The 53,376-nt window shown below is 41.8% G+C and overlaps 4 protein-coding genes across 10 annotated transcripts; 2 read left to right on the forward strand and 2 right to left on the reverse strand.

Annotated features, from left to right (window-relative positions):
- Positions 1-3,286: 3,286 nt before the first annotated feature.
- Positions 3,287-10,296, forward strand: DNAJA4 (DnaJ heat shock protein family (Hsp40) member A4). Of its 2 annotated transcripts, XM_069867090.1 has the most exons (8): positions 3,287-3,334; positions 4,625-4,762; positions 6,576-6,756; positions 7,643-7,747; positions 8,460-8,687; positions 8,762-8,992; positions 9,515-9,615; positions 9,701-10,296. In XM_069867090.1, exons 2-8 carry the CDS (start codon positions 4,631-4,633, stop codon positions 9,917-9,919), a joined length of 1,197 nt encoding a protein of 398 aa, XP_069723191.1. In that variant the 5' UTR covers positions 3,287-3,334; positions 4,625-4,630; the 3' UTR covers positions 9,920-10,296. The 2 variants fall into 2 exon arrangements, with proteins under 2 accessions (XP_069723191.1, XP_069723192.1); XM_069867091.1 differs by lacking the exons at positions 3,287-3,334; positions 4,625-4,762 and adding an exon at positions 6,257-6,319 and having other exon boundaries at positions 6,548-6,756.
- Positions 10,297-11,134: 838 nt separating this feature from the next.
- Positions 11,135-17,665, reverse strand: SKIC8 (SKI8 subunit of superkiller complex). The gene is made up of 11 exons (XM_069867093.1): positions 17,624-17,665; positions 17,327-17,370; positions 17,202-17,229; positions 16,552-16,657; positions 15,661-15,833; positions 14,785-14,933; positions 14,345-14,438; positions 13,930-14,023; positions 13,165-13,257; positions 12,611-12,689; positions 11,135-11,414 (listed from the first exon to the last, which is right to left on the reverse strand). Exons 2-11 carry the CDS (start codon positions 17,336-17,338, stop codon positions 11,325-11,327), a joined length of 918 nt encoding a protein of 305 aa, XP_069723194.1. The 5' UTR covers positions 17,339-17,370; positions 17,624-17,665; the 3' UTR covers positions 11,135-11,324.
- Positions 17,666-23,001: 5,336 nt separating this feature from the next.
- Positions 23,002-47,297, forward strand: CCPG1 (cell cycle progression 1). Of its 6 annotated transcripts, none has more exons than XM_069867078.1 (12): positions 23,002-23,025; positions 27,641-27,712; positions 31,597-31,711; positions 32,764-32,843; positions 33,027-33,234; positions 34,224-34,319; positions 35,707-35,961; positions 36,838-36,849; positions 39,479-39,600; positions 40,666-42,071; positions 42,558-42,646; positions 46,098-47,297. In XM_069867078.1, the coding sequence occupies exons 2-12, from the start codon at positions 27,653-27,655 to the stop codon at positions 46,205-46,207; spliced, it is 2,553 nt and encodes an 850-aa protein (XP_069723179.1). In that variant the 5' UTR covers positions 23,002-23,025; positions 27,641-27,652; the 3' UTR covers positions 46,208-47,297. The 6 variants fall into 6 exon arrangements, with proteins under 6 accessions (XP_069723179.1, XP_069723182.1, XP_069723183.1 ...); XM_069867081.1 differs by lacking the exon at positions 46,098-47,297 and adding an exon at positions 43,875-45,382; XM_069867082.1 differs by lacking the exon at positions 34,224-34,319.
- PIGB (phosphatidylinositol glycan anchor biosynthesis class B) lies at positions 46,263-51,408 on the reverse strand. The gene is made up of 8 exons (XM_069867037.1): positions 51,188-51,408; positions 50,379-50,496; positions 49,672-49,776; positions 49,382-49,512; positions 48,626-48,766; positions 48,151-48,202; positions 47,545-47,756; positions 46,263-46,371 (listed from the first exon to the last, which is right to left on the reverse strand). The coding sequence occupies exons 1-8, from the start codon at positions 51,406-51,408 to the stop codon at positions 46,263-46,265; spliced, it is 1,089 nt and encodes a 362-aa protein (XP_069723138.1).
- Positions 51,409-53,376: the final 1,968 nt, after the last annotated feature.

The following is a 53,376-nucleotide window of genomic DNA, read 5'->3' on the forward strand; positions in this document are numbered from 1 at the left end:
CCACAGAATTTTACACACACGACTAAACAAATTACATCCCAGGACGTAAGAAAGTCTCTGTCAGTGCCAGAGAACATGAGCTAGAATGTTTTATTCAATAGTACAGACAGACATAGCGATTGGGAAAGTATAAGACTAGTAGACATCTAACTTTCTAGAAAGATGTGACTTCCATAAAGATGTGAAGTGCATCCCAGAGTATCTTGCACCATATCCAGACGTCTAATTGTAGATAATGCAATTTGAAATGAAAGAAAAAGAAAGAAAACTGCAGAGTGGGAGTCCGAGTGGTCTATTCTCATGCCAGGAACTTGCTTTGAAAATACCTGAAAACAGAACAGGGGATATTTCAACAGTAGAAATGCGTCATCTTACACAGCTAAACTGAATTTCTGTCAGGATTGATTTAGTTCCTTCATTTTGGGATAACTCTCCAAATTCCCACTTTGTTCTGATGATTCTTTTCAGAAAGCTGCTAGATGTCTTCCATGGGCTTGCAACCAGCTTTCCAGAAATATCATCAAGGAAAAACAGGATTAGGCTTAGTTGCAAGAAACCTCGTTCTTTTTTTTCTTTTTCTGGTTATCTAAGATGTTTTACATGAAGGAATCCAATTACACAACCACTAATTGCCTCACTTGGGCTAATCCTTGAAAAGGCTGTTAATTCTTGAAAACTTGTACTTCCAGCAAAAAAACCAGAAAACCTCAAATACACCTCTCTTCTGTACGCACTGTGCTTAGAAATTATTTCTTTGGTTCGTTTCTCATACAATCTTCCTTAAGCTGCCTGATGGTTAGAAAAGTATTTTGACGTAATCAAGGATTCTCCACTGCTGAATCACTCCCCCAGCAACAAATGCTGCAGGGCAGCTGGGTACTCCTCAAGTTTCAAGTAATAAATCCTAACGATGAGGCTAGCAACTTATGTAGAGTTCAGGAAGAAATGATTTTCACCTTCCAATGATTTTTATGTGCTGGAGGGAATATGATGCTACAGGCCATTTCTTTTATGCCTATATGTACCTGCAACTTGCACAAGACTGCACTAGACTCAGGCCAACTTTTTCCAGCATGATGGGCTGCTTTTTCCAGCTACAATTTAAGATTCCTGAGCGTTGACAGGCTTATGAAGCTATGAAGGATATTAAGAGGCAAAGACACATATTCTTCAGGTTCTTTATCAACAAATACGACTGGTGTCTTTCAGGAATTAGGCCGGTACTTGAAGTGAAGACACTGTCACTACAAACTTGCACTGTTATGAGATCCCAGATTATTACAGAGGCCACAACAAAGCCGTCTTGTTACTAAGGTCAGCAACCTGCAGAACCGCAAGGCCCAGCTCAGCCTCAGTGTAGGTGGAGTACATGGCACCGCTTCATGTTTGCAATAGTGCATTTCAGGTTTAATTTACGATGCCACTACGGCAACGTGAAGCTGCCCATAGCCATGTACTCCCTCATTTCTTTACCTGTAAGGCAAGAGAGTTTGGTTTGCTGTAACCTTGTGTTTCTTTTAAATGAATGGACAGGTAGAGTAATCCTGGATGCTCCTTGCTGTTCAGCCCAGTTAGTTTATAAGCGGGTTGTTCATAGAATCATCAGGTTGGAAAAGACCTCTTGGATCGAGTCCAGCCATTCCTATTCATGCATGTAACAAAACAACTCTGTGAGGCTGGCTCATTTTTTTTCTTAAATCCTGCAACTTGTTACAAACATCTTAGTGTAAGCAATGTTTTCTAGTACAAGCATGATGTTAAACTGATACTCCTCTTGCTATTCTGGACTTCTAGCCCCAGGTCAAAACCCAATAAAAACCCAGCCCACAACAACCAGCACCAAAAACCTCTAACGCCCTACAGCTTCTATTTAGAATCATAGAATAACTGGGTGGACACCAGGTACTCAGGAGCATGGCAGGGTCCAAGCGGTCGGGGCAATCCACGGTTTCAATGCGGGATGGGGGATGATGTGATTGCAGAGAAGGACTTGGGGGGCTGGTCGATGAGAAGCTCGACATGAGCTGGCAACGTGCGCTCACAGCCAGGAGGGCCAACTGCGTCCTGGGCCGCACTGGTGAGACCGCTCCTCGAATCCTGTGTTCAGTTCTGGCCCCTCACCATAAGAAGGACGTTGAGGCTCTGGAGCGAGTCCAGAGAAGAGCAACGAAGCTGGGGAGGGGGCTGGAGAACAGGCCTGATGAGGAGCGGCTGAGAGAGCTGGGGGTGTTTAGCCTGGAGAAGAGGAGGCTGAGGGGAGACCTCATTGCTCTCTACAACTACCTGGAAGGAGGTTGTGGAGAGGAGGGAGCTGGGCTCTTCTCCCAAGTGACAGGGGACAGGACGAGAGGGAATGGCCTCAAGCTCCGCCAGGGGAGGTTTAGGCTAGACATTAGGAAAAAATTCTTCACAGAAAGGGTCATTGGGCAGTGGCAGAGGCTGCCCAGGGAGGGGGTTGATTCACCTTCCCTGGAGGGGTTTAAGGGACGGGTGGACGAGGTGCTGAGGGGCATGGGTTAGTGTTTGATAGGAATGGTTGGACTCGATGATCCGGTGGGTCTCTTCCAACCTGGTTATTCTATGATTCTATGATTCTATGAAAAGTAGTGCGGCCAGCAGATTGGGAGGGGATTCTCTCCCTCTATTCCTCTCTTGTGAAACCTCACCTGGAGTTTCGTGTCCAGATCTGGAATCCTCAGTGTGAAAAGGAGATGGAGCCGGTGGAAAGGTCCAGAGGAGGCTGCAAGGATGATGTGAGGGCTGGAGCACCTCCCATGGCTGAGGGAGCTGGGGTTGTTCAGCCTGGAGAACAGAAGGCTCCAACACCTTAGAGTGACCTTCTAGGACCTGAAGGGGCTACAAGAAAGCTGGGGAGGGGCTGTTCACAAAGGCTTGTGGTGATGAGGAGCAATGGGTATAAACTGGAGAGAGGCAGAGTTAGAATGGACACAAGGAGGAATTTCTTCACCATGAGGGTGATGAGGCCCTGGCCCAGGTTGCCCAGGGAAGCTGTGGCTGCCCCATCCCTGGAGGGGTTCCAGGCCAGTGATCCAGGGGGAGGTGTCTCTGCCCATCGGTGGGGGGGTGGAACTCGATGATCTTTAAAGTCCCTTCCCACTCAAACCCCTCCAAGACTCCTGACAAGGGAAGCGCCTCCCCCTCCCCGCGCCGGCGGTGACGTCACGCGCGGCGGTTCTAGACCGTTCCAGCGCGGTGACGTAGCGCGGCGTCATTCCAGAAGATTCGGCCGGAGCCCATATATAAACCCGCGGAAGGGGCGGGGCGAGCGCGAGCGGCGCTGCGGCCGGCGGGGAGCGAGAGGGCCGAGTGCGGGGTGAGCGGCCGAGGCGCGGGGAGGGGGCCCTTAACGGGGGCTGAACGGGGGGAGGGGACCCTTAATGAGGGGTGACTGGGCCTTAACGGGGAGTGGGAGCCCCTAATGTGGAGTGAAGGGCCCTTAACGGGGGGAGGGAGCGTTTGATGTGGGGTGAAGGGGCCTTAACGGGGATAGGGAGGCTTTAATGTGGGGTGAAGGGGCCTTAACGGGGGGAGGAAGCCTTTAGTGTGGGGTGAACGGGCCTTAACGGGGGGAGGGAGCCTTTAATGTGGGGTGAAGGGGCCTTAACGGGGGGAGGAAGCCTTTAGTGTGGGGTGAACGGGCCTTAACGGGGGGAGGGAGCCTTTAATGTGGGGTGAACGGGCCTTAACAGGAGGAGAGGGCCCTTAATGTGGGGTGAACGGGCCTTAACAGGAGGAGAGGGCCCTTAATGTGGGGTGAACGGGCCTTAACAGGAGGAGAGGGCCCTTAATGTGGGGTGAACGGGCCTTAACAGGAGGAGAGGGCCCTTAATGTGGGGTGAATGGGCCCTAACAGAGGGAAGGAGCCTTTAATGTAGGATGAACAGACCTGCATGGGGAGAGGGGGCCCTTAATGTAGGGTGAGTGGGCCTGAACGGGGAGAGGGGGCCTTTAATGCGGGGTGAACGGACCTTAATGGGGGGAGGGAGCTTTTAATGTGGGGTGAATGGGCCCTAAGGTGGGGAGGGGGCCATTAATGTGGGGTGAAGGGGCGCAACGCGGTGGGTAGTGGGGGTGATGCGGGGCCGTAAAACGGGGCGAGGGGCCTGTGAATACAGGGTGAGGGCACCGTAGCACGAGGTGAGAGGCCTCAATGCGGGGCGAACGGGCCACAAGGTGGGGCGAGGGCGTCCCTTAAGGGGGGGGCGCGGGTTGTAAGGCGGCGCATTGGGCCCTGATGCGGTGCAGTGGGGGGTGCGGGGCTGTAACGTGCACGGGGAGGGGTTAACGTGGGATGCGAGGGTGCGGTGTGGGGTTGAGGGGCTCTTGATGCCGAGTGCGGGTCTGCACGCAGCACGATGTGGAGTGAGGGGGTTTAAGGAGGTCTGAGGGCGCTGTAATGCGGCGCGGCGAGGGCTGCGGGGCTCTTAACGCGGGTGCGGGGCCGTAGGACGGCGCAACGCGGGCTGAGGGAGCCGAAAGGCGGTATTTTGGGGTGTAACACGATGGAATGGGGTGTGACATAGTGTAACACGACATGGTTGGGCTCGATGATCCAGGAGGTCTTTCCCAACCTGTGATTCTATGGTTCTGTGTTCTCCTGCAGGGCACCATGGTGAAAGAGACGGGTTACTACGACATCCTGCAGGTGAAACCCAATGCCTCCTCCGATGAGATCAAGCGGGCCTACCGCAAGCTGGCCCTGAAGTACCACCCTGACAAGAATCCCAGCGAGGGCGAGCGGGTATGCAGGGGCCAGGGAGGGCGTGGGGCTGTGTGGGGGCAGAGGCAGAAAGTCCACCTGTTGTATCATTATAAAACCCTAAAAATCACATATAATGTCTTCCTTGTAGTATGAGACAAGTAAAGGATAGCTCCATGAAGGTGATCTGAGGCCAGGCTGAGAGTGAAGGTTGTTCAGCCTGGAGAAGGTTGTGGGGAGACCTTAAAGCAGCTTCCAGTACTGAAATGGGCTCCAGGAAAGCTGGGAACAGGCTTTTTACAAGGGCATGTAGTGATAGGACAAAGAGGGGTGGCTTTAAATTGAAAGGGGTAAGACCTAGTTTGGACATAGGGAAGAAATTCTTCACAGTGAGGGTGGTGAGGTGCTGGCATAGTTTGCCCAGGGAAATTGAGGCTGCCTCATCCCTGGAGGTGTTAAACATCAGGCTGTATAGGGTGTTGAGCAGCCCTGTCTGGTGGGAGGTGTCCCTGCCCATGGCAGGGGGGTTGGAACGAGGGAATCTTTAAGGTCCCTTCCAACCCGAACCATTCTATGATTCCTGCTCACCAGAGGGTCTGTGAAAGCCCTGTGCAGCTGGCAACCTGCCTGGCCATGGTGGCAGGGGAGGCCTTAGTTCCACTTCCTGGATGCAATTCCTGCTGCCTCCCTGTAGCTGCCAGTGGGAGCTTTTTCTTTTACAGAGGTGTTGGTTAAAACAAAAAAAGCCGTTGGGGTATGGCCATTGTGCTGTGTCCAACGTGCGGAGGCCAGTGGATGTGGCTGCCAACACTGCTGTGTGTGCTGGGGCTACTACCCTGGTTGGGCTGGTGCTCCTGAACAGATTTTCTCAGAGGAAAAGCTAATGTCTATTTACGAGGTAACTGTCCAGAGGAAATGGCTGGACAGGTAACAACAAAAGCATTTCATGTGCTGCTACCAGAGCCCCGCTCAACTAAATGTGTTGCCTATGAGGGTAAATGAGCACCACAATTGGAGAACTATGCAAAACTTGAATAGTAGGATTATTTATATAAAAGCTGGTCTGATAATAAGGAATAGAAAGTCCATATAGGTGTCTCTGTACAGCAATTTACAAAACTAAAGTCATCTAAACAGTAAAATGGTCAAAGATGATTTTTTCTGCTTTTATTTTTGGCCTGCTTTTTTACTTGCGCCACTTTGCCTGGTCATAAGTAAATCACGATCAAAATGGAAGTAGTCATTTCAGTAATGGCAAATTGTGTTTTAAAAATTTTACTTAGTAATCTTAGCAGTCGGAAATTGATAGCTATTTTTAAAAAATCGCTTGATTTTTATTGATAAAGTGGATGTTTTGGTTTGTATCCAAGTCCTTCTATTTGCAATGAATAAGCAACTCCAGTGTCTGGTCACTAAATCTCTGTTCAGTCCTAGCTGGATGTAGCAGCTCAGCAGCCATGAAGGATCCCTGTGTAGCTCTAAAATGACTGGCACCACTGTGGCCACTGAGCATCTGGGAACCTCCAGGACTTTGGGGATAGCACCATATCCCTTTCCAAATGGATTTGTTAGAAATGTATGATGGTTGCAACTAACAGGGTCATCAAGAGCAGTTTCCATATGCTTGTAAGTGGGACATGGCTCTGAATTAAGCCTGATTGTGACACAGGAGGAGGGGAGAAAAGGGTTGTTTTCCCAGAAAAAAGGGTACAAGCATAGCCTATTACCTAGGGAGTTTGGAAAGAACAAATGCTACAAGAGAGCTATAATGGCTCAATCTGAAGATGGAGTTGAATATGAGCGAGTTAATTTTCCTCTTGGTCATAGTTGTTCAGAGCTTCTTTTTTCTTTTTAGTTTAAACTCATATCCCAGGCATATGAAGTTCTGTCGGACCCAAAGAAAAGGGACCTCTATGACCAGGGTGGGGAGCAGGCTATTAAAGAAGGAGGCCTGAGTGGCGGCAGCTTTTCGTCACCCATGGACATCTTTGACATGTTCTTTGGTGGTGGAGGCCGAATGAATAGAGAGAGAAGAGGTACACAGTTCTAAACAAGTTCTAGAAACTCTAACCATGCACTTCAGCATAAAACACCTGTGTGATGGTACTGCTGTTCTGCTAAGTGCACATAGTGTGGATATTTCTCGTTGAAACAACAGATGAAGTAAACTATGAATTATTTTTAGTTAATCTAGCATTAAGATTCTAATATAGCAGATAAACTGATGTAGCTATAGCAATCTCTCTGAGTTCTGTTTATTTGTTGTTAAAGTGGGTGTGGGTAACCTGTAGGGGAGGGGGAAACATGGGTAGGTTAGAGTGGTTGAATTAGACTTGTGTTACTTTTTTCGAGATCTGTGCCTCACTTGTTCAAATGCTTTGGGCAACTTTCTTAAAAGGACACCATCAACTTAATATTATTAAAATATCTTGAAATTTTTTGGTAGAAATTGAGTACGGAGTGCTGCCAAAAGCACAATATGTTTTTTCTGCCTGTTAAAGGAATAACTTGCTGTAAAATCATTGAAATTATACTGTGAAATTGCATGGAAATTTATAATTAGGCACAACAGCAACTTATAAATTCACTAGATCTGAAGCTGGTAGTGTCCTTGCATCTTGCTGTTTCAATTAAGCTTACAAAAGTCGGGGTAGGTGCAGGGGTAGGGTGGCTTTAATGATGCTTTGCTTAATTACAACTAAAGTTTATGTTCTGACGTAAGTGGGTGCAGCTCAGTGGAAGCTGATGGAACTGCATGTGCTTTTAAGGGAGCTGGGCTGTGTTCAAAGTTTTGAATTAACTTTACATTTCCTCAGTTGAGACTGTGCATGTATTAACAAGTGTAGAAGCCTTTAAGTAGACATTTGTCCTCACAACAGCTGAACCAGAATTAATCTTTCTCTTCTGTCTGTTTTCTTAAAGGCAAAAATGTTGTACACCAGTTAGGTGTATCTCTTGAAGACTTGTATAATGGTGTTACAAGGAAACTGGCGTTGCAGAAGAATGTCATTTGTGCAAAGTGTGAAGGTAAAAAAACCAAGCAGTGGTTTCAAACCTCTCCAAGCTTTTTTTTTCTTTCCTAGAAAAAAATACATATATTGGAGTGGGCCTGTAAATCAAGTGTGGGGTTCTCTTCTTTTTTGATCCACCTCCAAAAGTCTGCCAGGCTAGTTAATTTTTATTTCTGCTAATCAAAGAGTAATGCTTTCTTAGGTACCCAGGTTAAAAGTATCTTAACCTGGAACTTTATTTTTTTTTTTTTTTCATTTTAATTGTTGCTGGTAGTGGTCCAGCTTGTATTATACAACTCATTTTACATTTATTAAGTATCCATAATGACAGCTCTTCTTTGAGGTAAATATTAATGAGGTCTTGTATTTTAGAACTCTTAAGCATCTGCTTGCCAAGTGTTTTCCAAAGTATTAATGGAATGTCTGGGTGTTCGAGTTAGTTCACCGATTGTTCCTTCAAAACCCAGATGTATTGGGAGATGGGGCAGAGGCTACTAAAATAACCTGTGCATAGAAAAATAGACTTCATTCACTCTGTAAAAACTATGAACTTGAGGCATGTTTTGTGATGAAGACTGGAGTTCTAATTACATTGGAAATATTTTACTGAGCTACTCTTAGGTTGCTCTAAAGGGGTTCTTGAAGTCTGCAAGTTCCAGCCTGATAGCATTAGAGTAACTTCTATGGTTTTTTTGAGCCTGAGATCAGATTTAACTTTCTTGTTAAAGGTTATGGTGGAAAGAGAGGGGCAGTAGAGAAGTGTCCAGTTTGTAAAGGAAGAGGAATGCAAGTTCTTGTCCAGCAAATTGGACCTGGCATGGTACAGCAAATCCAAACTGTGTGTCCGGAATGCAAAGGCCAAGGTGAAAGAATAAATCCAAAGGACCGGTGTGAGAACTGCAATGGCTGTAAGGTTGTACGGGAGAAAAAGATCATAGAAGTTCATGTTGATAAAGGTAAGAATTGTTTGTCTGTGTCCCTAGTTGTAGTCTATAGTTCTGCAGAGAGTAAATGGGTTTCTCTTCTGCAGGTATGAAAGATGGCCAGAAGATAGTATTTCATGGAGAAGGGGACCAGGAGCCTGATCTGGAGCCTGGCGATGTTATAATTGTGCTTGATCAAAGGGATCACAGTGTCTTCCAGAGGCGAGGGCATGACTTAATCACAAAAATGAGAATTCAGCTCTCAGAGGCTTTATGCGGTTTCAAAAAGACGATTGAAACTCTGGATAATAGAGTTCTTGTTATATCATCTAAGCCAGGTAAGTCTTGAGAGTTCTGATGCTGTTTAAACTGCTTGCCTGAGGTTTCTGGGGGGCTTTGGTTTGTGGTTGGTGTTTTGTTTATTTTTTTTAACCAGTCAATGCAATGACTGCACATGTAGTTTTTAGTTGGTTCTTCAACATTCTTGTTGGTCTTTTTAAAACATTACGTGCAGAGCTATAGCTGAAGCTGGCAAATGCTTCTCAATAAGATTCACCTTTTGTGAGTGGATAGCCAGGAAAGTATTCAAGAGGCCAGAAACCTAAAACTACCAGATGATCTGTTAATTAAGCCTGAAGGCTGTGTTAGGAGAAGCTGCCTCTCAGCATAGAGGCAACAGTGTATGTGGCCTTAATTCTGCATGGCTTGAATTTAGTATTTCATAGTCTGCAGCCTTCTCTATAAGTAGCTTTGTCATCTCCTTTGGCTGCTGTGGGAACACTGCTTCTGTACAACCCTGCTTTGCATGGTTATGAACTGCCTGTTGTGTAAGCTTACTTAAAGCTATGCCTTCTGTGTAGGTGAAGTCATAAAACACGGTGACCTAAAGTGTATCCACAACGAAGGGATGCCTATCTACAAATCTCCAATGGACAAAGGAACCTTAATTATACAGTTTTTGGTAAGTTGGCTGCTTGCTTTTCTGTAGCAAAGATACTTGTTCTGGCAACAGGAGTAACTGTTTATTTAAACGTATAAAATCGTAGGTGCAGTTCCCAGAGCACTACTGGCTCCCAAGGGAGAAAATGTCACTGCTGGAGGCTCTGCTTCCTCCCAGAGAAGACATTATGATTACAGACGAGATGGATCAGGTGGACCTTGAAGATTTTGATCCAAGTGAGCCAACCTACCGTAACACTGGGGGAGAAGCATATGAAGAAGATGAGGAGGGTCCAAGAACAGGAGTACAGTGTCAGACATCTTAAAGCAAGGTGAAGTGGATGTCATCTAAAATGTAAATTTTCACAATGAAAACTGCATGGCTGTAATAGCCACTGCTTGTGGGTTTTGTGTTCAGCAAATTGAGTTGCTGCGCTGTCAGTATCACCTTTTTGTAACTAATTTATATTGTGTTCTCGTAGTCTTTATATATAAAGCAAATGTTACACAGCTGAGAACCAACTGAGTTGGTCTACAGTTGGTCTACATTTTCCTTTGCTGTGAAGGTTCTCAATTAATTTCATGCAATATTGACAGAGGTTAAGTGGAGTGTCTTATGTAAATACTTTCATACTGGAAAATGAGTTTCATAGAATAAGACATAGCGTAAATAACTTCTAATAAATAGACCTCTTCACATTTACCATGCTTCTCTTGTATTTTCTAAGCTGCTCTAGAACGCCCTTTATTTGAGTTAAGTTTTTCTAAGCTCGGTCTGCTTTGTTCTCCATGTTCAGCTTTGTTAGTTGGAACACTCGCACCTGTCTTGTATTGTGGAAGCATTTTGTGCCTGCCCCACTCCTTTGCACAGTAACACTCTTGCCTCTGTTCTGTTCTCTTAAGAGTGTAGGTAGTGTTCATACATACAGCTCTGTGTAAATGTAACTGAGGGTTAGCAGGCTTCCTTCTAATGGTGACAGTGTACCCTCCCTCACTGTAATCTACATATAGGCACATAACCTCCAAGTAAAATTTAGAGCTCAAGCTGTGTATTTTAGTGTTCTTAAAGAGTTTTCACTTCCTCCTCGGTGCTGTGTCCTTCACCCTTGATGAATAAACCACACCCAGATATTGAAAAGATATAGCTGCCACTCTATCATGACAAGATGCCCCAGTAGAATGATTGATAACATAAAAGGAAAAAGTTTTAACCTGTTCCCCAGTAGTGACTGTATTAAGGGTTGGAAACAACTGCCCCCCTTTAGTGAAATTAAACTGAGTGAGCTACATCTCCCTCTACAGTTGCTGGAACAGGTGTTCAGCTTAAGTGACCCCCCTGCAGGCTATCATTTCCTATGCATAGAAGGCAGGGCCTCAGTCACTTTTGCTTCTCCTAAAATAAGCTGCTCTTAGACACCATCACCACTTCCCACCTCCATTCTATTTCTGTACAAAGGCAGAGAAGATTAACTGAGCAGTTATTTCAGCCATGACTACTTATTTCCACAACCACGCTGGCCGAAGATTGAGATACAAGTTACTTGCAGCCATAGCTTTTATTTTTAAAAAAGTAAAGCTTTCTCTCATGCAAAACAAAACCAAAATTATAAGCAGAAGTGATTTTGCAGGTCAGCATGATGAAAACACTTTTATCATATTAAAAAAATTACATGGAAAGACAGCAGTTTTCCTGAAAACTGCCATGAGAATTCATGAGGTGAGTCACGACATTTAAACAGGACAGTCATAAATATGAATTTCTTGGTCATCTCCAACAGATACAATTTTGGACCCACTTCCATTGTACTTCACTCCCCAAACCTGCAAACAGGACATAACACAAGATTACCAACCGAGAGTTAAGAAAAAAACATCAGAGCAGGCAGTCATTGACTGGAACAAGCTGAAGAGGGGAGGATGATTTAAGATGGCTATTAGTTTTGGTTCAAGTATAGCTGCTGCTTTAACAGCAGATAAGTTGATGAACCAGAGAAGGACACTGCCACCTAGCAGGCTAACATGGTCTTATATTCCCCTCCTGGCACTGGATTACACAACCTAAAAGGTACTGGAGAGAGGCTGGAAAATACTTGCCCCAGTTTGCATAAATCAAAACATTTTAACTAATGCATCCTCTCCTTTCTGAAAAGTATTTTACAGTGCTTTCAGGAAAGCAAGAGAGGAAGTGTTTATCAACATGGGACTGCAGAATGGGCATCCTGACTACAGCACATCTTGGGGAATCTCATACATCATTCTCCACGTGCATCTAAAAACCAATCTTCCCAGCAGCTGTTGCATCTCTGCCTTCCATAAGACTTAGCTGTTGCCTGTAATCTCCTAAGACACTACCAGAAATCCAGTTGTGCTCAGTACTTCACTACTAAAAAACCCCATAGCTGTAGATAACTGAAGCAATAACGTACTATTGAAGAGCCCAGGTAAAATCTGAAATAATTTCCTTTGTTAAGTCTTCCTCTACAAGCCATTAAAAACCCCAGCATTCTTCTACTCAACATCTAACATTCGGAAGAAGTGTAACTTCGTAGATTCCCAAGTTCCTCTTTCCTCACGGGTAGTTATCACTGAATTAAAAAAGAAATTGGGTAGTGCAGACATTTGAGGAGGAAGAAGTCCCCAAGTTTCAGGCGTGCTTACAAGCATCTTTTTAGACAATTCCATTCTTTTAAATTGTTTTCCCTCCTTCTACATGCATATTTTGTGGAAGTGATAGAAATAAGAAGGACAAAGGTAGAAGATAAGAGTCTGGTAAAAATCCTTTTGACCACTCAGGGTTGTCCTTATTTGAACCTCAAAAATGTAATTACTTGGAGAGATCAACCTATACACTTGGCACGTTAGGTCAATATTAAGTGCAAAGTAATTATGAAGAACTTTTAAGATTCCACGACAGCAGGCTCGAGGCCAACCCCGAAGCACAAACGCACCCAACTGCACAACAGATGCTCTCCCGTGAACACAGCGACCGAGATAAAGCCATAGCTTTGTCTGCATACCTGGTCTTGGTGGTCAAAGAAAGTGTGAACACAGGTTCTCGTTCCAGCATCCCAGACTTTCACGCTTTTGTCAGATGAACTGAAAGAAAAGTAGTTTTGATCAATGTTAATAGATTAACTAGTTTAAGTTAACATGAAGACTCCCTGTTTTAGCCAGAAAATTCTTTGAAGCAGGAACTCCTATTACATACATTTGGCCCCCAATTGCCTGAGCTGTTCTAAGAGTTAACACTAAAGTCCAACTAGATTAATGCACTGCTGCGATATTACGTTGTACTTCTTAATCCAACAGCAATTTTTCAGCTGTTTTGAATCAAACAGCCCTTCCCTTAGGTGCAGATGTTATTATTCACTTGTAGGAAATGACACTGCAGTGGGATGACTTACACTTAAAACACTACTCACTGCAACTGGTATCACAACACAGGCTGGCTCTTGAGTCTTGAACTGCAAGTTATTCCATTGTAATTTGTGCACATTTACTTTTTTATGTTACCCCCCTTTATAATTAATTTTTTTTCAGGAAGTTTAAACAAGTTAAAAATCATCAATACCTGGAAACAAAATGAGTATCATCAGGGCAAAATGCTACATTTAATACCCAGGATCCGTGACCACTTAAGGTGCCAGCCAGGTTGGCGTGTTGTCTGTGGAAAGAACAAATGTTAGAAAAGGTAGAATTTTAACATTTGTGAATTCCAGAGAAATAGCAACAGGAATGTACTCTCTAGCTAGCGCAGTCAGGAATGGCTCAGTGCAAGGTCGTGGAAGGTGACTTCTGGACATTAGTTCATCCAGGCTGAATTGGTGTTACAAGAGATTCTGGTTTTCCATTTCAAATGGTTCACACAAAAAGAAGTGACTAAGAAGATACCTTGGTGGAAAAAGTTTCACAGTGAAGAAGGCAAAGTAATGTGGGCTTAAAAGAGTGAAGGCCACTGAAGCAGTGCCTTTTCCTCCCTAGGGTCTTCCAAGTTGTTGCACAATGCACTGGTCATAAATATAATTTCTTGAGTACGGGACAGATGTTTAAGATGCGTAATCACACACAGAGGACAGATATACAAAACAATCAGATTGTTGCCTTCAGGGCCAAATATGAGGAAAGTAATTTGTTTTCAAGTTAAGGCCATCATCCACCTATGCATCTCTTATAAATTAAGGGAGTAGTATTTTATTATTTAAGATTATTTGTTACATAAAGAAGTCACCAAAAGCTGAAGGGCATTAAGGAGAGCAAAGGGTTGGATACATTTTTTACAGTCTCAGCCTCCTCGAGTTACTTTCCTGTTAGCGTGTCTTGCAAAATAAGAACTTACACATCATAAATTTTGATGTAGCCGTCATCTGAAGCAGTTACAAGTAATTGAGAATCTGGAGAAAATGTCAGTGAACGAATGGGCATCGCGTGACCTGAAATTCAAAGTTACATATGGCTAAGAAGGTAGCTATTCCTCTTCCTAATGACAGATACAAGAAGGAACGGCAATTTAACAATTCAGTTAAGCTAAACCAACTGTTATCTTTCAAGACAGGCATTTATGAGTTTACAGTTTGCCTCTAATATTTTAAGTGGTTTACAAGTTACAGCACTCTAAATTACTGTCTAATGGCCAGAAACACCATGTCATTTATGCTACAGCTGTTGTATATTATTCTCACTTGCATTATATCTTTTCATTTTGCTGAGGAACGATGCCAGAACTTGGATATTGCAAACAGACAAAGCATTACCTTCTAGCGTATGCAGAAGTTTTCCAGTTGCAATATCAAAAATATTGATAATGCCATCTATCGCTCCACTGGCTAAGTATTTTCCATCTGGACTCTGCAATAGAACACGAGAAGTATGCATTTAACAACTGTGTGCATTTATGCTGTACCTCACTGACATTCTCTTGGCAACTTATCACAAACAGGATCTATGCAAGATACCCGGGCTGCAAAAATCCTGAAGATTTCAGCTGACACACTCACAAAATGCGAATAAACAAGATCAAAGTATATTTTCCATCCATGCAGGGGAAGATGTCACGCAGTTTATATTTGGAACTATCAAAGCACGGCTGTCATATAGTGTTATGTAGATAATAAGAGATAGATGGAAACAAAAATATCTGATTTATGACAACAATAGCAATTTCACATAAGAAATTATCAGTTGTGCTTCTTACGTATGCAATGCTCAGGATGAACTTTCCTCTGGTGTCGAGAGAATATTCTTTCTTTCCTGTTTCAACACCAAAAATATTTACTTTTCCCACATGACTTCCTGTTGCAAGGTATTGGGAATCGGGTGAAAAAGCCAGGGACCAAGCGTCAACTGTATGAAAAAGAAAAAAATCAGTTAGCTGAACACTGTTTCTCATTCAACAACATCAGTTCTGTATGCATCTGATCAGACATTTAATCCATTTAGCAGTACAAAATATCTATCTCACACAATGTAATTCACATTTATTTTTCTATAAGCTCAATATTCATTACCTAAAACACTGAGATACTATTCTTAAAGTAGTGATTGCTAGTGGCCCAATGAACTATTTAGCATAAAATCTTTAGCCTCTGAATTCCAACTTGAAAGACAAAACACTGATTCAGACTTTGGCTTTACTGTGTTTTGGCTTGCTTGCTCCTCACACTAGAATGTGCTGCATAAATAAGCATCACATTTATGTCTCAAATCCAGTGCAGTGCTTACAAAGAAAGATCAGACCTTCTCTGTAAATCAACTTGAATTATTTTTTGAATTATCCTTTTATCAATGCATGTGTAAGAGCACACTGGTTTCTTTCCATTCCACCTTATGCATCTAGCAAAAAGCGTATCTGAGTGGATCTGAGAAAGTGTAAATAGCGTGAAAAAAAAATGTTACATTGATACTACTTTATGCTGAGTTCATAAAAATCACCAAGATTTTTGCAAAGACAGATAAAAAAAAAAAAGACAAACCAACAAAGTAGTTGTGTACCTTCGTTATAGACTGGGCAGTATTTACTGTCTAGAGCAAGTACACAGCCTACGCAGACAGCCTAGCACTCAGATCTTACCAGGACCAGCATCAATTGACTTGATCTGTTTGCCAGTTTCTAAATCCCAAAGGCGAATGTGGGCGTCGAGGGAGCTGGATGCTGCTATGGAGCCTGTGTGGCTGATGTCCACAGACACCACGCCCAGCTGGTGACCCTCCAAGGTCCACTGTAGATCCAATTTTTCATCATTCCTTTTGTTGAAGGGAAAGAAAAGACTAGGTATGAATAGCTGGGAGTACTGCACCGATCTCCAATCTCTCACAAAACAAACAGGACAACCCACATTTCTCCATTTTGTTCAGCAAAAGGGGAGTCAAAACTTCAGCCATGAAACGTGGAGAGAGCTGCACTCAAATTGCTCTCTGTACTTAAGGGAAAGAAATGACCAATCATTTACCACGTTTCTGCAAAGCATTTACTTCACCTTAAGTCTGTAAGCAGTCTCACCAAAATGTTTGCTACACAACACCACCTGGGTCCGTACAGAGCAGCGTGAAACGCACCAGCCAACAATTTTAAGTCACAACAGAGCTACTCGTGTCACTGAAGTGAAGCGCACACTTGATAGTGCTCTGGTTAAGAGAGAACAACTCTGTAAAAGCACACTTACGTGGCCTTGTATGAGGATTATGACAAATTTTTATTAAAAAAAAAGGAAGACGTCATTTCCTCTTTTACTCCCGTTATTCCTCTCACCGTACACATGCTCCCAATGCACTTTCTCATCAAAAGCTGCATTTCTAATTCTTTGATTTAGAAATACATCAAGTTGTACTATTCTCTGGCAGACGAGATGTCTGACTGCTAACATCCCTGCAGATGATTGCAATTCAGGACTGCTCTACCACCTCCACACTGACTCCTTCCAAGGTTTACAACTGATGTAATCATTGAATACAGAACACTCACCACTTCCAGACCTTCACCAGATCATCCAAAGAACCAGAGATCACTGTTTCGGAACCATCATTTTTATTTTTTCCCCAGGCAACTGACCAGATGGCGTCATCGTGAGCTAAGAGAGAATATAAGCATAGAAATGCTGATTTGATGGAAACCAACTACCAGATTTGGTAATGCTAAAATTGCCAACTGTAATGCTGGCTGCAGAGCGCTTGCTCTTCAGGTCTGTCAGTGCTCCGAGAGCCTTGTCACCATTTTTATTGTTTCAAAGCACATGATGTATTTCATTCAGCAAGGTCACTGTTAAGAAATAGCATAACTATTTTGAGTTATTCAGGTATATACTTAATATAAACAAAATCCAATTTTATTATTATTAAATATTAGGAAGAAATGTTCTCCTGTGAGGGTGAGGAGGCACTGGAACAGGTTGCCCAGAGAAGTTGTGGATGCCTGGAGGTGTTCTAGGCCAGGCTGGATGAGTCTTTGAGCAACCTGATCCCATGGGAGGTGTCGCTGCCCAGGGCAGGGAGGTTGGAAGTGGGTGATCTTTAAGATCCCTTTCAACCCAAACCATTCTATGATATATTCTGCTGTTATCAATTTTATCATCCGAGGAAGCCAGTACTATTTAATACACATTAGTGTTTCCTCACCTTGCTCTTGCTTGAAGAGAATACTGTACTAGAAAGAAAAGATAATTAATATTAAGTATGACCAGCCTAAAAAAAAAAAATCTTAAGCTAACAAGGAGTTTAATTCATGATGCATTTTTATTTACCTGTGTAGTCATATCGTTATGGAAGCCTTCTTAACAGGGGTGCTCTGGAAGGAGAAAATCCATTAGGCTCGGCAATGAGGCCCTGCCCGCCATACGCTGGGGAAGGGGGAACGCGGCAGGCCCAGCAGCGAGGCCTGGGGAGACCCACGGGCCCCGCAGCCCCTTTCCCCTTCCCTCGCGGTACCGAGCCGAGCCCTGTCATGCCCCACCGAGCGGAGCGGAGCCGAGCCCAGCACCCCTTTCCCTTCCCCACCCCCATCCCTTTCCTCTTTCTCCCTTCCCCGTCCCGAGCCGCACCGAGCCGCGCCGCGGCCTCCCTCCCCGTCTCCGCCCCCGTCGCGCTCTGATGACGTCGCCTCTACCACCGATGTCGCGGCCAGAGCGGCGGCGCTGCCCGCCGCCTCTCTTCCCGTCGCGCGCAGTCTCGCCTCCTCCCGCCGCGGCGCGCGCCCCCTGCCGGCGCCGCCTGGGCGGAGGGAAGGTTCCCCCCTCACCCTCTTGTTTGAGAGAAAAAACAAGGTGTGGCTGCGTTAGAAGCTTCGTTTCCTCAATTTGCTGCCTCTGCCTGGCTGGGAAAGATGTTAGAACTGAAGTTGAGGAGAATAAATGAGATTCCCTGAGGCTTAACGTTAAAGACGAAGGAGCGGTGCCCTTTCACAGCTTCAATAATGCTGCAGCGCACACAGAGCCCTTCGGGTTTGAGAGAAAAGCTTATTCTCTGGTAAAATATTGAAAAGGACAAAGTCTTTGAAGCAATGACGTTTTCAGTTTAGGCAAGGGGCTGTGTAATGTTACTGTGGCTGCAGGGGGCTGGTTTCCATTATAGGTCTCTCTTACGGCTGGTCCATCAGTTTTGGGTTTGATTTTCTGTTGAGGTAGGAACAGTCACAGAAATCGTAGTAACTGCAAGCGCCGCAGAAACAAAGGGCGACTTCTCACAGAGCTCAAAGGATGTGTGCAGATTTATACCATCTCCACGATGTGGAGCAGCAGCATCAGGATCATAGAATCATAGAATCATAGAATGAACAGGTTGGAAGAGACCCACCGGATCATTGAGTCCAACCATTCCTATCAAACACTAACCCATGCCCCTTAGCGCCTCGTCCACCCGTGCCTTAAACCCCTCCAGGGAAGGTGACTCAACCCCCTCCCTGGGCAGCCTCTGCCAGGGACCAATGACCCTTTCTGTGAAGAATTTTTTCCTAATGTCCAGCCTAAATCTCCCCTGGTGGAGCTTGAGGCCATTCTCTCTCGTCCTGTCCCCTGTCATCATCGCCACCTCTTTCTAGTAGCAACCGGCATTCACAATGGAACGTTAATCACTCTGCGTCTTTCTGTATTTGGGGACTCTGAACAGTTGTGGCAGAGGCAAAGAAGCCTCTGCTTATGTTGCCTGATGTGCCTCTAGGAAACCATTAAGGGACCGTGTTTCTGGAAGTGAATTGGAACAGTGTCTGCACTGCTTGCTCATTCATTTCCAGTATCTGTCCCCTCCATCAAGCTCCAGGAAGACAGTTACACACATTATATATTCCTTTTTCTTGAAAAATAATGTATAACCATGTATATTGATAGGAATGGTTGGACTCGATGATACAGTGGGTCTCTTCCAACCTGGTTATTCTATGATTCTATGATGCAGCTATCAGCATTGTAGTGCATTAGGTTCAAGGTAGCTGAGACAAAAGCAAGAGCCACAGCCTGAAACACCAGACTTGAAGCTGTTCTGTTGTGTCAGGCATTCTGTCCTAATTGTGAGCATTTCTCAGTAGCAGTTTTAGCAGACTTCTGAATTTTCCACATCAGTCTGTTTCCTGAATACCATTTATGACTGATTTCTGTCTTTAGAAGGGAATATTTATTATGTAGATATATGTTATTCTCTGTAAATTTTATACTCTTGGAGCAGGAAGAAGGTGGCAGCTGTTGCTTTCCATTTCTTTACTTAAGAGCCTTATGAGGAGTGCTGAGATGAGTCAGAGATGTCTGGGGTAGCTGCTGTTCCTTATTGCCTACAGATACCTGCCACATTGCAAAGGAAGGCAGTGACAATATTTATAGCAGTTGGAAGGAAGGCAATGCAGGAGCTCTAGTGCTTCAGTTTAATGTAATGGTACAGGTGCCAAAGTATGGCTATTTTCTGAGTGGAAATGGAGGTGAGGGAGGAGAGGCACTGGCAATAGGAAAAAGAAAATGCAAAGCAGCAGACACTGGCTGCAAGTTCCTTCCTCCTTTTCTATTTTGGTTCCACAGCCCATTAGAACAATCTGTGTACATCTGCATAGGCTACTTATGCTGTAGTGACTTCCTACAGCAACTCAAGCCTGTTTTGGATGTAGACAGGCATCATTTTCTACTGCTATGAAATATAAACAGTGCCCTCTTCAAAGGTTAGGGAAGAAAATATGCTTGGTGGCATGAACAGTATCTTCCTGTTTCACCTGATTCTATTGGGAGCAAATAGATGTTAAACTTCTGACTTCAATACCTGAGCTGCCGCTGTGTACACCAGATTGAAATCATATCTGTTATGTTGGTATTAGTGTCCCGAGATGTAGGAGTGTAGAGACTGAATAAGTTTTAAAACCAGAAAATACATTAATTAAACCAAATAAACCTTTAGGTCAACATCTCTCGCACTTAACTCTGTGCATAAAATTAAAGCTCCACACTTAAAATAGCAGTTTCAGAAGTTTTATTTTTATGGGTTTAGGTCTGAAAGAGAGAAGTGTATCATCAAATGGGCTACATTCTTTTTGATAGATCTTATTCAACACAGCAAAACCAACATAAATCAGATATTGACAATATTCCAAGACTGACTGAAATAAGTCAGATTTATTTACTTAAAGGTTAAGTGTCTAGTCTAAGTCTATGACAAAGAGGTGCATTTTTACAGAGTATGCTGTAAATTGGGGTAGTCATATACCCTACTTCTATCAAGGGCAGTGTTTAAATAACCATTTTGAAATGACCCACAAGTCTGCAAGTGTTTTGAAAAGGTTAGATCCACTGGATGATAGGTACGAGGTACCATCTGTGTGACCGGTGGTATGGCACCATATTCACTTGAAGTTGTTTTAAACAGCAAAAGCTGAGGCTTTGTCAAAGAACCACTGGTCATGAGTGTTTTGGGGTCCAGCATACAGGAAAACACCGGATTGCCAGGGTTTGTGCAGAGGGGCACATGAGGACATTGGGTTTGTTCCATGTTTAGACCTGATAGCAGTTTCTTGTCAACTTCTTTCCCTGGTAAGGAGATAGATTTTGGTTTAGTCTTTGAAATAACAGGGCAAAGCATTTCAAATTTCTTAAATGTTTGTGGTCAGAGCAAATGTTGCTTAAGATGTGTATTGAAATACAGGCATGGGGAAGAGTGAGGAACTTAATGCTGCTGACTTTTGACCATATTTAGTAAACAGAGGATGGTGATAAATGGACTCACGTTGACTATGAGTGTAGTAAACATTGGCATTTGCCTCAAATTTCTGCATTAGTGATGAGCATAGGTAGTATCTTAATGTGTAAGGCAGAAATAATTAGTATAGGTAATCAAAATATGCATGCGAGTAAGAATATACTGAGCCTTTGCATGGTTTCTTTTGGTTTCGACTTTGTCTTTTCTAATACATAGAAATAAGTATGCTAAAATAGAGCCCTAAACAAACCTCCAAATGACAATTTCCTTGCTCATGTTCACATGTATGCACTTATTTTCTCTGTAGTGAGCAAATTATCACGTGACCGGTACTTAGTACGCTCACAGAAAGTGCTCTGATGTGGTGTTGATGAGCGTGCAGTAAAACTGCACTGAATAAGGTACCTCCCTTAATTTTGCTGAGCGAGCTGTTCAAAACCTACTCTTGAGCAGCAGTGCAATAAAATGTTTTTCTTTGTTTCTCAATCATATGACAGACGAAACTTTAAAGTTGGTAGCGTACATAAAACTCAAGGAATTTCGCGCTTTGTTTATGAATGAGGCTGTTTTCTTTCATTTAGTTTTTGCACCAGTGTTAGAGCACTGCTGGGGCCCAAATCTCTGCTCGGTGGGGTCTGCTGGGCACTGTGCTTGTCGATGAGATGTAGTCTGGGTGCACGGTGGGTGCGGGAGCTCCCTTACCCCTGTCACAGTGGCTCTTGGAAAGGACAGCTTCTCTGAAGTGGCACGGCCACACGTGTCTGGATCCAAGCCTGTGCAGATGGGGAACACCAAATTAGTTCAATTACTGTCACCAGAGCTTTTCCACCTGTCGTAGAATCATAGAATAGTTTGGATTTGAAGGGGTGTTAAAGATCATCTAATTCCAACCCCTCTGTGACAGGCAGGGACACCTCCCACTGGATCAGGCTGCTCAAAGCCCCATCCAACCTGTCCTTTAACCCCTCCAGGGACGGGGCAGCCACAGCTTCCCTGGGAAACCTGGGCCAGGGCCTCACCACCCTCATGGTGAAGAAATTCTTCCTTATGTCTAGTCTAAATCTGCCCCTCTCCAGTTCAGGGAGAGGGGCATCGTATCACTAATGTTTTTGTAAAAAGCCCCTCCCCAGCTTTCTTCACAGAATCACAGAATAACCAGGTTGGAAGAGACCCACCGGATCTTGTAGCCCCTTCAGGCATTGTCCAAGACTAGAAGAATCAAATACTTCTCCTCGATGAGCTACAGCTATTTGGATGGGGCAGACGTTCTCTGGTGGGTGTTTTTTGTCTTTTCTTTCCCTTGATACAAGCGTTATTGCCTGTACTGGAATCCATCCCTTCCTGTTGCCGGGTTTACATCCACAAATCATAGAATCATAGAATAACCAGGTTGGAAGAGACCCACCGGATCATCGAGTCCAACCCTTCCCATCAAACACTAACCCATGTCCCTTAGCACCTCGTCCACCCGTGCCTTAAACCCCTCCAGGGAAGGTGACTCAACCCCCTCCCTGGGCAGCCTCTGCCAGTGCCCAATGACCCTTTCTGTGAAGAATTTTTTCCTAATGTCCAGCCTAAACCTCCCCTGGCGGAGCTTGAGGCCATTCCCTCTCGTCCTGTCCCCTGTCACTTGGGAGAAGAGCCCAGCTCCCTCCTCTCCACAACCTCCTTTCAGGGAGTTGTAGAGAGCAATGAGGTCTCCCCTCAGCCTCCTCTTCTCCAGGCTAAACACCCCCAGCTCCCTCAGCCGCTCCTCATAAGGCCTGTTCTCCAGCCCCTTCACTAGCTTCGTTGCTCTTCATAGACTCATAGAATAGTTTGGGCTGGAAGGGACCTTAAAGCCCATCCTGCTATGGGCAGGGACACCTCCCACTGGACCAGGCTGCTCAGAACCCCATCCAACCTGGCCTTGAACCCCTCCAGCGATGGGGCAGTCCAGCTTCCCTGGGCAGCCTGGGCCAGGGCCTCCCCACCCTCACGGTGCAGGAATTGCTCCTTCTGCCTAGCCTACCTCTGCCCCTCTCCAGTTTAGACCCGTTGCCCCTCGTCCTACCACCACACGCCTTTCTCAGCAGTCCCTCCCCAGCTCTCCTGCACCCCTCAGGCCGGGCCCCGCGGCTGCCATGGCAACGGGGGGACGCGCGGGGCCCGGCCGGGCCCCGCGCGTCCCCCCGTTGCCATGGCAGCCGCGGGGCCCGCCGGGCGCCGCGCGGAGGCGCCGCTGCGCATGCGCGGCCCGCGGTGTTTGTGTCGGCGTCACGGGCGGCGGCGGCGGCGGGTAGGAGCGGGGCCTGCGGGGAGGGGGTGCGGGATCGTACAGCGGCTTGTGGGGGGTGGGGAAGGGAGCTCAAAGATCAGGCAATCCCACCCCCTGCCGCGGGCAGGGACACCTCCCGCTGGGCCAGGGGCGCCGAGCCCCGTCTAGCCTGGCCTGGAGCACCCCCCGGGCTGGGGCAGCCACAGCTTCCCTGGGCAGGCTGGGCCAGGGCCTCATCACCCTCATGGTGAAGAAATTCCGCCTTAGGTCCAGTCTAAATCTGCCCCTCTCCAGTTTAAACCCATTGCCCCTCGTCCTGTCACCACAAGCCTTTGTAAACAGTCCCTCCCCAGCTTGCTTGGAGCCCCTTCAGGCACTGGAAGCTGCTTTAAGATCTCCTCAGAGCCTTCTCCAGGCTGAACAAGCCCAACTCTCTCAGCCTGTCCTCATATGGAAGGTGCTCCTGCCCTCTGATAAGCTTGTAGCCTCTGGACCCGTTCCAACAGCTCCATCACCTTACATTAAGGATTCCAGAACTGGACACAGGACTCCAGGTGAGGTTTCGCAAGAGAGGAACAGAGGGGCAGAATCCCCTCCCTCGCCCTGCTGGCCACTTTTGGTGCAGCCCAGTTTTGTCAACAGTGTTTCTTTATCATCCTTGTTTTTATCTTCTGTTTGTTGTGACAACAAAGATTCTGCTGTGGGAGAGAACAATGAGTTATTACCTGGAGTGACAGGAACTAAACACCACCAGGTCATATCAGTGCCTTGCTATTTATCTTTGTCAAAACACTTAGGTTTTTTTTCATAGAATCATAGAATAGTTTTGAATTGGAAAGGACCTTAAATATCATCTAAGTCCAGCCTCCCTTGCTATCGACTTTTTTAGTCTAGGGAAATCCTCTTTGAAGGAGGAAGAGCGTGGGGGTTTGGTTAGACTGGCATGGTTGTTATTTCTGAGACTCGGATGGATGGGATGTGCTGTCTCATTTATTTTTATACAGATACATGGGATAGCTTGGTATTATGTTAACAACAATACAAGGCTGAGAAAGTGGTTCACACTTCTAATTCCCCTCTCTGAATACACAGAGGTGGAACGCTGAATATAATGGATATTTATTTTGTCTAGACAGAAATTTAAAAGGTGATATCACTGAGAGCATAGGACATTCTCAGACCTAGAGTAAGCCTTGCAGTTTAAGCTGGAGTACAGAACTTGAACTGTAACTTTCTCTTGGAAAACAGTGGCAGTAAAGATTTTTAGAGAGAAGCCAAACCAGTGAACTTGTGGCAAGGTATATATGTGTGTGGGCCTTTTTCTTTTTTTCACTCTTTCCCTTCTAGCTTGGCCTGACATGTAGGAGATGTGGAATATGCTGCTGCATCCTCCCTGCTGTTATTAGACTAGAACTCATTAATAATATCTTGATTCATTATGAAATTTGCAGGCTTTGTGTCTGCTTAATTCCTGCCCAAGACTACTTTTTCTTGTTTTTTAAATTTTATTTTATTTAATAGCTTGCATTCAGGAAGCCAGTGCCGACTGTATCCAGCACCTTTGGGCAGGTGGGAGAATACTGGTTCTTAGTGGGTCTCTAATTTGGTTGTAGAGAACACAAGCTGCTGAAGTTTTTATGAGTAGGTCAGTTAAGGCATTGGGCTCAGACAGATCTTCTGTATTTCAGTGTCCTTCAGGGACTGGATTTGACCTCAGATTTAGTTATGACTGTGTGTTTTATTAATTTTTCACAGAAATAAGCTATTGATTGAAGTTTAGGAGCACTCTACCCAGGTATTTTTTATTGAAGTCTTAGCTGTTTTGCTCTCCTAGAACTAATGAATTACAAAATGCTTTAGTTTTGATAACTATTTACTCATGTATGTTTGTTGAATGCATGTGGAGGAATGCGACCCCTGTAGGCACGCTGTAGTCTGAGACCATCCTTATCTCTTATTTAACAGTTCTACATGTAAACCCCAGTGATTTTTAATTATTCCTTTATTCCATTCTTTTTCTTGTTAGCAGAAATTTCTGTTTTGAAGATTGATCACCTGTATGCAGTTAAATGTGCAATATTAGTATAATATTCTGACTAATTGCAAGATAAGTAACTTCTAACTGAAGACCATTTATCAAAGCCAGCAAGTAATAGAAAATGATGTTCGTTTGTCTGCTTGTTCCTCCCTTTTTTTTTTTTCTTCTCCTTTTAATAATGTTTTTTGATTATGCCACTACCCACATAGTGAGGTCCTGAAGGTTTTGTTTTGGAAGGGAATGAGGCCACGGTTGTGTGTTCAGTAGAACTGTTTTTACGCAGCACTCAATTATGTGCGAGTCTGTGATCTGGATGGAGCGGGAGGACACGGTGGCATTTGTGTTGAGTTAGCCAGGGCCCATGATGCAACGCTGAGGGAGCCAGAGGAAGACAGATGTTGCAAAGTCCAGCACAGAGTCTGCTGTTAAAACCTGCCCTTTCAAAATCTACAAGTGTGCTTGTGTCAACAGATTTTTTAAAATTTTTTTTCTCTGTTGAAGAATTTGCGTTAAGTGACCTCATTGTTTTTCATCTAGCACTGAGATGCAGTAAAACTGGAATTGCCATGTTATGAAACCACAGCCTGGGTGTCTTCCACAGGGGGGATCAGACACGCTAGCAAGGACTGGGTAGCTGCCTGTACTGTGTTTGCCCCAAACTGTGTTTTTTGTGGTTATTCAAAGGGCTTGGTTTTCAGTGACAGTAAATTTGTTGTTCTTTTGATTGCTCTACCCACCAAACTGTAGAATAATAAAACAGGAATATTGTTATGCTGAAGAGAATTCTTAAAAGATAATTTCATATCACCAGTGCTGGTTTTGCTACATAGCCAGTGGTGTTTCTGGTAGGTGGCAAGTTCTCCTGCTGGTAGTTACCTTCCTCTGGAAGGGCTGCTGCTGCTGCTGAATGTCTGTTCAAATTCAAAATGATGATAGCAAGTAGATGATTTTGTCTTGTGAGACCTGTGCAACACAGTCTTTGCCACTTGGGCATTTGTTATTTTCATGATTAAAGAAGTTTGATTAAAAAAAAAAAATTATTTAAGAAAAAATCATCATTGAATACAGTATGGTTTTAAACAAAAGAGCCCCCCTTTCTCACCCCCAGCTCTGATGCTCCCTAGCTGAGACTCCAAGAGAAGCACAAATAAAGGAAGAAAAAGGGAAATAGCTGTATTCAAAATAGGGCTTTATAATAAATGGAAATTCAGTTTCTCTACAAGTTTGACAGCCAAGTTTGTTAGCAAGTATTTTTGCTTTATAAATTGTGTTTGTGATTGTCACTATTGCCTTTTGTACAGGGAAACCCCAAGTATATTAGTGGAAGCTGATGAGGAAAAAGTGTTAGGAAAACATATGGTAACATAATGCTGGGATAGGAGACTGTATTTTGTAAGAAACTGAAACAGAATTGGAAGTTTCCTATTTTGGTGTGCAAAATTGTAGCCGCACTGGTATATTTAGGTCTTCTAACTCAAGACTTGTGCATATTTTCTGTGTTGACAAACTGGGAGTAAAGATAGGATTGATAATAAAGTAGGAAATAAGTAAATGTAAACAAAAAGGTGCTTTTCTCTGTGTTCTTACTGGAAGTAACCAGGTGTGGGAAATAAAGCAAGTGTCTGAAGTTTGCAGAACTGTCTGCTGAACCGTGTTTTCTTTTGCTGTTTTATTCCATTGGATGCATAATGTAACATAATTGATTGGAAGAAGTTCTATTTTTGAGAATTTTTCCCCTCAAGATTATCACAAATTTTGTTTTAACAATTTGATATTTTTTTAAGGAACAATAAATACATTAAATTACTTTTAAAAGTCTTTCTTGTAGTTAAGAGCTTTTAAAAAATTATCTGAATGTGTGACGATAATGAATACTATGTGTTCTTGGTGAAGGAGAAAAAAGGAGAGGCAGCTGCAACTGGACAGCTCTTTTCTGAAAATAACTACCGAAGTCATCCAGTAGTGTTGCAACTAGTCACATTTGCACTTCAGGGTTTTTTTTCATTCTGTTTTTGCACTCTCCAAGCTCTCTCAAGAATTTTCTTCTGAATCAGTATATTTGAAAGTACTTGAAAGGAATGAAACAAACCTGAAACATTGTTTTGCTAAGTAGTTGAAGAATATTAGTTCCAGAAGATCCTGATTTGTGTCTTCTCAAAAAAACACACAGTGCATCCTTGAATCAACTGTAGTTCCTGTGCATGAAACAATTCAGAAATGACTTCACGTAGTGAAATATGTCTTACATTTTGTTTGTAGCATAATTGTTTAAATTTGATTATTGATTTACTGGCTAGCCTTGTCTGTGTGGTTTCAGCTAGTCTAAGAGCTTTGTGACTGGCTAAAATAGGTATGAACCTAGCAAAGACATATCTGCTTGAAGTATAAAAAAGATAATAGGATATATGTGCAAAGGAATATGTTTTCTTTCTAAACTTCTAATCTGTTTTTTTTTAATTCCAGAATAATTCTTTGTGAGATAGTGCAGTGTCCTGTAACATCATGATTTGGATTCTTCTGTTTTCTTTATTTATTGTTTTCAAGAAAGGAGTGAAATTACGTATCTTGCATGTTAAAAGAATCAACTTTTACTTGCAGGGTGCTTTGGAAATGTCTGAAAATTCCAGTGACAGTGATTCATCTTGTGGCTGGACTGTCATCAATCACGAGGTACCCAGTCTCAAATTATTAAAGTTCTGTCAGTTTAAGACTATATATGTGCAGTAAAATGTTATTTCAACTTTGCAGTGTTTGTTTTGTGTGGATCTTGCATATCAATGGAGAATATGAGAGACTTAGAAATAACAAAACATAAAACTACTGTTTAAAAACGTGTATCCTTTACTATAGCTGCTAGAGACTTTTCCACAAAGGTTTTACTTTGAAGAATTGCTGGAATTTTAGTGAGATGCTCTCCTCTGTTCCATCTTTCCTGGAAACACTGATGTTCTATGTGACTTGTCTGTTGTTGCTAATGTTTCTTTTTTTCCTTCCAAATACACCTGCCCCTGCCCCCCGACCCACCCCCACCCCCCAAAAAAAAATTGAGAATAATGAGCAGGAAAAATAACTCATGCAGAAGGGAATGATTCCATGATTTCCCCAAGTCTTTTCTACCACTAAGGTATCTGATACTGCCTTCAACCGTTGCCATTTAGGAACAGCCCTCTGTCCTCACATTATGTCTGTCTTATTATGAAAAAAATAAGATGGAGACAAGTTTATGCTCAAAGGCTAGAAGAAGGCATTTTCAAAGCTCATGCAAATGCTCTAGTTTGTGCAAAACCAACTGCTTTTGTTCCTGACTAGAAACAGTCTCTGTCTCTGAATTATGCCTCTGAGCTCAGGACGCTGAAGGCTGGCACAAGGACCTCTGAGATGCACTGCCTCTAATCTTTGTATTGCCTCACTCTCCTTACAGAAGGCAGTCTGAGAATGACATGCATAGACTGATTTGGTCTTATTTGTATGATTTAAAAAACTTCCATGTGAGTGGAGTGCTTCTCTGCGCTTAGAGAGAAAGGTATGGGATGTTTAGAGGGCGTGGGCTCTCCAGAAACCAACAGTGCTGCAAAGAAATCCCTTGGAGAGCGTTGTGTTACAGAAAGTATGTAATTATATATTCCATACCCAATATGCCTAATTACTCTGGAGGAATCACAGAATCACAGAATAACCAGGTTGGAAGAGACCCACCGGATCACCGAGTCCAACCGTTCCTACCAAACACTAAACCATATCCCTCAGCACCTCGTCCACCCGTGCCTTAAACACCTCCAGGGAAGGTGACTCAACCACCTCCCTGAGGTTGAGGAAGCTGCAGTGAGTAAAGAAATGCCAGTGTTTTGTTGTAATAGGTTTGTTGGGAAATGAAGGTGGTGGCGGAGCAGGGTGGCTCTCCTTACATCTGTCCTGTAAGGTCAAGAATAAGAAGTACAGCCTTTTTGGAGCTTAAAATAATTAGTGAGGTCTTGCCATACTTACCCTGGCAGGGTCTTGAAAACTGTAGCAGTCTGAAAGGCTTGGAGGTGGTAAGAAATTCTTCAGTGACAATTTGCCTAATGGAAAAAAAAAACAACCCAAAACATTCACTTAGTTGTTTCCACTGGCTTACATGACTGCACTGCCGTACAAATTCCTCCTTCATGAGGTGCCAGCATCCAGGTTATTTCTACATATTTTATGCCTTGCACTCTCCTGCTTGAACAACAGGACCAAGGAAAGCCTGAATTCCAACATGAATTGCAAGGAATTTGTGCTAAAAGCTACTGTAAGTCCCTGGAAAACACAAAAGATACAGTGCACAGGCTGCTGGACTTTGCAGGTCACTAGTAAAAAGGATTGAGAAGCTGGCTGCAACAGTTGGGTTACTCAGCTGTGAACTGCAGGCTTTATTGTCATACTTGGGATGGTTATTTTACACTGTAAGTGAAAAAGAATTATGCAGTCTAAATAAGTTGACATAAGATTATAGGAAGGCAGGGATTTCTGTAGCCAAGGCAGAAGTGTAGAGATTCTTTTTGTTCCCAGTTATTCTTCTCTGATTAAAAGAAACAAAATTATTCTGTTCAGGTTGGGAAAAGAGCTCCCATTATTAGTGTTCTTCTCGCAAGACAGTTTTGAATCTGAGTGTGAAGGAAGTAGAATGAAGGTGATGGCTTGACAATCTTTCACACACTTGTTATCCAGGGAAGAGATGACGTGTGGACCGTATACTTCATGGAAATGAAATGATTTGGGTATTTAGGAAAGGGGTAGAGCTAAGCAATAGACAAATTTGGAATACTGTAATATTGCATTCTCACTTTTATTGCGGCATGTATTGATGATAACACAACAGAATCAGTTTTGTATTTGTTTTGCCATTCACAAAGGCCGAGTTAAGTGGAGCAAGAAGTGGCAATTGGCCAGATTGTGACTGCAGAGAGCGGGCAGCTGTGTGCACCGAGCTCAGTGTCTGCTTTGAACAGAGATGTGATGCTGTGTATCGTTGGATTTCTCCTAAGAAAGGACTTGCTAATTTTGCGTAGGAGTGTAGGAAGAGGAGGGCAGTATCCCTTGTCGCCCTCTTTACTGTTTGTGGAATGGAAGGGTGATGGAGCTCTAGCAACAGATGAAGTGAATCGGAGGGCTTGGACATCCCCACCAGGCAGCGCGTGTTTATAAAAGGATGACTTGACTTGTACTCGGCCAGCCCAGTCTCTTGGGATTTTAGCTAAAATGTTAACCTGTTTTAAGCTTTATTTCTGATGTTTGCCTTGTTGTGGAGCCCTGAGCAGGCTAAACTTTTGTTTTTCTTCTTCAGAACTTAAGAAAGGAAAGTACTGGTTCTATTACACCCGAAAACTACTGTCACCTAATAAAACTATATCCCTATCTATAAAACCCAGCCAAGCCAAAACTCCTAAATCATTCTATATTTTCTTTCCTGTGATTTCAGTCGGATTTTAATGTTACTTGTAATTGAGTGGCCAATTTCTGCAAAACATTTGAAATAAAAGTTGTGACACTTTATAGTCAAAAGAAAAAATACAAAGTGTTTGCCAAATTCCTGGGGCAGTTAACTTTTAAAGCATTTTAAAAAGAATATAACTTTGTAATGCGATGGTATCTTATGCAACTCTTTTTGCAGTATCCAGCCTTCCTGAAGTAGGGTCTCCTGTTAAAAACAGAAGCATGCATGTTTGCCTTGAGTCCTGAAATGAGGCATCTGGGGGAGCTGATCTGGAAGTGCTACTGCTGCTGTAATTTCACACCTACTGTTGCAAAAATAACTGTCTCTGTTTACAAAAACAGTTCAAGTTATTTATGGATCAGAGTGACTTAGTATTTTTCAGTTATGTTTTGTGTGTTTATAGTTTTCTAATAACCTGACTTCTGTTCCATCAGTTCTTCTGAACAAAAATGACAATATAGAGATTAAATATTTAGAGTTGTTGAACATATCGTTTGCCTTCAGTGCCCTGCAGTCTCCCAGTGTTCTTTATCTTCTGTTCCTGTCTTGCTCTGAGGTTGTTGCTGACTGGCAGCTGACTAATAGCTAAGGCTCCTTTCTGGATTAAAGACAGAAATCCAATTTAAAGATTGTATAAATGTGTGTTTTATTGGTGTTGGAGATGTACTATTAAAACAGCCATTCAAATTTACTGACAGGAACTCAGACAGAGTAGAGTTATACATATCTTTTTCCTGGTAGAAGTGCCTACTAAAATTCGTGGTGGTACTCTTGAACTTCCATTTTGGGTGGGGTGTGTTTATTTCCATACAATACGTGGACATGTGTGCAAGAATTAGATCCCATGGTTAAAACTCATTTGCCAACCTCCTCTGTTTCTCTAAATTCTATTTAAGAAATATCAGTTGTTTCCTGCTAGTTAATTGGTTGGTATTTCTCTGCCTTTTCGTTGCTGAAAATCTTCTTCAGTTTTAAAGATTATTATCCTTCTCTTCTGTTTTAATTATTAACGATCTGTTTTCTTTGTAACCCTTTCTGTCTGTTTTACTGATGGAAACCCCAATAACTGTAATGTTTGTTTAAAACTCTTCAACTCCAGGGTTCTGACATAGAGACAGTGAATTCAGAAAATGGAAGCACAAATGATAACCAGGAGTTTGTTTCAGAAGAATACGTTTCTTTGCAAGAAGAGGAGCAACCAGTTGATTTGCAAGGTAAGATATTAAAACAGGAGCAGTTCCATGAGATGAGTATTGTATCCATTGTAGTATTGGCTCAAAATTAGTATTTTTAATAGAGTTTTTATACTTTGGATGCTTTCTGTAACACTGATGAAGCAAGGGGCCTTTGACAGAGGCCTAAAGTCATGAACTTTATGAAAGTAGGGTTTTTTCTAAGTAGAGGAAATTAGTAGAATGTCTTTCATTTTGTCGATAGTTTAGATGTGTTATAGAATAGTGTGTTTGTAGAATCATAGAATGGTAGAGTCACCAGGTTGGAAAAGACCCACAAAATTTAATACTCAATTTGTTAATACTGGTATGAGAACACAGATGTGACAGGTTCAGTGTGCAGTTGACTAAACCTGAGCTTGTCCATATTTTCAAATTCATAACCTCTCCTTGTAGAAGCAGGACTTGACACTCAACCTGCAATGAGTATCTGGAAAATACTTTAATTATCCTAGCATACAAAGGTACTGTGGTATCAATTTACAGTATAGTGTTGTTTTTTATCTAATGGTGCTTTTCATTTATAGGTTACTTGCATTATGATCAGTATGAGTGTTTTGTAGCGATTAAGGCATGGACCCTGTCGATGAGGCAACAAGCAAGAGCAACTTTATTGAGAGGATGCAAACCTTGCATAGTGCTTCTATATCCAATAACAGTGAATTTCCACTTGTGAGAATCCCACAGCACAGCGATAGAGTGCAACCCCCTATTTTCCACAGATGTGCCCCTTATCTTAAGGTTTTCTATCTAGTGCATTCTTTTGTTTATTAACTCACGGGTCTTAATAAAGATTCCAAGGTCTTAACAAGCTAGCAAGCATGAGAACGTTGGCTGTTTGTTCTGTGTTTGCTGCTAATATTGTGTATTGTATTTTTAGAAAACCTTCCCTGTGATGAATAGATACTAGAGATCTGTAACAATTATAATATTTTAATATTATATGGAATAATTATTGTATATTATTTTAGGGCATAATTTGTGGTTACTAGTTTTAATCCTATTTTTTTTGTTGGTTTTTTTTTTTTATATAGCTCAGAGCAACAGTGACGGAGAGATACCAGTGGTAGATAATACTCTCTCTGCTTTTGAGGAAACCCAGGCAGTTCCAGAGGTAAATTGTGTTGTGTTATTCAGAAGCTGCTCTAAGCCCCGTCTGACAATGCCAAGCAATGTTTTGAAGGCATTAAAATAAAAATACTGATTTTTAATATCCTTTTTCTAAGCATTAAGAATTTAAGGTTTTAAAATTACGTTTTATGTATATCAATAATTTTTAATCTGTCCATTTCCATAGGGAAGGAATGAAAAAATCCCTGATGATGTGTCATGCATTGGAACTGTTAGTGATGATTCTGACATTATTACACTTGAAGCTCCAAAACCAGAAGAAACTCAAAGTCAGGAGGAAGCTCCAGCTGATGGTGAAGAAGCTCAAAGTTCAGAGGATTTTAACATGGGTTCCTCCTCTAGCAGCCAATATGCATTTTCCCATCTAGAAACTGGTAAGAGCAATAAATTACCAAGCAGCTCTGTGCAAAATGTCAAGTCTTTGCTTGGGGAACCTTCATTGTGTGGAGAAGGAAAAAAAAATTGGTCTTGAGTACACATCCAAGTATTTGTAGTCTCTAGGATGACTTTAGTTGCCCAAACTCTAAAACTTTGTCCAAATATATATCTGCAATCCTTTGATTTGAAAATGTTCTCTCCCATTAAGGACTGACTATTTCACATAGAAAGTAAATTTCTACCATATTTTGGAGAATTAAAATTACTTTTAGTTCACAGAATAATGGTAGGTCTTCTCTTGACATTTTCTTTGGCTTCTACAGAGTTGGTGTAAATAACCAGTAACTGGGAGAGAATTGTTTGGGGTTTTTTTTTTTGTGACTGATAGCTTGACTACAAAACCTTTTTGCTTACCTTCATACTACACAGAATACATATTTTTTTAAAGATGCTCCCGGTACTTGGCAGAAATTTGCAATGTACAATATCTGGGAGGAAGAATATGAATATTTAGCCTATTGAAAACAAAAAAAAACCCCAACAAACCAAAACAAAAAGCCCCTTACTGTAGTGTTGCTCTTCTCTAGTTCCGCAGTCTTTTTTCTTAATTCTGTTTGATTGCTTATTTGTAATCTGTTCTGTTCTTTCTGTTCTCTACAACACATCTGTGTACTGATTTTTGCCTTTTAAAGTAAGTTTATTATAAGAGCAGGATTTTTCTTAAAGCACTGTTTTATCTTAGAAGTAGAATAAAGCATTGTTAAATGATCATGTGTCTGTATAGTATCCACTGAAATCAGAAAATGACAGTTTAGCATCTAATTATGACCAGCAGTGGTTCTTAACAAAGCTGTTGCCTTCTTTAAGCCTTCAGAATGACTTAGCTTAATTTTAAATTCAAAATTTAGTTGATTTTTCTCTTTTTCTTTCTGGGTTGAGTTTTAAAATGCTTTTTTATTTCCTCCTCTGTTTTTGTATGCAAAAGTCAGGTGGCTGGAGAAGCTGAGGAAGATTCCTGATTGTGTAAGGGGATGGGGAAATGAGGTGAAAGAGCATGTGTCTCGCAGTCTTCCTTTCCAAGGTGGTGTGATTAAATTTGATCAGCTTGTGTAAAGCTGATTGCTTCTGGCTTGCATGGAGTGTTCTTAGAATTATCAGTAGCAATCTGACTTGATCTTATAGCAGTGATATTCTGAACAGATGCTGAAAGCCAGTCTTCACTGAAGAATTTGGCTAAGCTGCCTGTGTTTTATTTGCTTTTTTGAAAAATGTTGAACTTGGATATAAATTTGGAATGGGCATCAGTAAGCTTATCGCGGTACCTTGTAAGAGGTACGCTTGACTGTTTAAATGAATGACTCTTGGTGGATTCCAACTTGATGTGTGAGTGGCAAAAAGAATTTCTTCCTTCTAACTTAAGCTGATTTCAGCATGGTCTTTAATGCTGTACGCTCGATTGACCGAGTGTTACGGAAATGTCTGGAGTACTTTGCATTTATTAATGCCAAAGTTTTAGCTGTCAAAATTTTCATGCCATTTTTTGGCAGTGGTAATATTTACCATCCACTTCTTCTGAATTTTCTGTTGTGTTGGAAAAGGAAGAGCTTCACATTTTCCTAATGCAGATACTAAAACATTCTACAAGGATTTTCTGCCACTTTTACTTGCCAACCAGTCCCTATTTAGGCTCTTTTCACCATGCAAACAAAAACGTTTTAATATTGGTTTGTGAATGAAGTTCAGTAGCAGAAATGCTCTTATACTGAAACAAACTGCATCTAGGCTTGAGTTGTGTGCACAGAAATGCTGAAGTCGCGTTCTTAAGTGACGTCGTTTCTTCGTCTGGTTTCAAAATCATAGCAAAATCTAGCAGAAGCTAGAATTTTGGACTCCTGTCGTGGTCACTCTGTTTCATTTATACTCCTTTTCATCCTACGAATGTTAGAGTACAGCTTTTTACTGAACTCTCACAGCAGCTGTAAGGTCATTCTTGCTTGGAAGCGTCATGCTGTTGACAGCTTGCCATTAAGTGCTTATGAGTGGCACTAAGGGCCTTACAGCTTTTTCTCTCGGCTTTCTGATTATCTGGGTTTGTGGGTTTTTTTTTTATTTACTAATCTTTGCTGTCCAGTGTGCATCAAAGAATTTCCCATTTGGCTAGAAGCAGCTTGTATTTAACCACATTTATATTCTGTATGCCTAAGCTCTCGTGGTGAAGAAATTTTTGCTAATCATTTCTTGATTCTCTATCTTTTCCTTTTAAAAAAAGAATTTTTAACTTTGGACATCAGGCATTCTTTGCACAACATCCAGCATAAACTATCACATTGAGAATTTTTATTTTATTAATTTTCCCTTAAGACAAATGCCAAATACACTTTGCATAAATATGATGGGTTTTGGTACCCAAACTGACTTTTAAAGCAGCAATTCATGCATTTTAAAAGCTGTTCTATGTTGCTTTTCAGTGTTTTCGTCTCAGGCTAGCAATGATGAATCAAGTAGTGATGAAACTAGCAATCAGTCCAGTCCCACAGTACGAAAACGTCGCGCTAAGAAGAGGCTGATCTCTAGCTCTGAGGCTGAAGGTGAATCACCTGCTGAACCAGAGTCCGAACCTCCTGGAGAAGAGCAGCACAAACGCCAGTTCAGTAGCGGCCTTAACAGATGCATCATCCTAGCGCTGGTGATCGCAATCAGCATGGGCTTTGGACACTTCTATGGTGAGTTGATACAAAACAAAATATATAGAATCAACACCTTGCATAACAAATGCCATTTTATAGTGACTTCAATTTTTTTTTATTTTCTTTGTTCTCTGCAAACAATCTAAAATGAGAAAAAGCAACTGTATGGATAATACCCAGAGGCCCTCAGTGGTGCAATCGCATCTATCATACACTGCTTCAGAATTGAACTAAATAAAAATCAATTAATTTGTAGTTACCCTTCCAGATAGAAATTTGTTGCAGTTCTGATAATGCAGTGTGTACCCTTCATTTTTAATTTTTTTTAAAAATCAATCTGTGGTGGTTGCTTCCCATTCCTAACAGCATTCCCAGAGCTATCTCAGGCTTTTGGTCCATATGTACTCATCTAGTTAATGAAAGAGCAAGGGCTATTTTTTACAGGAGTACATAGCATTGATATTTTTCTCTCCCTGATAGAGAAAATATGCTGGAGTTCTTGCAGTTCTAGAGTGGTTTAGGAAATCTGGGGTATCCACAGCTTTTCTGTGTTCAGTGCATTGCGTAAAGTTAAGCATTACACAGATTGTTACTACATTTAACAAACCAGCTGAACTCATTCCAGATCTAGATCTACAGAGCACAGTCCTGATCTTCTAAGATCCATGTGCTCTGATAAAAATCATAGAGGGCATTTACTTTTAATAGTATTTTTTCTTTAGTTTTAATTTTATATGTAAAGAAGACTTGTGATTCAGTTTGAGACTGCAAATATGATCCTAACCGGATTTGATTTTGATGGTCATTCAGTATCAAAATTTTTACCTTTATTTTGAGTTTTTTAACTAGTTTTCACTCAACCCTGATTATTTTGATTTTGTTTTTTTTTTTATTTTGTTATTTTTTTCTTAGGTAAACCTGAAGGTAAGAGTCATGAGTGATGTGTTGTGGATGCTGTGCTTGCAGTCAGATTTACTTTTTAAATTGTGTTTGTGTAGGCGTACGCACACAGTCATACACGTATGCATACTTATATTAAAAAATAATCATGTTTGAAGAATTCCTAGTGTGTGCAGGATTGTTGGAATTACTAACATAGTCATATAAAATACTTCCTGTTTAGTAGCTGCAGCTAGTATTTGGCATAAAAAGTGATTGACTAGAGCAGATGAGGTCTCCCAGGAGAGGAGCAGAGGGGCAGAATCCCCTCCCTCCCTGCTGGCCGCGTTGCTTTTGATGCAGCCCAGGACACGGTTGGTCTTCTGGGCTGCAAGCACACACTGCTGGCTCATGTCGAGCTTCTCATCAACTATCCTTCTAAAGAACTTTGAGATCTTATGGACAAGAAATACATTTTGGAGTGTACTCAGCGCCATATCTTTATTAAGGGATTCACTTTGACTTCTTCGTTCCTTGCATCTGTGCCTGTCATCGCTGTTGATGGAAGTGGCAGCATTCTCAGCAGAAAGACAGCAACTCTGTGTGCTGTTAGCTTTGCTTCTTCGAGAGAAAGTTCTTCATGGTTATGCAATAACTCATCTTCTGCCACTAGAAAGGAAATCACACCCTGCTCTACATCTTCCTATTTTTGTTTTGGTATATATTTTTTTTATGTTAACACAAACCTGGAAAGAGAAATCCGTCTCCCTAGAGGACTACTTTGCATTTTTGAAATTCAACTTGGGAGGAATGTTTCCCACAGCAGTCTTTTCATGCGAGGATTATTGTTATGTAAGAGAACTGGAAAGGGTTACTTGGTAAGAAATTACTCTTTTTTGGAAGGGTTGGTATCAGGATAGTCAGCTAGAGCTCCAGGACCTCTGTAAGACTTTTTAAGATGTAGAAAGCAACTAGGATTAGGTTTAATCAGCAACTCTATCCTAATCAGTATTAAACTGAGTGAGCTGGCCTTACGATGCTCTAGGAAGGGGATCTTAAAAGCGAGCAAGCTTTCCAGGAAAACGGGTGACTAGAAAAGCTGAAGTTAGCAAGCCCTTGCCAGAAGACTGGCTCTTTACGGACATTCAGATATTTGAATTTTTTCTTTAACTACAATCTGCAAAAGGGAGTATTGCTGTAATGCTCGGGATTTGGATGGATTAAAGAATCTGAAGGATACTGTGACTTTAGGTATCAGCTGGAAACATACCAGTTACTGAAGGATAGTACCTCACTATGTGCATTTTCAATGTCTTTTCTACCCTTCCTGCGTGGCTAGATATCATTTCTGCTTGCTGTATCTAAACTGTTATTATGATAAAGGTGATATTATTATGATAAAGGTGAAACAGTGTTTTCAGTGGTTTTCTCTCATTCAGGTTCCCCTTGACAGAGGAACCCTTTACACTAAATGATAATTTTTCAGAGGCAGCCTTCAGCTTCTTAGGATCAACGGGCTTCTTCAAAAGTATATATAAAATATAAATATGAAAACTAAATTTACTATCAGTATACACTTACGCAAGGATCTGTGCTTCTAGTAAGTGTTTATTAGGACTCTGCAAACTTATGATCATTGGTGTAAGCTTTCCCTGAGCTGAACTGAACTATTGTGATGCAGCTTGGTTTAATAGAACACTGCTTTTAAGTTCATACTTGACCATACATGAAATAGAAATTGAGAGCACAAAAAATGCTCAATGTAATGGTATTTATAGAATTTCTTATGTTTAATCCTTCTGCCTCTAAGTACAGAAATAGAACTCTGCATATGCTGCCTTGGATTTGAAAGAAGTACCTAAAACTTGCTGTTGTTGTCTGCTGTAGAGTCAATTCAAAGGAATCTTAAAAGCAAATAAATAAAGGCTACATCAGTTTCAGGAATTACAAAACGTGTATAGGTAGGAAAGTACCACTAAGGCAGTTTTACTTGATGGAAGAAATTGGTGGCTAGTATAACAAAGATTTTTTTTTTTCAGGAAAGTAGTGTTTGTCAGCCTTGAAAGATAGGATATTTGCTTACTCTTCACCCCTCAGTCATGGGTGAGAATGACAAGAACAGGGCCAGCAAATACTTCCTCCTTTGTGAACAAGGTGTAATAATTGAGTTCCTGCAGGGAAGTTTAAATACTGTGCTAATATTCCCTCACTTGTGTAACTCTACTTAACACTAAAAGTTGTAGTGCTGAAATGAGTAATGCATGGACTAATGGTCTTCCTGTTATTCTGGTTGACTTACATGATACTAAAAAAATGACAGAGTTGTCACACACGTCCTTCCCTGCATAACTTTTGATTTGTATCTTATTTGTACATAATGTTCAAAGATTCTTTGGTTTGTTACCATCAAAAAAAGACAGCACAATAGTGAATTTTTGGATCTGTTTGAGAAATTGTTTAAGGTTGGAAGAAACAAAATCAGCATGTGACAATCTGGTTTTATAATCTTAGTTTTATTACAGCTAAACTGTTACTAGTAAGTACTGGGAAAAAATGCAAGGTAGGAATGTTTTTGAGTTTGCAGAGCAAATGGAAGATGATGTTGAGGTTTGTCTGTTCCTTTAACTACTCGGTGTAAGTCAGACCCTCAAAAGAAAGGTTTTTATCTTTGTAGGTACAATACAGATCCAGAAACGTCAGCAGCTGGTGACAAAGACGCGTGAATTCAGAGATATGAAGGATGACCTTTACCAGTGCCAACAAGAGCAGGGAGATAGAGTGCATTCTAAAGTGGGGGTAGGTATGAGTTTTGCTGGAAGCCATTGGCTTATGCTGTCATTATGTGTGTAATTTACGTAAAAAATTAACTTATCACACAAATACGTTACATTTCTTTCTTTGGTAAGTTCTTTCCAAGAATGTTATTTGTTTTTTCCCTTGAATTCTTGACAAGGATTTTGTATTTTGATCAAATTTGTTACTGGAATGTGTTTAAACATACTGGTTTTTATCTATGTAGTCGAGGAGTTCTCTGGACACAGAGACTGTCTCTGTCCCTATGACATAATGCCAGGTTGTCATTAGGGAAGAGAACTTAAGTAGAACATGTAGGTTCAACTTGTAACAGGTTTTTACCAGCAAGTTTTATGAATTTGCTTTCTAAATTGTTGATGGCTATTAATTTTTTAAATACTTAATGCGTACTTTTTGATTTTTACTGTTAAACCATTCAGAGAGAAGATCAGGGAATGCTTTGTGTGTGCATGTCTTTCTTGGGACGTTTTCTTGTATGTTGCTGATAGCAGCACTTATACATAATTAAATATATTTATTTCTAGAGTTTAAGGATGCCAGAAAACTAGGAGGTTCTTTTGTGTTAACATACAGTTACACACACATTTTCAGCAACAAATTTGGTTCAAAATCAGTTCCTGAATTTCTGTCCCAACTGTTGAATTCCCTTGCTTCTGCTGATATACTTGAGTTTGTAATCTCTAAGCCCAGTTTGCTGAAGGTAAATCAACAGCAAAAAGGCACCTTTTAATTTCCTTTTAAGCTGTTAGAATTCATGTGCCCATTTTACTGTCCTTCAGCTAGTTAAACAAATACAAGCGAGGGGGAAATGACCTCTGGTTGGAAGGGGAAGCCTCTCACACTGTCTTTGTTGCCAAGGAAGTGTTTGTGTATGTATCCGAGATAAACAAACGAGCTCTATTTTTGTGTCTTGTTGCAGCATGTGTCAGTGCATCCAAAATGACAAGTAAACTCTTCCTGGGCTACCTTGGTCTTTCATCTTCCTAGCTGAAGGTGTAACAATTCTAATTAGAGTATTTTTGCTTATTTTCTGTTCTTTTGTATTAGTCGCTGAAGGGAGATCTTGCCACATGTTTGACCTCTACTGAGGTGGAGAAGAAGTCCTTTGAATCTCAGAAAAAAAGTCTTGCTGCAGAAAATCAGCACTTAAGAGAATCTCTAGAGAAGGAAGAAAAAGCTTTGGCCTCACTCCAGGAAGAGTTAAGGAAGTTAAGACAACAAATTAGAAACTTAGAAGATAAAGGTACTAGCACTGAGTCTATTGTAATGGAAAATCAAAAACTGCGGGAACATTTGGAAGAGGAAAAGCAAAGAAACTACAACTTTCTTAGGCAAAAAGAAACACTCTTTGCAGAGGCACAGATGTTAAGGAGAGAACTGGACAAAGAACGTCATGTTACGGAAGCTCTGAAGAAAGAACTGGAACAGCTAAGTTCTCGTCGAGCACCTGACAGTATTAATGATGATGATATATTAACAGAAAATCAAGAAATAGAAACTCTGCGAGGAAGACTGGTAGAACTAGAAAAAAAGCTAAACTTTGAGCAACAACGCTCTGACTTATGGGAGAAGTTATATGTTGAAGTGAAAGACCAAACTGAAAAACAAGAAATGAATGAAAAGGGACAAAAGAAAGGTGCTAAAGGGCAGAGTAAGACTAAAAAGAAATCGAAGGAAACATTTTTTGGATCAGTTAAAGAAACTTTTGATGCTATGAAGAATTCTACAAAAGAGTTTGTAAGACACCATAAAGAAAAGATTAAGCAGGCTAAAGAAGCAGTGAAAGAAAACCTGAAAAAATTCTCTGATTCTGTGAAGTCTACATTCAGGCACTTCAAAGATACCACAAAAAACATCTTTGATGAAAAGGAGAAGAGGTCAAATGATAAAAGACACGAGGCAAACAAGAAAGCTCGAACTTTTTACCGAGAACATAACTCCTATGATAATCTGAAGCACGTGCATTACAGGGGACCTAACATGCCAAAAGAATTCAAAGATGGAAGAAAACATCAGTTCACAACATTTGAAAAAGAGACCGATTCACAGAAACACCTCAATGATCCTTTATGTAATAAAAAACATCAGTCTGTCCTAAAGGGCTGCTCTGGTATTTTTGAATGTGCTCATCAAGAATTCTTTAGTCTCTTTAACAGAGTATCGGATCCTATCAAGGTGGATGAATTTAATCGGATAATGAGAAAGTATTTGCAACAAGTCGTACATAACTTTCATCACTGGAGAGAGCTAGAAAATTTCATTAATAAGTTTTTTCATAATGGGGTGTTTATACATGACCAGATGCTGTTCACTGATTTTGTTAATGATGTCAAGGATTACCTGGAAGATATGAAGGAATACCAAAACAATAACGAAAAGGTTTTTGAGGATTTGGACAAATACATCTACAGATACTACTTTCATTATGATAATTCACCCCAATATGGACCCAGGTTTGTTTCCATGTTTCCTGAACTTGTTAACACAATGAAGTAGTTTTAAAGAGAACTAGTGTCCTTATTCTGACAGGTGGTCATGCTTTCCTCAGGGTCTATAAAGTTTTTATTTTTATAGAGCAGAATGTAATAGAATAAATGAAAAATGGATCTAATCCTCGCTCGTGCATCAGAGTAGGGATAATCAAACAGCTGTTTACCTGGCTTTATTCTAAGAACAACTCCAGGCAAGCAGCTGCAGAATGTTTTTATTTTAGAAAGGATTTATTTTAAATATATCATCTTACTGATGATTTAAACAAATAAAATAACGTGCCCTCATTTTGCTTAGAAGAGAAAGGACTACTTAATACTAATTTTGTTTTCTTTTCAGTCAACCTCAGCATGTTAAAAGCTGTTCTTGACAATGTAGTTATCTCTAAAAGCATTTTGAAACATGTGCTTTCGTAAGAGTAGTAATAAGCTTTTGTTTACTCCTTGCAGTCGACCTAAAAGGCCTTCTTTTACACAAACTGAAAATTCCAGACATGAAAAACAAGCTCAGAAGTACCACCACCGTAATAAAAGAGAAGGTAAATGGCATAAACATGGTCGCACTAATGGAAGACACATGGCAAATCTTGAAATAGAGTTGGGGCAGTTACCCTTTGATCCAAAATATTGAGTAATTTATGGTAAAAGTAAGAATTCACATCCTTTCTGGAAACGAATTGTTTTTCAACAAAGCAACACGATGCAAATTTTTTTCTCTAAGTAATTTGATTTTTACACATTTTTGTTAAAAGGCAGAAGTCAAGCTTTTCTGTACTGTTGCTTTAACTGTTCTTTGGAAGTGGTGACGATAATTTGGGTGCCAGCAGTGTTGTTGCAGAAATTAGGCATGCAATGACTTACGTGTGAAAAATATGCTTAATTGCATTCCATTAATGTAGTTCAGGCTTGAGGCATGCATAATGTACCAATAATTAACTCCAATGTTTGATATACTAACTTCATCTCATCCTTCAAAAAATAGGTCTACATTATGGTAATGTATTCATTAGTGTTCTGTAATCTTATACTTGCTTCTTGTCTTTGGAGGGGGGTTCAAGAGCCTGTTGAATTGTGAAGAATTTGCTGTGCTGCGTTCTAATCAGCTTGCTGATGTAAGCATTTGAAATGTCTTGCATATCTGCATATTGTAGAAGAAAAATAAAGAGACATTGTGGGTAAAATTCTTTATTTATAGAACAAACCTAGTGTAGTTGTACAGTTCTATAAAAATGATCCAGTCTCCTTGGACTTCTTATTGTTCAAGTATTCACATGGTAACTTTGGCCTTGCTGATGTTTTCTAGTGTTGTAAAGTAGGTCATCACCCCCACCTTGCCCCACTGCTCCTGAAGTGGTCTTCAGGAAGAGCTTTAGGTGCTTCCAGGCAGCCACTGGCTCCCTACTCAGACTTCCCCTTTGACTTACCCAATTTCCGTCTCTCTAGTTCTCCTTTCTGCAGCACAAGATCTTCTAAGCATAGTACTGCTATGCAAAACTCATCTCATTAGGTCTTAAGGCTAGAAACTTATCTTCAGGTATGATTCATTTCAGTTTTTTTTCCTGTAGATGTAAATGTGGCATCCAACTCGTCCTTGAGGTACATGAGTGTGAAAGATGGTGGCTGTTTTCTCATAGCCTCTTAAAGATAGAAATGATGATATTTCCTGGAAATGAACATACATTAGTTTCAAAAAAGCAGAAAGCATAGTTGGGAGCAGCAGAAGAATGTTTGAAAACCGTCCTGTAGTAGTTTTATCCTTTATTTTAGGAAAGACTGCTAGAAAAAGAGGTACTGATCCTGTCTGATCGTGTCCAGAGCGGATATTCACCAGGCACCCTCGTTTGAGTTCGTGGACTTCAAAAACAATTGAGAGGAAAAAGAGGCATTTTTGCTTGTGATCGGTGCTTAATTATAACTGTAGGGTTCTGGGAAGAGATTGTGTGTTTGTCTAGAGAATTCCATAAAATATTACTTTTTCACATGTAGAATTAGCAAAGAGGACAGAGCATACACCAATGTCAAGCATATATCACTGGAATGGTTTCTGTACTATATTATGGACTAGAGGGTTCAATTTTAATTTAAGCTGTGTTTTAAAAAGTTGTGGACAATTTTCAAAAACCTTAACAATAACTCTCCCCTAATTTATTTTGTAACTTGACCTCAGAACTAGTTTGTTTCATCTTGCAGTTACCATACCTGTTCTAGCACACTGAAGAAGATCAAGTGACTGGGTAATAATGTGTCATTGTAAAACTCCTTATTAAGCCATCCAAGTGGATTAGAATAAAATGCATCCGCTTCATCAATGTAGCTCTTATTTCCAGTGAGGTCTGGGGGACACTGAAGGAATCTCATCTTTAGAGGACAGTGAACATGACTAAGGAGAGAAACAAAACAAACGCTTCAGGATGAACTGACCAATATAAAAGATTTTAAATGACTCATCACTTAAAGATACCTCAGTCAAACCCAAAACAGAATATTTAGTTTTTCCCCCCAGAGTCATATTTTTTCCCTGAAGAAAGCGAAAGTAGGAGTGGATTCAGCTCCAAACTGCTGTGACTTCATCAGCAGTTCATGGAAAGCAGATCTATCTTGATAAAAATACCACCCTCTTAACATCAGTTTCTTAAAATGATACTTTTCCATATCAGTTTCAGATTTGTATCTGCTTAAATGTTTTGTTGACTTGCCAGGATCTATTGCAAGCTTTTTGGAATACTGACCTTAGTCATTATATGTTGTAATTACACTTCTTTACTCTATCAGCAGAAGTAAAGGTAAAATTAATGCAGCAGGACTTACCTCCAGAATAGGCAAGACTTGCTGCATATCCTCATACAAAGCTATTTTACAAAAACTGAATAAAGCTTCGAGGCTGAATTTCATTCTGTAGCAGAAGCATTTGGCAAATTCTATTCATACTGTATTAACAGTATGAAAAATCACAACTCTTCATGTAAGCCCTTATCCATCTCAATTTATTAAGCTTAGGGGAAAAAACATATTAAAATCCATACACTTAAGCAGAAATCAATGTGCACTTAACTGTTCTAATACCTGTAAAATGGAGTAGAGTGGCACGGCATCAGGATGACGACAGAAGCTTGTGACTGATAAGAGCTATTACAGAGTTGCTGTAAGTGACTCATGACATCAAGAGAGCCTCGCTGGTGAATCAAGCCTGTATACAGCGCTGGAAGTAAGTTTGATAAAAGCAGGAAACTTCCTACAGATTTCCTCCATGCTTTCAGGTGTTTCAAAGAAAATCCTGTAGAAACATTTCAGTAAGTTTTAGAGAGAAGCAAATACTAACAGTTCCACGCAGTGTTTTTGAACGTACTGTAACTTGCTGGAAAACCATTACTCAATTGGTAACAGCCCCTTGCTTTGAGGTATTTTAATACAGCGTTCTTTCAGTCTTTGAATGGAAATTTAGAGGTTAGACTTTGCCTTTATTAAGTCCTGGACTCAAGAGTGCAAATGTTAAGTCTGTACATGTCTTTTGAAGTTTAAAAAGTAAGATTTCAAAGCTAGTGCTTTGTCTCTTTAGAGTTTAATTTCTTATGGGGAAAAACAGTCCATTCAGTTGTTTAGGTGAATGATACGCAGTGACGTACTGATGTGTTCTGATTCACTTAGGTCCAAGCAAAGACAGAATAAATAGTAACTACATGTGCTCTGGTATGGCTGTGGCATTTTCTGCAACAGGCTGAAAGCTACAGCGTTCCCTTATCATTATTCTTTTTTGAGCTACTATCCTTGGAAAAATGTACTTGTCCATCTTTTCTCATCCCTGCCCGAACTTCTCCCACTCCCCCCCAATTTTTCTTGAAGGATCTAATAACAGGAAGAGACAATTCTCCTGGCAGGAGATGGCTGTATGAACCCGTTTCTCACACCCACAAGGAACAAGGAGCCAATTCTCAAAGGGTGACATTGCTAAAAAATCAGGAGTTACTGAGACAATTTTCATATTTTTTGCAGGAAGTAATTTTATCCACGCTAAGGTTTCTCCATTCATGTTTCAGTCACTTGCTGTTCCTCAGCTGCTTCCCACCCCCTCAACCTGTAAGAAAAGATTAGGCTACTTCTAAGAATCCTTTGTCAAATACCTACGTTGGCTATTATCAGTCTCTCTTTAGGTGAAAATTACATACAGGGAAGGTTACAAGACATTTGAAACCAATGCTTACCACAAAAAAACATGCAGAATGGCAGTACTGGATAGATGAACCTGAATTCTTTATGGCTCAACATGCTGTAAGAAAACAGATGCGTTTAACTTACTGTAGTATTGTATCAGTTCTGTAGACAAAATGCGATTTAGAGCATGGAGGACTGGAAGAAAAGCACTTGCATTACTAAAAAGCTTTTGGCATTGAAGCAGTTTAGAGTAAAAATCCAAAGTGTCACTTTTTAAGAACGTGAGTACATTCAAATTAAGATTTTTTTGGTCAGTTTAAACCAAGGACTAACAAAAGTACCTGGTTACAACTCTAGCAATTAAGTGGTCTGATTCTGTGACTACTAGATATAACTTGGCTAGTACTTCACCAATTTGCTTTCTGTAATAAAACACAATAAGAAGTGTGGATGACAAGCTAAGCTTCAAGTACACATTTGTACCTAAGTAAGTAATGTTCACGTCTGCTAATACAACTTTACACAATTTTCTATACCAACTTTTGGGGCTTTTTTGGTGATTACTGCAAGCCTTGTCTAAGAACCTGTTTGGTTCCTGTGACAAGACTAAAGGAGACAAAAACAGTCTAAAGCCAACAGAGCTACATCCAGTTTTGAGTTGGACTGAAAGAAGAAATGGCATTTGTGACCTCGCTACTGTTTTCCTGTATTCTGTTACTACTGTAGTCTGATACCATTTATTACTTACTATTTATTAATGTGCTGTATCTTTCCTGTCTGAAAGTGTCTCTCATTTAATCTACAGAGAATTCTGATGCTTTAGAAACAGCTTACCTTTTCTTCTACTTCTCAGCTTATAATGAGATGTACAATTCTCTGATAAGCGTTAAGAGCGGCATGTAGATTTGTGAATGGAGTAAGTTTTAGAGGCCTAAGAACCTCTTGCCTTACTCGGGATGTATTAAAAAATGAAATGAAATGGTATTTTTGTCAACAGACATCTAGTAAATACAGTTTTCTTACTAGTTTTATTTAATTTTCCATTGAACTTCATGCTGAATTATTGTATTCTTTAAGGGTCTAATCAATTCTACATTTGGTAACAAGAAGTAGCATCACCTAAAATTCTAGAAAATAGTTTCTAAGTGACTGCATTTCCTGGAGTGTTTGAATAGCTTGAAGTTCTCTATCACTTAATCGTTGTTTGCTTTTTTTGTTCTAGAGAGGACATGAGCTTTGAAAAGAACACAACCAGTGAAAGGTAGTAATTACACTGATGAGAAATTACCTGTATACCAACACTGTCCAAACCACTGCCACCAGAAAGATGCGATACTTTTTTGGTGCCAGCACACAGCCATGAATAAAGAAAGGCAGATGGGTCCCCAAGATGACTGGTAGTCCCTGAGTGAGGTACCAATGCCAAGGATGAGATCCATAAAACGTTCCCAAATTCTGCAGCACGTTGAATTTCAGGAAGTTCAGCTGAACCAGTACCCACTGGGAAATTTCAGGGAGAGGGGGCAGTTAAATACAAATCCAAAGTGAGAACCAACAGCTACTAAACTGAATTACACAGTCATGGCTGGACTTAAATGAGAGAGTATTTACATTCGTATTTGTGGACTTCCTCTATTTAGCAATTAAACAACTGAGTGTTTTGTGGTTTGTTGATAACTTATCTCTTGAGAGCTGAACATGATGTTGAGTAAGAGTCCATCACTTCAAATAACTGAGAAGTTAGTGTTTAAGGGCTTATGGCTTAGGATGTATTTATGAAACCATAGGCCAGAGTCAGACAAATAATGGACCTTAGAGAAGTCTGAAACATCCATCCATGTTAAAATGATAAAACCCAACCTTTTTGTTGTGCGTCAAGTTTAAAACAACTTACCTCACCAAAAAACGCACGGTCAACTATTAAAGAGGTTCCTATTGTGACCAATCTGCAAAAATGGAAAATGGGTTGCACTGATATTGCCTGAATTGCTTTCGTATCATTCTGCTCTTCTTCAGACAGCTCTCAAAACTCTTGATTCCTAATTTTTTTGGAGATTATCTATTCTGAAGTGTGTTTTACAGTGGTCAGTTGCCATCACTTGGTATCTTTGGTGCAATCCCAGATTTAGCTGGAATGCTCTTAATAACTCATTCTAATGAAATCTCTCCTAGCGCTTTTTTGCAGGTTATACATTAATTTAAAGGAAGCATGCCCCTTTTTTTAAAAGTTTTGCAAAAGGAATCTATTTTTCCTTGGGTATTTTTTTAATATAAAATCAGCTTTTTTGGGTTGTCTGCCTTTGCAGTGGTAAAATCCATCTTAAGCTATAGCTACACACATTCATAGTGTAAATTCAGGAAGAACTTACCCAATTGGAATGCATTTATGTAGGATAAGGTCTGCTTTCCTCTGCTCTTGCAAAAAATGACTCAAGATCAAAGGTATCCATGGGATGACAGCAGTGGGACGAATAACAATTGCAAGTGCTATCAGAGCTAAATATTTGCAACTAGAATGAGGGAACATAACAAAAAGAGGTTTATCAAAAGTTTGTTTCAATTCTTGTGCAGGCAGTAACACTCCAAGAATTGAAATGTTGTCATGTCTCTGACCAGAAGTTTTTCATACTGCAGAGAAACTTTGATTCTCTGAGTGGAGAGAACTGTTTTGTTTAGAAGGCTGACAACTATGTGATTGCTTTATCAGCCATGGAGTTGCTAATTAGAAGCACATACTTGCTTTTAAAATAGAGAGCTGGTAAAGGTAGTCGCGACCACAAGTTCTTGCATGTCTGAACCTAAACAAACGTTCATTATCCTTTCACAAGTTACCATAAATTCCAGTCTTGTAAAGTCAAATTTAAAGTGTCCCATAAAGTTATACTGTGCGTATGGGAACTGGACAGCAGTAATTTTACATCCCAGTGGCATCACAGCTTCAAAATAATGGTGAGAGGAAATATGACAAAGCTGTTCCTTCCAAGATCTGGAGCTTTTGCTACATGAATGACGTGGGTTTGGTTGCCTTACATTTTAAGATAAAAGTGAGCATTTTAAACGGTAGCAGTAGACTGGGATTACTCCAAACCAAAAATTATCAGTACCATCAACAGAAAGTTTCTTACCTGCTCCCCAACTTGGAACCTTTTATAGGGTAGTAGGAAAGAGCAAAAATGGTAAGAACAGTTTCCATGGTGTTCGTTAGAGTTCTGGTACAGGAATACCATGTAAACCAGGAACACAGGTGGCAGAAATACTGAAAATAAACAACAGAATGCACAGGGAGGAGTGTTAAAATGAATTCTGTAGTTTTAAATGAAAGTGGTATTTGTTGAAGGTGTGACAACTTATCATTTCACTGTTCGCACTGCAACAAATGGCGCTTATTCACGCGCATTAAAAGGCTGAGACTCACCACGTATTTTGCTGTTTCTGCGTTTTCAAGGTGTAGCACTAATGAGTAAAGCTTCACATCAGCAAATGCTGCCAGCACCGCCTGTGCAAATCTAGGGACCCATATCTGTAAGCAGAGAGAACATTTTACTTGCAACAGATCTGGAATTACAAGCTCACAGAGAGGACTATTGAATTAGTGAATCTGTCATGAAAATAGTGAATGTTCTCTATGGCTTTTTATGACTGAAAAAATTAGAAAAGTCCTTTGGAAAGACTAGTATTTCTGCCAAAACAAACGAAGTCTAACATTCAATTTAAAGTGTTCAGAAACCAAAAGTAGAATTCTTTGACATTCATCTATAGTAGAAGCTAAAAAGGGCCGTTGTGCCTGAGTTTAGCACAAATACATAGTATGAAAGAGTTTGGGAAACCGAACCGCTAAGCAATTACAACGTAGTGGCAAACACTATCAGTCTGAAACAGGAAACTGATGGGGGCCAAGAACTCTCCTCCACAGTCCCAGGCATCAGTGCTGGGATGGGAGATGGAAGATGAGTTCTGCACCCACGCGAGACCCCTCTGTTAGGGCTCTGTGCTTGTACCTCTCCAACAACCACATTCGAGGTTTCACGTTCTACCTGGACGATGGTAAAACCACACTGAATTGAAACACTACGCTTTTAAACCGAGTTTTAGTATCAGATGTGGTTTTAGGCTGATACTCACCAGCAGCTGCACATCATCCTTGCCCAACAGCTGCAGCGCTTTGTAGATGCTGGCGAAGACCAGTGGGTAGGAGTATCCCCGTAAACCCTGCGCCCACTCCCATGTCAGGAACCCATAGTTGCTGATGTTAAGGACAGATCTCTAACGATGAGGGTGGTGCGGCACTAGCCCAGGTTGCCCAGGGAAGCTGAGGCTGCCCCATAGACTCATAGAATAGTTTGGGGTGGAAGGGACCTTAAAGATCATCCCATTCCAATCCCCCTGCCATGGGCAGGGAAATCTCCCATTGGATCAGGTTGCCCAAGGCCCATCCAACCTGGCCCATCCAACCTCCAGGGAGGGGGCAGCCACAACCTCCCTGAAGATGTTCAGCACCAGGCTGGATGGGACTTTGAGCCCCCAGATCTACTGGGAGATGTCCCTGCCCACTGCACGTGGTGGAACTGGATCAGCTTTGAGGTCCCTTCCAACACAAACCTTTCTATGATCAGGACAGTCGTGCCCAGGAGCCGCAGAGTTCCCCTTCCCGCCCGGGGACTGTTGGGAATCAGAGAATCACCAGGTTGGAAAAGACTTCTGAGATCATCGAGTCCAACCAATCCTATCTGCCACTAAACCATGTCCTCAAGCACCTGACCTCCCCACCTTTTAAACCCCTCCAGGGCTGGTGACTCCACCACCTCCCTGGGTAACTCTTCAGTGCCCAACGACCCTTTCGGTGAAGCTCCTCCCTAATGTCCGACCCGAGCCTCCCCTGGAGCAGCCCGCGGCCCCCCCCCCAGCCCCTCCGGGGCGGCGGCCGAGGATATCCGAAGGCCATGGAATGCGCCACCTCCAGCGCCTGCCAGTACTCGTCCGGCACGAAGCTGGTGCGCACGAGCAGGCAGTTGAGAGCCCGCAGCGCCAGGCTGGGCGCCAGCAGCGACGGGGGGCGGCCCCCGGGCCCCTCGGAAGGGCCCCCGCCGCCTCCCCGCTCCGCGCCCGGCCCGGGGGCTCCGTGCGGCGCCGCCCGCCTCAGCCGCGCCGCCATGGCGGCCGCCGACCGGAAGTGGAGCCCGACCGGAAGCAGGGGCCACGGCCGCGTTTCCTTCCGGCCGCGTGCGGCGCGGGGGCCGGTTCCGGTGAGGGGCGCCGGTCGCTGTCTCGGCCGTTCCCCGGGACAGCAGCTCCGCCCGCCGCCATGAGGCCGCGGCTGCACCACATGGCGATCGCCGTGGCGCTCGGCGTGGTCAGCGGCGTCTACGTCTACCGGCCCCTCTTCCAGACGCCGCCGCCGCCGCCGCAGCCCCCCGAGGGAGCGCCGGAGAAGAGGCCGTGAGGGGGCCCGGCCTCCCCTGCGCCCGCCCCGGAGAGAAGGGCGGCGTCCGTGTGAGAGCCCCGGCGATTCAGGGCCTGCCTTCGCCTCGGACCGGACACAAACCGCCACGGAAGCGGAATGTGAAAGTCACCGCTGCCCGGTTACGCTTCACGGGTTTGTTTTGATTGCTTCTGATCTGGTTCTCCGAGCTATAAATGCCACTGGTAACTGCGTCACGATTTCAGATCTTATCGATACCGAAAATGCCGGCAAATAAACTCTCCAAGACTCGTTTTTGAACTTTGGAAAGGGAGCGTCCTTCATCAGGCCGGGGCAACGCGAGGGGAGTGCTGCCCGTTGATTGTGTGCAGCGAGACGAGCTGGGACAGAATGATTTCTGATCTCCATCGATCGTGTGCAGTGAGAGAAGAGCTGGGACAGAATAATTTCCCACTTACATGCATATAAATAAATTTCCCAATTAATCTTACGCGTATTCATTTCTGAGGACTAACTTTAATGTTATGAATTTCACAATAGTCTCTTATTAATTTGGAGCTGGCTCCGGCTCTCTGCTTGACTTGCCTTAGAGATAAGGAAAGGCTGCATACAGAGGTGATTCCAGAAGAGACACCTGCTCAGCACGTACTGTGCGTACTGTAAGATGCTGTCGCCTTCAGAGAATGAACGGTGTCTGGAAAAACCCTGTCTGAAAGAAATGCTATCAGAGGGACTTCCTGTCTAACTTTCAAAGAGCACAATTAGATGAAACTTAATTCTAGGTTAAATCAAAATACTCCACTTTTTGTAATGGTAACAACTTCTGTCGTGATCACTTCCGTTGCATTGGGGACGCAGTTGTACTGGCTGCTGAGAGGGGAACAGCGCTGAACAGCCGTGTCCTTGGCTTGTGTTCATACCTGCGTAAATACACATGTACCACATGCCTTTCATTCCGGAACAAATGAGGCCAGGGTAGGTATTTGATAGATAACGTTCCCTGAAAGTCAGGTTGTACTTGCAGATCTTCTCCAGCGTGTAGCTCAGGACAGCGGCGTGAGTCTTGCCGTAGGGGTGAATCAGTCTGGCAGAACAGAATCTGAGACTTGGGGAAACTATTTCAAGACTTGGGTAAATCTAAAAAGAAACACAGACCCGCGTATCTTGGGAGGAATTTCTTTCAGATTTTGGTTTTAACATAGAATCTTGTTTGGACAGGACAAGGGAAAAAAATCGTTCAATGTGCTTTTCTTTGAAGCTGGGAAGGATGGGACAGCTGGAGGAGTGGATGGGCTTTACAAAAACTCCTAAGAGAGGAAGGCAGTAAAAGGGGGACTGGGAAGGACAGCTGAGTAATAGATCTTGTTTGGACAGGGAGAAATGCCAGCAGTCTATGATGAGTGTGGGAGAAACATTCCCTGGTAAAATATTGAAAAGGACTTCAAAAGTCTTCAAAGCAAAGGCAATAATATTTTTGTTTCACTGAATCAGATGCCCTTCTAAAAAAGGCATCCCATCTTACAAAAGCAGTAGGCATATATACTAGTTTTAGACAAAGAACCACGTAAATCCTTCACGTTCTCTCCTGACTTAAACCAGCTACATCTTACAAGACAGCTAAGTGTACCAATAAATTGTCGCGGCCCTAAGACAGGTAATCGACCTAAACCAGCTACATCCTACAAGACAGATTTATATGAT

This window comes from Phaenicophaeus curvirostris, chromosome 12 (assembly GCF_032191515.1).
Source record: "Phaenicophaeus curvirostris isolate KB17595 chromosome 12, BPBGC_Pcur_1.0, whole genome shotgun sequence".
Classification (NCBI taxonomy): Eukaryota; Metazoa; Chordata; class Aves; order Cuculiformes; family Cuculidae; genus Phaenicophaeus; species Phaenicophaeus curvirostris.

Bases quoted from the DNA above. Each gene is read 5' to 3' on its own strand.
- DNAJA4 (XM_069867090.1), top strand. From the start codon at position 4,631: ATGGTGAAAGAGACGGGTTACTACGACATCCTGCAGGTGAAACCCAAT. The intron at 4,763-6,575 runs GTATGCAGGGGC...TTTTCTTTTTAG, and splicing joins ATCCCAGCGAGGGCGAGCGG to TTTAAACTCATATCCCAGGC. The intron at 8,688-8,761 runs GTAAGAATTGTT...TCTCTTCTGCAG, and splicing joins AGAAGTTCATGTTGATAAAG to GTATGAAAGATGGCCAGAAG.
- SKIC8 (XM_069867093.1), bottom strand. The intron at 14,024-14,344 runs GTAATGCTTTGT...TTTGAATTTCAG, and splicing joins ACTTCTGCATACGCTAGAAG to GTCACGCGATGCCCATTCGT. The intron at 13,258-13,929 runs GTAAGTTCTTAT...TTCTTTCCACAG, and splicing joins TACATCAAAATTTATGATGT to ACAACACGCCAACCTGGCTG.
- CCPG1 (XM_069867078.1), top strand. From the start codon at position 27,653: ATGTCTGAAAATTCCAGTGACAGTGATTCATCTTGTGGCTGGACTGTC. The intron at 31,712-32,763 runs GTAAGATATTAA...TTTTTTATATAG, and splicing joins GCAACCAGTTGATTTGCAAG to CTCAGAGCAACAGTGACGGA. The intron at 42,072-42,557 runs GTTTGTTTCCAT...TACTCCTTGCAG, and splicing joins TCACCCCAATATGGACCCAG to TCGACCTAAAAGGCCTTCTT.
- PIGB (XM_069867037.1), bottom strand. From the start codon at position 51,408: ATGGCGGCGCGGCTGAGGCGGGCGGCGCCGCACGGAGCCCCCGGGCCG. The intron at 49,513-49,671 runs GTGAGTCTCAGC...GTTTATTTTCAG, and splicing joins CAGAAACAGCAAAATACGTG to TATTTCTGCCACCTGTGTTC. The intron at 47,757-48,150 runs GTAAGTTGTTTT...GAAATTTCCCAG, and splicing joins ACCGTGCGTTTTTTGGTGAG to TGGGTACTGGTTCAGCTGAA.